This window comes from Mustelus asterias, unplaced genomic scaffold (genome assembly GCF_964213995.1).
Source record: "Mustelus asterias unplaced genomic scaffold, sMusAst1.hap1.1 HAP1_SCAFFOLD_583, whole genome shotgun sequence".
NCBI classification, from domain to species: domain Eukaryota; kingdom Metazoa; phylum Chordata; class Chondrichthyes; order Carcharhiniformes; family Triakidae; genus Mustelus; species Mustelus asterias.
In genome coordinates this window covers 2,631-74,719 of record NW_027590533.1, presented here as the reverse complement: position 1 = coordinate 74,719, position 72,089 = coordinate 2,631, and positions in this window count along the sequence as shown.

The following is a 72,089-nucleotide window of genomic DNA, read 5'->3' as shown; positions in this document are numbered from 1 at the left end:
TTCCCCTCGTATCAATAAACATAAAGTCCCAGTCAGCAGATGTGCCATGCGATCAGTGCCGGATTTAGTCATGAGCTAAACAAGCTACAGCTTCGAGCCTCACAATCCGCAGGGGCCGCACCAAATTGCAGAAGGTTTACAATGAAGAGAACATTTAAGAGTGGATACCAGAAAATAAAAAGATAGCACCAGCTTGAAGAGCAACTCAAAAAATTACCACATTACCGAAATCTATGCGAGATATCAAACCAGCCAAATGATAAATACGGAATCAGTAAATGCATTCATTTGAAAATAATTTGTATTTTTCACTTTAAATACCTTGCTATTGAATAATGAATCGGCATAATTATGTTTTCAACTTTTTTGTGGCGAACCACGGTCCTGTTTTGGTACGCACCTTTGTGAGACCTGTTAGCGTAACTTTTTAACAAGGGGCCGCCAAGCTTTATGTAGCTCAGGGCCTCACCATGTCTAAATCCGGCCCTGCATGCGATTAAAGACCCACCGTTATCTCACAACAGGGCATTGGTGACGGATGTGTAGATCGAGGGTGCTCAACGTTGGGAGGTGGGGAAGGGTACACAAGGGTAGTATATGAGTTGGACACTGTAAACACTTAGGACTTGAATGTAAATGGCAGAGTGAGAGAAGGGAGAAAGTGAGGGCGTGGTGAGGGCGTGATGTAGTGCCTGAGGGGCGTATCACATAAGAGGTGCGATGTGGAAAACGAGATCCACAGAGAGGAGATGTTAGAACGGGGATGAGTGTGGCAGGGAAAGGCGATGTTAAAGGTGAAATTATGTAGGGCAAGTAGTAGGGAGATATAGTGACTGAGGGAGAGAGGGATGGAGTGGCTGACGCACATGAATATAGTGACTGTGGAGTAGTATGTAGTGATCGAGGGCAGTGGTATATCGTGACTGAGGGGAGTAGCATGTCGTGACTGAGCGCAGTGGTACATAGTGACTGAGGGGTGTGGGATGCATTGACTCAGGGGATAGGCATGTAGCAAATTAGGGGAGCGGGATGCAGTGATTGAGGGGAGTGGGATGTAGTGACTGAGGAGAGTGGGATTTAGTAACTGAGGGGAGTGGGATGTAGTCAGTGAAGGGAGTGGGACGTAATGAGTGAGGGGAGGGGTATGCAGTGACTGAGGGGATTGGGAAGCAGTGACTGAGGGGAGCGGGGTATTGTGACTGAGGTGAAAGGGATGTAGTGACTGAGGGGAATGGGATGAATTGACTGAGGGGAGTGTGATTAAGTGACTGAGGGAATGGGATGTAGTGACTGAGGGCAGTGATATGTAGTGACTGAGGGGAGTGGGATTTAGTGACTGAGGGGAGTGGTATTTAGTGACCGAGGGGAGTGGGATGTAGAGACTGAGGGGAGTCGGATGTAGTGACTGAGGGGCGTGAGATGTATTGACTGAGGGGAGTGAGATGTAGTGATTGAGTCGAGTGGAATTTAAGAACTTAGATGAGTGGGCTTTAGTGAATGAAGGGAGCGTGATGTATTGACTGACGGCAGTCCGATGTAGTGTCTGAGTGGAGTTGGGAAGTACTGTCCGAGGGGAGCGGGATCAAGTGACTGAGGGGCACGGGTTGTAATGATTCAGGGGAGTGGGATGCAGTGTCTGACTGGAGTGGGATGTAGTGTCTGAGGGGAGTGGGATGTAGTTACTGAGGGGAGTAGGATACAATAACTCTGGTGAGTTGGATGCAGTGTCTGTGCGGAGTGAGATGCAATGACTGAGGGGAGTGGAATTTAGTGACAGAGGTGAGTGGGATGTAGTGTCTCACAGGAGTGGGCTGCAATGATTGACGGGAGTGGAATGCAATGACTGAGGGGAGTGGGATGCAGTGCCTCAGGTGAGTGGGATGTAGTGTCTGAGGGGTGCGGTAAGTACTGACTGAGTGGAGTGGGATGCAGTTACTTGGGGGAATGGATGCAGTGACTGAGTGGAGTGCAATGTAGTGACTGAGGGGAGTGTTGATATACTGACTGAGGGGCGAGGGATGTAGTGAATGAGTGGGGTGGGATTTAGTGACTGAGGGGAGTGGGATGTAGTGACTGAAACTCGGTCAAGTTAGTGACCGCCCCTTCACAAAACCATATTGCCTCTCACTAATAAATCCACTTATTTCCAAATGGGAATAAATCTGTCTCGAAGAATGCTCCCCAATAATTTCCCTACCACTGATGTAAGGCTCAACGTCCTGTAATTACCTGGATTATTCTTACTACCCTTATGAAACAAAGGATCAACATTGACTATTCTCCAATCCTCTGGGACTTCCAATGTAGCCAGGGAGGATACAAATATTTATCTCAATGCCGCAGCAATTTCCTCCCTTGCCTCTCCCTGTTCTGGGGTATATCCATCAGGCCCTGGGGACTTGTCTACCTTAATGTTTCTCAAGAACCGCAATATCTCCTCCTTTTTAACCTCAACATGAGAAAAACTATCGACGCACTTTTTCCCAGACTCATCATCCACCAAGTCCTCTTTGGTGAATATTGACGCAAAGTACTCATTTAATAGCTCTCCCATTTCCTCTGGCTCCACGTATAGATTCCCTCCCTTGTCCTTGAGTGGGCCAACTCTCTCCCTGGCTACCCTCTTGCTCTTTATATATGCATAAAAAAACTTGGAATTTTCCTTAATCCTGCTGGCCAATGCTTTTTTGTGACCACTTCTAGCCCTCCTTACTCCTTGCTTAAGTTTATTTCTACTTCCTTGTATTACACACTTGCTTCGTGTGTTCCCAGCCTCCTAGCTTTGAGAAATGCTTCATTTTTCTCTTTGACTAGGCTCACAATATCTCTCGTTATCCAAGGTACCCAAAATTTACCATACTTATCCTTCATCCTAACAGGAATGTGCCGGTCCTGAATCCCTATCAACTTCCACTTGAAAGCCTCCCACATGCCAGATGTTGATTTGCCGTCAAATATCTGCCTCCAATCTACATTCTTCAATTCCTGCCTAATATTATTATAATTGGCCTTCCCACAATTTAGCACCTTAACTTGAGGAGTACACTTATCTTTGTCCATCAGTACCTTAAAGCTTACTGAATTGTGGTCACTGTTCCCAAACTACTCCCCGATTGAAACATCGATCACCTGGTCGGGCTCAATCCCCAATACCAGGTCCAGTATGGCCCCTTCCCGAGTTGGACTATCTACATACTGTTTCAAGAAACCTTCCTGGATGTTCCTTACAAACACTTCCCCATCCACGCCCCTAGCTCTAAGTGAGTCCCAGTCAATATGGGGGAAGTTAAAATTTCCCACGACAACAACGCTGTTACTTTTACACCTTGCCAAAATCTGCTTACATGTCTGTTCCTCTATCTCCCGCTGGCAGCTGGGGGTCTATAGTAAACCCCCAACATTGTGACTACACCCTTCCTATTCCTGAGCTCTATCCATATTGCCCCACTGTATGAGCCCTCCGAGATGTCCTCCTGCAGTACAGCTGTGATATTCTACTTAACCAGTAGGTGCAATTCCCCACTCCTTTTTGATCCCCCTCTATCCTGCCTGAAACATCTGTATCCTAGAATGTTAAGCTGCCAATCCTGTCCTTCCCTTAACCAAGTCTCTGTGATGGCAACAACAGCATAGTTCCTAATACTAATCCAAGCTCTAAATTCATCTGCCTTACCTGTTCCACTTCTCGCATTGAAACAAATGCACTTCAGTGCACCAGACCCTCTCCGATTATCAACCACACCCTGCCTGCTCTTTAACTGAGTCTTAATGGCCCTACTCTCTGGCTCCTCTTCGGCTAATTCACTTTTGCTTTGGTTCCCACCGCCTGCCAAACTAGTTTAAATCCTCCCGTGTGACACCCGCATAGCTCCCGGCCAGAATAGTTATGCCCTTCCCGTTTAGATGCAACCTGTCCTTCTTGTGCAGGTCGGACCTGCCCTGGAAGAGACCGCAATGGTCCAGATATCTGAAACACTCCCTCCTACACCAGCTGTTTAGCCACGTGTTGAGCTGCACTATCTTCCTCTTCCTAGCCTCACTAGCACGTAGCACAAGGAAAATTCCTGAGATGAAAACCCCAGAGGTCCTGCTTTTTAACTTTCTCCCTAACTCCCTAAACTGCTCCTGCAGGACCTCATCTTTTTTCCTACCTATTTCGTTAGTTCCAATATGTACCATGACTTTTCATTGTTCACCCTCTCTCTTCAGAATGTTTTCTACCCGTTCAGAGACATCCTGGACCCTGGCACCAGGGAGGCAACATACCATCATGGAGTATCTTTCACGTTCACAGAAGCGCCTATCTGCACCCCTAACTATTGAGTCCCCTATTACTTTTGTTCAAGTCCTCTTTTTCCCTCCCTTCATCACAACAGAGCCCGCGTGATGCCACTGCTCCTGCTGTTATCCACTAAGAGGTCATCTCCCCCAACAGTATCCAAAAACGGTATACTTGTTAGAGAGGGGGATAGTCAAAGATGTTCCCAGCACTGACTGCCTGCCCCTTCTAGCGGTCATCCGTCTATCTGCCTGCACCTTGGTTGTGACTGCAGTGACTGAGGAGAGTGGGGTGCAGTGTCTGAGGGGAGTGGGATGTAGTGACTGAGGGGAGTGGGATGTACTGACTGAGGGGAGTGGGATGTAATAACCGAGGGTAGTGGGATGGACGTACTGAGGGGAGTGGGATTTAGTTACTGAGGTGAGTGGGATGCAGTGACTGAGGGGTGTGGGATTTAGTGACTGAGGAGAGTAGGTTGAGATGATTGAGGGGAGTGCGATGTAATGGATGTGGGGAGTGAGATGTAGTGACTGAGGGGAGTAGGATGTAGCTTCTGAGGGGAGTAGGATGTAGTTTCTAAGGAGAGTGGGATGCATTGAACTAACTTAACCAACAGCTTAGCGATTGGCATGGTTTCAACTCCTCCCTTGTCACAGATCCCAGCACAACAACAACTCTGGTACTCAATGAGGCCTCAGTCCCAAAATCCACTGACCCAGGTTCACCAATCCCAACAGAATCTCCAACCGCAGGTATCAATCTGCTGCTAGTTTATTTTTTTCTCGGTTCAATTTCCACAAAATATAATGCTGCAATTCCAGACTCGGCTGAGTGGATGTGGTGGCGAAAGGCTGTGGTTTCCTACTGCCTTCAGTTGCTTCATTCCTCCGCCCTGAGTCACAGAGTAAAGAATGGCCATGATTGGAGTCTGACATTGTCACAAGAGGCGGATATTTAAAGTGTTAACATTGGTGATACGGCAACTGTGTGAGAAAAGTGGAGATGAAAAACGAAGAAAATAGAACGTGAATTGACTGGGAGGAATAGTTTTTGATAGATATTACATCGTACACTGAACTCTTGATGTTTACAGCTTATTGATTTGGTTTGTGTTGGGTTTAGATACTGAGTACCAGATGATAAATGTGGAGGTAACTTCGATGACAGAACTCGACGAAGAAATAGCGAAGAGTGTGACGATGTACAAGGTGAGACTGCATTGCAATGAGGGCCAACACGAGAGAGATCACATCCTTCCTCTCACAGTGTGCATTCCATGATCACTATGTGCATCTCAGAATTATTAAACATTCCCGTAGCCCTCCTCTCGCCATTCCCACTCGCGCCACTTAACAAGCTGAAGGCAGACTGAATGGCCTCCTACTGATGAGCTGAATGCTTTGCCGAAAGACGGACAGAGCTGGAACTGGACAGAAATGATCCCTCTCTGTCTCTCTCTCTCTCTCTCTTACTGTCTCTCTCGCGCTGTCTGTCATTCTCTCTCCCTCTGTCTGTCTACTTTTTTCTCTGTCTCTCTGTGTGTTTCTCGATCTGTATATTTCCTGTCTATCTCTTTCACCATATCGCTTCCCATTTCTCTCTGTTTCTGTTTCTGTTTCCGTTTCTCTCTCTCTCTCCCTCTCTCTCTTTGTCTGCCTCTCTGCCAATTTCTCTCTCCCTTTCTCCCTTCTCTCTATCTGTCTGTCTCACCCTCTCTATATATCTCTCTGTGTCTCTATCAATCTTATTCCCTTGGTATGTCTATCTGTATCTCTCTCTCTCTCACTCTCCCTCTCCGCCTCACTCTTTATCTCTCTGTCCATCTTTCGGTCTTTGTCCATCTCTCTCTTGCTGTCTCTCTGCCTCCATTACACTCTCTCTGTCTCTCTCCCTCTCTCTCCCTCTTTCTCCCTCTCTCTCACTCTTTCTCTCTCTCCCTCCTTTCTCTGCTATCACACTCATGCTTTCTTTTCTCTCCTTTCCATGTGAAGCGGATGTCCAAGGATCAACGTTGCAAAGGAGCCGATCGATTGGAATCGAGTGGATGTTCAGTTCTCGGATTTGGATGTGCCTGATTCCTGAGGGAGATCCACCTTCTGAGTCAGGACCCGCATCCGATGATCTCGGTGCGATTTTAAGACTCGTTTCACAATGATTCAACCTTAACTTCAGCTTGTTTCACACAAGCAGAGGGTTCAACTTCAATTATAAGTGTGTTAACCTTAAACCCATATTGATTCAATTTTTAATACAGGGAACGGGAGCTTTAATATTTGTTTCTTAACTGTTTGAATAGGGAATTAAAATCCAATTTTTAAATAATGCTTTCTGGTCAGTTGAAAGCAAACTGGCACGACATTTCTGTCCAGTTCCAGTGATCGATTGCTTACTGAGGGAAGTTGATGTAAGATCTCCGCTTGTCTGGAGGCCTTTGTGATTCAGAGAGTTGTCTGCCCTCAGAAAAGGGACAAGGACAACAGATAGTCCTTGTGGTAGGATGACTTTTCCTTAAATGTCATCACTTGAATGAAGGTTTCTGCAGAATGGGGACATTATTTGACACAGAAATTTACAGAAGGATCACATTTATTGATGTGTGACGAGATGCCAAAGACTAACAGCATTTTTGTGCAATTAAACCATTGCATTCTGTTGCTGGCAGATCTTGTTTGAAATCGGTGCTCAATAAAGCTATGTACACGGTGGTTGAATGTATCCAACAGTTTCTCAATTTGAGTGGAATGTTTGTAGACCCTGGTCGTGAGAAATGGTGCGAAATGCACAGGATGCTGTCTGGGCTGCAGAGCTTTAGCTATGAAGAGAAAGTGAATAGACTGGGGTTGCTTTCCTCGGAACAGAGGAGACTGAGGGTAGACATGATTGAGATGTGTTCAATTCTCAGGGGCAAAGATCGAGTAGACAGGAAAAAATCTCTTCCCCTTGTTGAAGGGATGAGAGAGAGTGTGGGGGCGGGGTGGGGTGTTGCAGTGTTGGGAGGGGAGAGACTTAGATTGTTGGCATTTGGAAACGGGCAAAGCTGAATGATCAAATAAGCTAATGGAAGGACATCCATGTTTGTTCGATCAACAGATCAGGGGATTTTTAGGCTATTTTAACAATTGAATAAATGAGGAGGAATTGGTGTCCGTCAGAGGATGTTCGTTGAGTGAGAACAATGGGCTGTTCACATCAGAAACACAGAGTAAAAACACATTTTCATTAACACATGCAAACAAGGCAGGAGGAAGAGTAAGGAATAGGACTGTTTCTTTCCTGTTCAAAATTATGATCATTGTGAGATGGCAAGGGCATAAATACAAACTGCAGTTCACCGATTTAGATAGCAAAACAACTACGGACCTCTCTGTGCTTACTGTTAAAGTCAAGCATCACTGGTGAACAGAACTTTGATAAGCACCAGGTGGGGATAGCCTTGCCTGATACTGACACTGCAATGTTATGCGCGTGATATAATCAATTAATACTCTGTCATACTCTGACTTCCCGATTTTTGAAGATTCAATGCGGGGACATTACAGACACAATTGGGACTTGTCACTGAGATGGTGCTTTGCTAATTCGAAATTATATTCCCAGAACATCATTGCAGTGCGGAGGGACGAGTGGGTGCTTTTTTTGTGTATGTGTTTCTTGCTGTGTGTGTGTTTGATTGTGTCTGTATGTATCGTGTATCTCTGTTTCTTTGTGTGTATGAAAATGTGTGTGTTTTGGTGACTGTGTGTTTGTGTGTGTACGTGTGTATCTGTGTGTGTGTGAATGTGTGTATGTGTGTGAGCCAGTGTGTGTGCTTGTGCGTGTGTTTGGGTGTGTATATGTGTATCTCTGTGTGTGTATGGGCGTTTGAATGTGTGTATGTGTGTGTGTTTTTTGTGCTTGTTTCTGTGTGTGTGAGCCTGTGTGATTGAATCTGTGTGTGTAAGTGAGGATAATACGTTTGTGCCAGAGAGACAGTCTGTGTGTGAGTGAATGTGTGAATGAGTGAGTGAGTCAGTGTGTGTCTATGAGTGAGTTTCTGCATGTTTCTGTGACTAAGCGTGTGTGTATGTGTGTGGTTGCAGGGTGGTGCTGGGCATTGTATGGACACTTGATTGTATCAGTGGATGTGGGTTCAATGCAATACAAGGATTGTAATACTGCAGCAAGCATTCTTCTCGCGTGATCTTCTCGAAGGCAGGTCTCACCCACATCACCAGACGCAGGTCGCAATCCACCCCACGCCAAACTGGGATTGGACCCGGTGCTGTTGACAGCAATGGTTTCCACACGGTCCATCCAACCAACTGGCAAACCAGATGCACACGGAGTCTGGTCTTGTTGCGGCATGATCGACATCGACAGGCTTGTTGTTGCCTGGACCTATGGACAGTGGTTAGCACTGCTGCCTCACAGCGCCAGGTACGCGGGTTCAATTGTCTGTGTGGAGTTTGCACATTGTCCCTGTGTTTGCGTGGGTTTCTTCCAGGTGCTGTGGTTTCCACCCAAAGTCCAAAGAGGTGCAGGTTGGGTGGATTGGCCATACTAAATTGCCCCTTATTTTCTGGTGGAGTAGCTAGGGGAAATATATGGTGTTATGGGTATAGGGCCTGGGTTGGATTGTGGTCGATGCAGACTCAATGGGCCGATTGGCCTCCTTCTCCACTGCGGGGTTCTATGATCATATGACTGACCACAAAACATTCCAACTCTTACCTCCTACCACTGGTGGATGTTGGAAAGATTCATAAGTTGTTACTCAGTCAGTTTGTCCGTGCTCTGAAAGCACATTTCTTGGCCATCAGGTTCTGCAGTGAGACTTGTATCTTAGAATCTTAGAAACCCTACAGCACAGAAAGAGGCCATTCGGCCCATCGAGTCTGCACCGACCACAATCCCACCCAGGCCCTACCCCCATATCCCTACATATTTACACACTAATCCCTCTAACCTACGCATCCCAGGACACTAAGGGCAATTTTACTATGGCCAATCAACCTAACCCGTACATCTTTGGACTTGTACTTGTAGATTCTGGCTTAAAGAATGGGACGCTGCGCATTGCATCACAGGTTCCTCATACAGCAAAAAATTGTTCTCCATCAATTAATTCTAAAGCCCTGGGCCTCAATGACAAGGCCACCATCTAATGATCGAAATGGCGGTTTTGTAGGGCTGCTAAGTCAGTGCTAAATGAGGAAGTGAAGTTAACACTGCACTCATTCAGACAAGTGGAGCATATTCCACCCTATTCTTTCCTTGTGACTTGTAGATTGTGAAAATGAAGTGTGAAATGGGGAGGCAATTTACTCACACGCAATATCGGATCTCAGACCTGACCTTGTTGCATGTGGCTATAGACTCCTTCACTGTCAGAAGAATTCCGATTGGAGATTAACACACTCTAATTATGAGCAAATATCTCCACGCCTGTAGAAAAGCAACTTACTGATGATGCAGATATACTTAACTAAAAAAAAACGTAAGGATGGGCGGCACGGTGCCACAGAGGTTAGTAAGCACTGCTGCCTCACAGTGCCAGGAATCCGGATTTCATTCCTGGCCTCGGGTTACTCTCTCTGTGGAGTTTGCGAATTTTCCCTGTGTCTGCGTGGGTTTCCTCTGCTTGTTCTGGTTACCTCCCACAGTAGTCATGATATGGAGACGCCGGCATTCGACAGGGGTAAACACAATAAGAAGTTTACCAACACCAGGTTAAAGTCCAACAGGTTTATTTGGTAGCAAAAGCCACAAGTTTTCGGAGCACTGCTCCTTCATCAGGTGAGCGGAAATTATGTACACGAACAGGGCACATAAAGACACAAACTCAATTTACAGAATAATTTTTGGAATGCGAATACTTACAGCTAATCAAGTCTTAAAGGTACAAACAATATGAGTGGAAAGAGCACCAAGACAGGACAAAGAGATGTGTATTGTCTCCAGACAGGACAGCCAGTGAAATACTGCAAGTCCAGGCAAGTTGTGAGGATTACAGATAGTGTGACATGAACCAATATCCCGGTTGAGGCCGTCCTCATGTATGCGGAACTTGGCTATTGTTTTTTTCTGCTCAGCGACTCTGCGCCATCCTGTGTCGTGGAGGCCGCCTTGGAGAATGTATTGGTGGACAGAGTACCCTTCGTCGTCCAGTACGTCCCCGGAACGGAGAAGCTATGGCATCTCCTCCGGAGCCTTCAACATGTCATTGATGAAGACGAACATCTCGCCAAGGCCATCCCCACACCCCATTGTGCTGTTCTGTATGCAATTAATTACTTGAATTCAAATCGCACTGTGCTCGGTCCTGAACTTCATTCTGTCTGAAATGAAAAACATGGAAATGAGAAGCAGGAGGAGGCCATTCTTCCCTTCGAGCATACTCCTTCATTTATTATGATCGTGGCTGATCATCAAATTCAATATCCTGATTCTCCCCGTTCCCCCATATCCCTTGATACATTTAACACCACCAGCCATATTTTTAATTTCTTCTTGAAATCAAACAACGTTTTGGCCTCAAATACTTTCTGTTGCAGTGAACTTTACAGATGTCCGAGTCTCTGGATGAAGAAATTTCTCTTCACCTCAGTCATAAAAGTTCTAAACCTTATCCTCAAACTATCACCCCTAGTTATTGACTCCCCCACCTCTGGGGCCATTCTTTCTGAATCCACCCTGTCTGAAACTGTTAGATTCTGTAAGTTTCTCTGAGATCCCCTGCCGCACTTCTAAACTCCAATGAATATCATCCGAACCATCTTTTTCTCTCTGCATATTACGTAAATATGCATGATCAGTGCAGAAAAATGACCATTATGTTCGCGTACCCAATGTGGAATTTCAGAGTCAGTATAATGAGGAAGCTTCCCCCTCCAGTCTGGGACTTTATTTTCATGCCAGGGTTCTCACGATGTTACGTGCTGTGGAGACGTCAAGCACCTGCCAACTCTTTTGCGTTACTCATATTTGTTTGCATATGTTGCTCAATATGAACCTTTTTTGATCAACAGCAATGCACTCTGCGTTGAAGAGCCCATTCTCCTCACGATTTACTTAACCCCTGACAAACACATACACATGTTCAGAAAACACACACATACATACACACACTCACATACTCGCACGCACACATTCACCCACACAACCACCCCCCCCCCCACCGCCCCCGCCACACACACACACACACACACACACACACACACACACACACACACACACACACACAGACATAAGTGCACACATATAGTCATATAGACACAAGCATACACATTTTCATGGCCCAGTGGAATTATCGCTGGACTATTTATCCAGAAACTCAGCTGTTGCTCTGGGGACCCCGGTTCAAATCCCGCCACGGCAGGGGATGGAATTCGAATTCATTAAAAAGTTATCTGGGATTAAGTACGTACTGATGACCATGAAACCATTGTCGACCGTCATGCATACCCATCTGGTTCACTAATATCCTTTCGGGGAGGAAATCTGCTGTCCTGGCCTAATCTGGCCTGCATGTGCTTCCAGATCCACAGCACTATGATGGACTCTAAACTGCCCTCCGAAATGACCTCGCAAGCCATTCAGTTTCAAGCGCAAATAGGATTGGACAATTGATGCTGACCAGGCAGCGACGCCCATGTCCCACGAATGAATAAACACAAACACACACACACGTACAGACATATGCACAAATAAAATTAGACACAGGCACACGCATTCACACTCACACATAAACATACAGGTATACACACACACGCATAAAAATACATGCACAAACGCACAGAACAATATTTTCCTGTGTGATAATCAAGTGTGTGCACTGTTGGAACCCGAGTTCTGAAAGAAAATCGAATCAATATTTTCATCATCAATATGCCAGTTTGGGGTGATCAGAATGTTTTAATTTAAAATTAAAGGTTTGGTCATTCTTTTCCCCAAGCCTGAACCAGAGTTTGAATGGATCAAAAGTCATTGCTATCTTCAATCCATTTAGACACATTGCTTACTTAAGCCATAACATCACTATCTGAGCGAGAGAATGAAGATATTTTATTGCCAATCTATCTGAGGCAAAGTGGCATTTTAGGGAGGTAGTTTCTGATTTCGCCTTTATGTGAAGATAGGTTTCCTGACATCACGATCAAAAGGCTTCGCTCTATTTTTCAGTTTACACCCATTTATTTTGGACTCGTCCCATCAGAAGAGAAACGTCCTATCTACCCACAGGGACAAATCTTTCCATTGTTTTAACCAATTCGTTTTGATCATTCCCCCAGTTTCCATAATCAGAGGAATACAGGAAACCTTGTTATACAACGTGTTAGTCTAACAAAGGGAATAGAGATGTCTACCGACATTAGCAGAAACATAGGATACAAGGGCAGGGAGGTCAGACTTGGACTGAATAAAATGCTGGTTAGCCCGCGACTTCAGTACTGTGTGCAGCCCTGTTCACAACATTAGAGGAAGGGGGTATACACTGCAGCGGGCACGGAGCACATTCACCTGGGCTGAAGCGTTTCATTTATGAAGAAAGATGGGATAGCATAGTTATGAGGGACATGGAAAGGAAGGAGAGTGATGCACGAGTGCAATTAGTAAACGGGTCAAGAATCATAGGGCACAGTTAAGAGTTGAAGAATAAATAGGGAACAGAGGAGAGAATCTTTCATCCATAGGTTGGTGGGAGTCTGAAATTTAGTTCCTCAAAGAATCATCGATTGAAGAAACACAGGGTGGCACGTTGGCACCGTGGTTAGCACTGCTGCCTCACAGCGCCAGGAAACGTTTTTTATTCATTTGTGTACATGGGCATCACTGGCTGGCAAGCATTTATTACCCATCCCTAGTTGCCATTGAGAAGGTGGCCTTCCTGAATCACTGCAGTCCACGTGCTGTGGATTGGCCCCCAATGCCGTTAAGGAGGGAATTCAAGGATTTTGACCCAATGACTGCGAAGGAGCGGTCACATATTTCTAACTCAGGACAGTGAGTGTCTTGGAGGGGAACAGACAGTTTCTGGGTTTGGAAGATGGTGTCTAAGGAATTGCTGCAGTGCATCTTGTAGATGGTACACACTGATGCTACTGAGCGTCGCTGGTGGAGGGAGTGGATGTTTGTAGATGTGGTGCCTATCACGAGGTTTGCTTTGTCCTGAATAGTGTCAAGCTTCTTGAGTGTTGTTGGAGCTGCACCCGTCCAGGCAAGTGACGAGCATTCCATCACACTCCTGACTTGTGCCTTGTAGATGCTGGTTAGGCTTTGGGGAGTCAGGAGGTGAGTTACCTAGAACATAGAACAGTACAGCAAAGAACAGGCCCTTCGGCCCACGATGTTGTGCCGAGCTTTATCTGAAACCAAGATCAAGCTATCCCACTCCCTATCATCCTGGTGTGCTCCAGTATTGCCGCAGTATTCCTTTCCTCTGACCTGCTCTTGGAGCCACTGTGTTTATGTCGTGAGTCCAGTTGAGTTTCTAGTCAATGGTAACCCCACGAACGTTGACAGTGGAGGATTCCGTGATGGTAACACCCTTAGATGTCAAGAGGCGGTGTCTGGAGTGTCTTTGACTGGTAGTGGTCATTGCCTTGCAACTGCGTGGCGAAAATGTTAACTGCCACTTGTCAACCCAAGCCTGGATATTGTCCAGATATTGTTGCATTTGAACATGGACTGTTAAGTACTGAGAAATCTCAAATGGTGCTGAACATTGTGCAATCATCGGTGAACATTCCCACTTCTGACCTTATGAGGGTTGGAAGGTCAGTGATCAAGAAGCTGAAGATTGTTGGGCCGAGGACACTACCCTGAGGGACTCCTGCAGAGATGTCCTGGAGCTGAGATGACTGACCCTCCACAACAACAATCATCTTCCTACCTACCAGGTATGACTCCCAAGAGCGGAGGTTTTGCCCCCTGATAGCCATTTATTCCAGTTTTGCTTTGGCTTGTTGACGCCACACTCGGGGGAATGCGGCCTTGATGTCAAGAGCTATCACTCTCACCTCAACTGACCTGGGTTCGATTCTGGCTTGAGTCACTGTCAGTGTGGAGCTTGCACATTCTCCCTGTGTTTGCATGGATTTCCTCCGGGTGCTCCGATTTCCTCCCACCGTCCAAAGATTTGTGGGTTAGGTGAATTGGCCATTCAAAATTGCCCCTCAGTGCCCCGGAATGCATAGTTTAGAGGGATTGGTGGGGTAATATGTGGGGTGACGGGGATAGGGCCTGGGTGGGACTGTTGTCGGTGCAGACTTCCACACTTTAGGGATTCTATGATTCAATGATTCATTTCAGAAGGATTTAGATATTGACTTCTCTGCTATAAATCACAGGGCTATGGAAGAAGTCTTGGAAAATGGGATTAATGCCCTCAGATATTTGTTGAAGGGCACGGGCACGATGGGCTGAATGATCTCCTTCTATGCTGTCAAAGACTATGAATCTATGAATCTAATTATAACATTTTGAGGCTGGTGTAATTCTGATGATAATGTCTTGCATGTTGCCACAGGCTAATGCATCTATTCTGAGTTGCAGATTCCAGAATTGAATGTAAACATCCACGCACAATCTTCTTCATACAAAAAAAGTAGTTGGTCTGTCCTCTCACACACCTCCACCTTTCACCTCACGCCACACCATCCTCCATCCACCAACCCCCCACTCCCGCTCCTCACCCGCACACACCCCTAAATTGAAAAAGAAATGTATTTCTTTTACAAATGTCAAATATTTCTGTTCCGAGAAATCTGAAGTGAAGCAGAAATTGCTGAAACAACTCAGCAGGTCAGCCAGCATCTGTATAGAGAAAAAAACGGAGTTAAGGTTTCAGCTCCTAACCCTTCATCAGATGGAATATTTGCTTCTGTCAGGACAGAAACAAGTACTGGCTGTCCTGCTGAAAACTGCCAGCAATTTCTGTTTTTATCTTATTTTAGTACAGCTACTCGACCTCTATCTGCATGATGGTACTTTTGCACAAGGCAAAATAGTAATGTTTGTTGGAGGGTTTCACTTAAGTTCCAGGAGAGGCACGGGTGAAGGAGATGGGGAGACCGAGAAAGGGGAATGATGGTGAAGGGGAGAAAGGCCTTGATCAAAGAAGGAGAAACAGAACAGGGAGATTTAAGAGAGAAGGAGATATAAAGGAAGTAGCGGAATGATTGAACAGGTGATCATGTTGAGTTGGAGTAAGTATAAGCCGTGAGGCACAATGTGCCTGTTCTGTCAATCAACAAGTTCAAAGCGGATGTAGTGGTGACCTCAAATCTACTCCGTGTCTGCTCCCCAACGCGTCCATATCCCTTCCTCCGAAGTTGATGGAAACTCTATGTTACAGAATGTTGAATAAAAATAATTGGTTCTGGACCCCACTGGATCTGGAGGACTTGGCATTCAAATACTAACGAACCTCTGAGCAGAATGATTGAAGAAACTGGGTTTGGGTACCTGAGCGTGGTGGCGTTGGTTCTTGAGTAGAGTTGGATATGGTGATTGGCCGAAGCTGGAGGTTGTGTCCGGGATGGGCATTCAGTGAGTTGAACCTGTTTGAAACCATGGAGAAGAACAGTGACTGTGGGGATCCGGAGGTGGTGACTAAGGGGAGTGGGATGTAATGAATGAGCGGGCAGGTAACTGAGGGGGTTGGGATGTAGTGACTCAGGGGAGAGGGGTGTAGTCACTCAGGGGAATGGGTTGAAGTGACTGATGGGAGAGGGATGTAGTAACTGAGGGAAGTGGGACGTAGTGACTGAGTGGAGTGGTATGCAGTGACTGAAGGACGCAGGATGCATTGACTGAGGCAATGAGATGTTGTGACTGACGTAAGTGATATGTAGGAACTGAGGGGAGTGGGGAATAGTGACTGAGAGGAGTGGGATGCAGTAACTGATGTGAGTGGATTGCTGTCACTAAGGGGAGCTACATGAGTGACTGAGGGGGATGAGATGCAGTGGCTGACAGGAGTGGGATGCAGTGACTGAGGGCAGTGGGATTCAGTGACTGAGGGGAGCGGGATGCAGTGAATGAGGGGAGTGGGATACAGTGACTGAGGGGAGTGGGATGCAGTGACTGAGGGGAGTGGGATACAGTTACTCACGGTTGTGAGATGCAATGACAGAGGGGAATGGGATGTTTTTATTGAAGTGAATGGGATGTCATGACTGAGGACATTGGGCTGTAATAACTGAGGGTCGTGAGATGGAGTGACAGAGGGTCGTGTGATATTTTTGCTGAGGGGAGTGCGGTGTGGTGACTGATGGGAGTGGGACGTCGTGAATGTGTGGAGTGGGATGCAGTCACTCAGGGGAGTGGGATACAGTGACTGAGGAGAGTGGGATGCAGTGACTGAGGGGAGGGCGATACAGTGACTGATGGGATTGGGATGGAGTGACTGCGTGGGGCGGGATGTAATTGCTGAAGGTGGTGGGATGTTTTGACTGAGGTGATTGGGATGTATTGACTGTTGTATTTAGCTGAGGGAGTGTGTGCTGATATTCATATAATCAGCCTGTTATGGAGTTATTTAAACTGAGTGCAGTGCTGGATATTGGCGGCAGCATGTTGCAATGAAGGGAATTTCGGATTGATGGAGATTAAGGTCAGTGGAATCCTCTCTATAACCGAAAGCATAGCATTACAGAATGTCACGTTTAGTGAGAGGGTTACGAAGCTGGGTCTGAAACCAATGAGTTCAAATGAAGTAAAAACAAGCACAATTTTAATATTGGCGGTTAAAGTTAAAATGGAATAGCAACACGTTTTGACCGGTGAGCTCGTAGAGGTGAAGATGCATGTGGTTGAAGTTATTAAATAATTCAGAAGAACAGGTTCATTTGAGAAAGAAATAAAATGTGAGGATTAATCGCCTGAAAGAATCCTGGGATGACAGTGTTGTCGTTTGAGGAGAGGTTGGTTCGACTGAGGCCTGTATTCACTGGAATGTTCAAAATGACAGTGGGTATGATTGAAACGTGTGAAATTGTGACAGTGCTGGGCAGACTGGATGCAGTTTCCTCTGGCCGGGCTTCTGGAACAAAGGTTTACCGTCTCAGTAGACGGGGGCGGCTGGATAGGGCAGAGACAAAAGAATACTTTCTCAGAGTGTGGTGAACCTGTGGAATTGTCTGCTATAGGAAGTTGTGGGGGCCAAGTCACCGAATATGTTTAAGAATTGGATTAATTAATTCCACAGATATCTAAGAGTACAGAACAACTGTGGGAACGTGGCATTTAGAGACAGTCTCAAACATGATGATATTGAATAGTGGAGTGGGCTCGAAGGACCGAATGGCCGACAAATGCTTAAGTTTTCAATTGTCCTATTCTGAGATCTCACGAAAACAATATTTTGTCTTTAGTTTTCCGAGTTAAGGTGTCACACTGAATAAAGTTAATTCAGGGACAGCCTGACCAAAACTTTGTACAGGTTAGCACTAAGTATAACCAGTTATTTCTTTCTCTACTGCATAAAAAACATATTTTCTGATACTTGATTGGATGCACAACATTGAATTGACTGGAAAAGATATAGTTCGAGTACTTGAGAGGGGTCAGTTTTTGTCCAATGTGTGCAGGAGGGTTTCCTAACACAGTATGTAGATAGGCCAACAAGAGGCGAGGCCACATTGGATATGGTACTGGGTAATGAACCAGACCACGTGTTAGATTTGGAGGTAGGCGAGCACTTTGGTGATAGTGACCACAAATCGGTTACGTTTACTTTAGCGATGGAAATGCATAGGTATATACCGAAGAGCAAGAGTTAAAGCTGGGGGAAAGGAAATTATGATGCGATTAGGCGAGCTTTAGGATGCATAGGTTGGGGAAGGAGACTGCAGGGAATGGGCACAATTGAAATGTGACGCTTGTTCAAGGAACAGCTGCTGCGTGTCCTTGATAAGTATGTACCTATCAGGAAGGGAGGAAGTGTTCGAGCGAGGGAACCGTGATTTACAAAAGACGTTGAATCTCTTGTGAAGAGGAAGAAGGAGATTTATGTAAAGATGAGACATGAAGGCTCAGTTAGGGCGATTGAGAATTACAAGTTAGCCAGGAAGGGCCTAAACAGAGATTGAAGAAGAGCCTGGAGGGGACATGAGAAGTCTTTGGCAGGTAGGATCAAGGAAAACCCTAAAGCTTTCTATAAGTATGTTAGGAGTAAAAGAATGACTCGGGTAAGATTATGGCCAGTCAAGGACAGTAGTGGGAAGTTGTGCGTGGAGCCTGAAGAGATAGGAGAGGCGATAAATGAATATTTTTCGTCAGTATTCACGCAGGAAAAATACAATGTTGTCCAGGAGAATACTGAGGTACAGGCTATTGGACGAGACGGGATTGAGGTTAATAAGAAGGAGCTGTTAACAATTCTGGAAAGTGTGAAAATAGATAGGTCCCCTGGGCCGGATGGGATTTATCCTAGGATTCTCTGGGAGGCGAGGGAGGAGATTGCAGTGCCTTTGGCTTTGACCTTTATGTCGTCATTGTCTACCTGAATAGTGCCAGAAGACTGGAGGATCGCAAATTGTGTCCCCTTGTTCAAGAAGGGGAGTCGAGACAAATCTGGTAATTATAGACCAGTGAGCCTTACTTCTGTTGTGGGCAAAGTTTTAGAAAATATTATAAGACATAGGATTTACAATCATCTAGACAGGAATATTTTGATTAGGGATAGTGAACACGGTTTTGTGAAGGGTAGGTCGAGCCTCACAAACCTCATTGAGTTCTTTGAGAAGGCGACCAAAGAGGTGGATGAGGGTAAAGCATTTGATGTGATGTATATGGATTTCAGTAAAGCGTTTGATAGGTTCCCCACGGTAAGCTATTGCAGAAGATACGGAGGCATGGAATTGAGGGTAATTTAGCGGTTTGGATCAGGAATTGCCTAGCTGTAAGAAGACAGAGGGTGGTGGTTGATGGGAAATGTTCATCCTGGAGTTCAGTTATTCGTGGTGTAGCGCAAGAATCTGTTTTGGGGCCACTACTGTTTGTCATTTTTATAAATGACTTGGATGAGGGCGTAGTAGAATGGGTTAGTAAATTTGCAGATGACACTAAATTCGGTGGAGCTGTCGACAGTGCTGAAGGTTGCTGCAGGTTGCAGAGGGACATAGGTAAGCTGCAGAGCTAGACTGGGAGGTGGCAAATGGAGTTCAGTGCGGAAAAGTCTGAGGTGATTCATATTGGAAGGAGTAGCAGGATTACAGAGTACTGGGCTAATGGTAAGATACTTGGTAGTGTGGATGAACAGAGAGATCTCGGTGTGCATGTGCAGAGATCCCTGTGAAGTTGGCACCCAGGTTGATAGGGTTGTTAAGACGGCGTACAGAGTGTTAGCTTTTATTGGCAGACGGATAGAGTTTCAGAGCCTGGAGGTCATGTTGCAGCTGTACAAAACTCTGGTGCGGCCGCACTTGGAGTATTGCGTACAGTTCTGGTCGCCGCATTATAAGAAGGATGTGGAAGCATTGGAAAGGGTGCAGAGGAGATTTATCAGGATGTTGCTTGGTATGGTGGGAACGTCTTCTGAGGAAAGGCTGAGGGACTTGAGGTTGTTTTCGTTAGAGAGAAGATGGTTAAGAGGTGACTTAATACAGGCATACAAGATTATCAGAGGATTAGACAGGGTGGATAGTGAGAGCCTTTGTCCTCGCATGGTGATAGCTCGCACGAGAGGACATACTTTAAATTGAGGGCTGATAGATATAGGACAGATGTCGGAGGAAGATTCTTCACTCAGAGAGTAGTAAGGGCCTGGAATACCCTGTCTGCAGCAGTAGTGGACTCGCCAACATTAAGGGCATTTAATTGGTCATTGGATAAACATATGGATGATATTGGAATAGTGTAGGGCTTTAGATTGGTTTCACTGGTTGGCGCAACTTTGAGTGCCGAAGGGCGTGTACTGCGCTGTAATGTTCTATGTTCTATGCAGATATATATAATCCCAGCTCCTTCCTCCCAACTCTCTCTCTCTCTCTCGCCCTCATTCTCTCGCTTTCTCTTTGCCTTTCTCTTATTCATATGATTTTGTGAAATAATGATTGTATCTATGGCTTTGATATGAAAGGTCTAGTATTATCACTCTCTCGTCAACAAAAACACCCTCATATTTTGTTTACTATTTCACATTTCCTTCACCAAGAGACAGGAAGCAACATGCAAATATTTCCGCACAGGGAAGTAATTATTTATCAAACCATGGAGTCATGCACGTACACAAGATTTATATTGCTTCCAAAGCCCCACAATCATTTGCGTGGAGCCAATAAATGGGTCCCTTAATCCAACAGGGTTATTGGCTCCAACTATTATTTTACAGACATCTGGTAGAATTTCCCGTTTATTTGCACTTTATTCGACTACTTATAAAGCCCAGCATATTGCTCATTCGAACTTTTCAAATCATTAAACATTTCCAATGTAATTTCTCTCTCTCTTTCTTCTCGTTATACCAGCTGATAAATCAAACGCAATTCAAACGTCACATGAGGTGAAAATAGCCCTGCTCCCCCCGCTCACCTGTACACACTTGTTCACTAATGGCCAACTGTCTGCCAGTTGCACTCTCTCACTGATAATCTACGTTTTTTATCCTACAAGATTATCTTGGGCATTTCTTGACATTAATCTGATTTACGATGTCACCACCTGCCCCAATATTAGCAGGTGAGTAATAGCCAATGTTGGGATAGTAATTTCTGTTCAGTAGCTTCACAATGGCTTGTGTGCTCTAGATTCAAACATTCTCTCAGTTTGAGTTTCATGTTGTTTGCATCTGATTCTCAATATGTGTGTGCACTATTTCGGAATGCTGGCCTATATGTCTGACATTAAGCATCGATTCCAGCTATGTTCCCACCAGCAGCTGAAATGTTCAGTCCCCCTACCATTGCTCATCCTGAGAGAGGCAAGGAGGAGCGATCTGCTACATGAATGCTGGGGAAAGAGATCGACATTTAAATCACTTTTGCGCGGGCTTGGTTTATGAATTTATTTCTTTTTAAACTTTTACAGTATAGACTGGAAGTAGGCCGCGCGCAGGATGTTGTGGGAAGGGTTTTTGAATTTTCTTTTAGCGCGCGGGAGGTTTAAGGGGGAGGCTGCAATATTCAGCGGGCAGCGTTGCAGCGGGCAGCAGAGTGAGCAGGGAGCAGAGTGAGAGCTAAAGGTCTTTGGGTCATCAGCCTTCGGCGGAAACAGGCACAGGCAGCGTAGGTTTAGATAGTTTTTCCTATGTGATTGGAAGAAAGGGGGAATTATGAGTGTGAGGCCAGCTTGTTGTTCTCACTGTCGGATGTGGGATGTCCTGGAGTCAGCTAACCTCCTCGACGTCCATATCTGCGCCAGGTGCGTCGAGCTGCAGCTCCTAAGGGACCACGTTAGGGAACTGGTACTGCAGCTCGATGACCTTCGTCTGGTTCGGGAGAATGAGGAGGCGATAGATAGGAGTTACAGGCAGGTGGTCACACCCGGGCCACGGGAGACAGACAAGTGGGTCACGGTTAGGAATGGGAAGGGGAAGGGTCAAGTACTACAGAGTACCCCAGTGGCTGTGCCCCTTAAAAATATGTACTCCTGTTTGAGTACTGTTGGGGGGAGCAGCCTACAGGGGGGAAGCAACAGGAACCTTGTCTCTGGCGCAGAGTCCGGCCCGGCAGCTCAGAAGGGCAGGGAAAGGGAGGATGAGCAAACTGACCACAGTACCAGGGTACAGGGAGCCGTTCAAGTGGGGGGAGAAACAAGAAATGTAGCAGAAATTGGGGATAGTGCACTTCTGGATGCTGTTGGGGGGACGACGTAGCAGGTGTAAGCCATGGTGTACAGGTCACTGGCTCAGAGTCTCTCCTTGTGGCTCAGAAGCGAAGGGGGGAGAGGAGTAGAGGATTAGCCATTGGGGACTCCATAGTTAAAGGGACGGATAGGAGATTCTGGGGGAACGAGAGAGACTCGCAGTTGGTGTGTTGCCTCCCAGGAGCCAGAGTCCATGATGTTTCGGATCGTGTTTTCGAAATCCTTAAGGGGGAGGGGGACCAGCACCAAGTTGTGATTCACATAGGTACTCAAGACATAGGTAGGAAAAGGGATGGGGATGTAAGACAGAAATTCAGGGAGTTACGGTGGAAGCTTAGGGCTGGAACAAACAAAGTTGTTATCTCTGGTTTATTACACCTGCCACGTGATAGTGAGGTGAGGAGGGGAGAGAGAGCAGTTGAACACGTGGTTACAGGGATGGTGCAGGAGGGAGGGTTTCAGATACCTGGACAATTGGGGCTCTTTCTGGGGTACATGGGACCTCCACACACAGGATGGTCTGTACCTGAACCAGAGGGGTACCAATGTCTTGGGGGGTGCTATTTGTTAATGTTCTTCGGGAGGGTTTAAACTAATTCAGCAGGGGAGTGGGTACCTGAATTGTTGCTCCGGTGTACAGGGGGTTGAGAGTAGTGAGATCATGGATGAGGTTTCAGGGTCGCAGGAGTGTACTGGCAGGCAGGAAGGTGGTTTGAAATATGTATACCTCAACGCCAGGAGCATCCGGAATAAGGTGGGTGAACTTGCAGAAGGGGTTGGTCCCTGGGATTTCGAAGTTGTGGCCATCTCGGATACATGGATAGAGCAGGGACAGGAATGGTTGTTGCAGGTTCCAGGTTTTAGATGTTTCAGTAAGTGCCGGGAAGGTGGTGAAAGAGGGGGAGGTGTGGCATTGTTAGTCAAGGACAGTATTACGGTGGCAGAAAGGACATTTGATGAGGACTCGTCTACTGAGCTAGTTTGGGCTGAGGTTAGAAACAGGAAAGGAGAAGTCACCCTGTTGGGAGTTTTTTTATAGACCCCCGAAAATTTGCAGAGATGTAGAGGAAAAGATTGCAAAGATGATTCTGGAGAGGAGCGAAAGTAACAGGGTCGTTGTTCTGGGGGACTTTGACTTTACAAATATTGACTGGAAAAGCTATATTCCGAGTACTTTAGAGGGGTCACTTTTTGTCTAGGCTTCCTGACACTGTATGTAGATAGACCAACAAGAGGCGAGGCCACATTGGATTTGGTACTGGGTAATGAACCAGGCCAGGTGTTAGATTTGGAGATAGGTGAGCACTTTGGTGACAGTGACCACATTTGATTACGTTTACCTTAGCAATGGAAAGGGATAGGTATATACCAAAAGGCAAGAGTTATAGGTGGGAGAAAGGAAATTATGATGCGAGTAGGTGAGATTTAGGTGGCACAGGTTGGGGAAGGAAACTGCAGTGGATGGGCACAATTGTAATGTGGAACTTGCTCAAGGAAAAGCTACTGCACGTCCTTGATAAATATGTACCTGTCAGGCAGGGAGGAAGCAGTCGTGTGAGGGAACCATGGTTTACTAAGGACGTTGAATCTCTTGTGAAGAGGAAGAAGGAGACTTATGTTAAGATGAGACCTGAAGGCTCAGTTAGGGCACTTGAGAGTTACAAGTTAGCCAGGAAGGACCTAAAGAAAGAGTTAAGAAGAGCCAGGAGGGGGCATGAGAAGCGTTTGACAGGTAGGACCAAGGAAAACCCTGTAGCTTTCAATAGGTATGTCAGGAGTAAAAGAATGACTCGGCTAAGATTAAGGACAGTAGTGGGAAGTTGTGCGTGGAGTCTGAGGAGATAGGAGAGGCACTAAATGAATATTTTCCGTCGGTCTTCACACAGGAGAGGGACAGTGTTGTCGAGAGGAGTACTGAGATGCAGGCTGTTGACCTGGACGGGATTGAGGTTCATCAGGAGGAGGTGTTTGCTATTCTGGAAAGGGTAAAAATAGATAAGTCCCCTGGGCCGGATGGGATTTATCCTAGGATTCTCTGGGAGGCTAGAGAGGAGATTGCAGAGCCTTTGACTTTGATCTTTGTGTCGTCATTGTCTCCAGGAACAGTGCCAGAAGACTGGAGGATAGCAAATGTTGTCCCCTTGTTCAAGAAGGGGAGTAAAGACAACCTGGTAATTATAGACCGGTGAGCCTTACTTCCGTTGTGGGCAAAGTTTTGGAAAGGATTATAGGAGATAGGATTTATAATCACCTAGAAAGGAATAATTTGATTAGGGGGAGTCAGCACGGTTTTGTGAAGGGTAGGTCGTGCCTCACAAACCTCATTGAGTTCTTTGAGAAGGTGACAAAAGAGGTGGACGAGGGTAACGCGGTTGATGTGGTGTATATGGATTTCAGCAAAGCGTTTCATAAGGTAAGCTTGGTAAGCTTTTGCAGAAAATACGGACACATAGGATTGAGGGTGATTTGGTGGTTTGGATCAGGAATTGGCTAGCTGAAAAAAAACAGAGGGTGGTGGTTGATGGGAAATATTCATCCTGGAGTTCAGTTACTAGTGGTGTAACGCAAGGATCTGTTTTGGGGCCATTGCTGTTTGTCATTTTTATTAATGACCTGGATGAGGGCGGAGAATGATGGATTTGTAAATTTACGAATGACACTAAATTCGGTGGAGTTGTAGACCGTGCGGAGGGAAGTGGTAGGTTACAGAGGGACATAGATAAGCTGCAGATCTGGGCTGAGAGGTGGCAAATGGAGTTTAATGCGGAAAAGTGTGAGTTGATTCACTTTGGAAGGACTAACAGGAATAATTAGTACTGGGCTAATGGTCAGATACTTGGTAGTGTGTACGAACAGAGGGATCTGGGTCTCCATGTGCATAGATCCCTGAAATTTGGCACCCAGGTTGATAGGGTTGTTAAGAAGGTGTACGGTGTGTTAGCTTTTATTGGTAGGGGGATTGAGTTTCGGAGCCAGGAAGTCATGCTGCAACTGTGCAAAACTCTGGTGCGGCCGCACTTGGAGTATTGCGTCCAGTTCTGGTCGCCGCATTATAGGAACTATGTGCAAGTGTTGGAAAGGGTGCAGAGGAGATTTACCAGGATGTTGCCTGGTATGGTGGGAAAATCGTATGAGGAAAGGCTGAGGGACTTGAGGTTGTTTTCGTTCGAGAGAAGAAGCTTAAGAGGTGACTTAATAGAGGCATACAAGATGATCAGAGGATTGGATAGGGTAGATAATTAGAGCCTTTTTCCTCGCATGGTGATGGCTAACACGAGGGGACATCGCTTTTAATTGAGGGGTGAGAGATATAGGACAGATGTTTGAGGTAGATTCTTTACTCAGAGAGTAGTAAGGGCGTGGAATGCCCTGCCTGCAGCAGTAGTAGTCAACATTAAGAGCATTCAAATGGTTATTGGATAAACATATGGATGATATTGGAATAGTGTAGTTTAGAGGGGCTTTAAATTAGTTTCACTGTTCGGTGCAACATCGAGGGCCGAAGGGCCTGAACTGCGCCGTAATGTTCTATGTTCTATTGTAGGAGGAAATCTAATCACATGTGTTTGAGCTGAGCAAACAGAGATGGACGTTCTATCATTTTTCTTGCTGGATTATTCTGCTCCAGTCGATTTCTCTATTCAATTAATATCATTCCGTCAGCACCTTTATATTTTTCATTGTATTTGTCCTTTTTTTAATGTCACTCTCTATTCCAGCATTTGTTGCCCATTCCCCATTACCCTCAAGAATGTGGCGGTGACAAGTTGCCTTCTTGAACCCACTGCCGTCTGTGTCTTTGTGGTGTAGGTACACCCACAGTGCTGTGAGAGAGGCAGTTCCAGGATTTGACTCCGAGGTGGTGAGGGATTTGCCAATATTATTCCAAATTAAAATGGTGAATGACTTGGAGGGGAGCCTTGTTGGACATGTTGCTATATGCCTGCTGCCTTTCTCCTACGAAAGGATGGTGGTCATGTGTTTGGGAGGTGCTGAATAAGGAACCTTGTTGATTTCCTTTGTGCATTTTGTAGATGGTACATAGTCCTGCCACTATTCGTCGGTGGTGGAAGGACTGAATGTTGGTGGGAGGGGTAGCACTCAAGCCGGTATTGCTTTGTCCTGAATGGTGTTGAGCTTCTTGAGTGTTTTTGGAGACACACTCATCCAGGCAAGTGGGGAGTATTCAGTCACATTCCTAACTTGTGTCATTTAGATGGTTGATAGTCTTTTGGGGAGATAGGAGATGAGGTTCTTGCCGCAGACTGCATAGAACCTGACCTGCACTGGTAGCCATATTATCCATATGGCAATCCAGTTTAGCGTTTGGTCACTGCTAACCTCCAGGGTGCTGGTGATCGGGGATTCACAGATGGTAATGTAATTCAGTGTCATGGGGCGACGATTCGACTATCTCTTGTTGAAGATGGTCATTGCGTGGGCACCTGTGTGGTGTGAATGTTACTTGCAACATGTCAGACGAAGCCGGTACATTGCCCAGATTTTGTTGCATTTCGGGAGGACCAGAGGACCAATGCTGCCAGTCCCACATGATTAACAGCTAGTGGAGGCGTCGTTCCGGTTTGAGTGACAACGCTCATAGCATGTTGTACCTGTCATTGTGGAGGAAGCACTTGGACTGAACTCACTGTACCTCACACAGCGAGACAGCCTCAGGAGGTCCGGGTAAGCAAGTGGGTATAAAATGAACCTTCATAACAAGCTGACCAGTTTGTTGGTCCTCAGTATTTTCTCAAGCGTGTGTACTGTTGGTCAAGTATCGGTAGCGTTTAGTAAAGGAGATGTGTTGGAACGTGAGAACGGTTTCTCTGAAGCGAGTAATGAGAGGGGTATGGAGTACAGAGAGACGAACTCAGTAAGACCCACTGCTTATCCAGTAGGGGCTTGAAATGAACCGAAAAACAGGGAAGCATTGGGGTCAAGAAATCCCTGTTTGTAAATCAGAAAGAAGATACTGGGAGCAATGTTTTTTGCTGTCACAGTGAAGATGAAATCGTGGATTCACTGCGTCTTGAGGCAGCTGCGAGGGTTCGAGGTCGAGAGAATATCTACCTGAGGTATTTCAGTGAGGGAAAGGTGTCAAGCTGACTTGTTGGAAATGCATTTACTTGTTGCGCCCCTCTCCACGTTTTTATATATTTGATTGGTCTCCCATCCCCTTCACTCTCCAATAGTAATACTGCTTCCTCATTTTTAGAATATCCCCCAGTGAGATGAGGACTCTGCTGCTGCTTCTGAGTCACCTGAGTGAGTCACGTCAATGATGCAAAATGTTCATTTTTCCACTTTAAGAATGCACGTTCTATCTTTATTTTTGATAAGAGAATGCCTCACAAGAACCTATACATAAATCTGTTCAGAATAAATTAATGTATTGACAGGAAACGACAGGGGATGATTTGAGCAGCAAACAGACGTCAGTTGGAGAATTTTAAAATATCACAGAATTATAGAATGTTCGAATCATATAGTGCAGAAGAAGCCATCCAGTCCATCGAGTCTGCACCAATACGCAAGAAACACCTCGACTCCCACTTAATCCCATTGGCCAGCACTTGGCCCACAGACCTGAATATTATGACGTGTCAAGTGCTTATCCAGATACTTATTGAAGGATATGGGGCAACCCGCATCTACCACCCTCCCAGGTAGCGCAATCCAGACCATCACTACCCTCTGAGTAAAAAAACTTCTCCTCACATCCTGCTTAAACTTGCTGCCACTTACCTTGAAACTATGTCCCCTCCTACTGATCATTCAACGAAGGGGAACATCTTCTCCCTATCCACTCCGTCCATGTCCCTCATGACCTTGTGCACCTCAACCACATCGTCCCCCTGTGTTCTGTGACCCAACAAGAATAACCCAAGCCTATCCAACTCTCTTCATTACTTAAATGTTCTATCGAAGGCAGCAGCCTGGCAAATCTCGTCTGCCACCCTCCAGTGCAATCACATCCTTCCTACAGTGTGGCGACCAGAACTGCACGCAGTACTCTAGCTGTGGGCCCTTCAAATTCCAGTACAACTCCACTAGAATGATAGGGAGTGGGATAGCTTGATCTTGGTTTCGGAAAAGGTTCGGCACAACATCGTGGACCGAAGGGCCTGTACTATGCTGTACTGTTCTATGTTCTATGCCTTCCCAGTTTTGAAACCAATGCCTCGATTGATAAAGTCAAGTGTACCACATGCCATTTTCACCACCCTACAACAGGTCCTTTCGTCTTCAGAGATCTGTGGACAAACATGTGAAGTAATTCAGGGAGTCCTGGTTAATAAACGCACTACAGCTAATACTGAGATAAAGGGAGTACAGGCCAAATGTTAAGAATGTGCAAAATGATTTCTCACATATGGGAGAAGTGAGGATTGAAACAAATCTCCCCTGGGATTTGATCATTCTAGCAATGTCATCATTCCTGACACATCGTGACATGCCCTTGTGGAGGTGGCAATGAGTCGAAGTAATTTATACACGATAATGATAATAGGACAGTAAGCCTGTGTAGCCATTGTGAATCAACATCCCTCACTCACCGGGGTGGTGATACCCAGACACAACTGGGTACAAGTAAAAATACAGTCAATATAAAGCTGGTGACTCAGGGTTAAGGAGTGTAATATATAAAGGCTAATCTGGATAACTGTGGTAGATGTAAGGTAACACAGAGGATGCGTTGGATAAAGTGAGAGAAAAGCTGGATTACAGAAGTGGCATCAGACCGTCTTTATGATGCTGAGGATATGGATACTGAGAATCACCTTCGTTTCCGCATGGCAACATGTTGGCGAGAAATATTAAGAATGTAAGATAAATCCTTCACAATCTTCGGCGTCAACAGAGCGACGGTGTATACAGAAGTCTCTGCAGGGGATATCCTGAGTGGGAACAGAAAAGGGTCCTCCACGGAAACTGAACAAGAGTGGAGAGGTGTTGGATCAGGCTAGTGCAGTGAAGCCTGTCAAAGGCTCCAGCCTTTATAAAAGATTCATTCGGAATCTCACAACATACATGCAGGAAATAAGGTAACAATAGTTCAGCATTTATATCGTCTGTAACAAACGGAGAAAAGGGGATTGGAAAGTTTCAAAATGGAATCCATACTTTAATGCTGCAATAACTTCTGTTTATAGCTCACCAATCAACAGGATTTAAAATGCATTTGATAGGTAAATGTTTTTTGTGCCTCATATCATTGAGTGATCACATTCAATATCCTCCCTCTTATACTTTGTTCTCAAAGCAAGAAATTTGGAGAATTGGTCTATCACAGTGGGGCCGATAAATCAATGTTCTTTATTGGAACAAGTGCAATAATATTACTGTCAGTGCCCATTTGCAATTATACATTCCTCATCAATATCTTGCTGTTACATGTGCTGTTTTGGGTTAGTATTGATTTTTTTTATACGTGTGTATTTGCATGTCGTTTTAATTTATTTATATACTTTTGTTTCGCATGAAGATATAATTAAGATCCAATTAACATGGTCTGTCTCCCGGATATTTAAATTCCATATATATTTAATGTATTAGTGTCTATCATATCAGCGACAGAAGGCATTTATTCTTATTATTATCATTACTATTATTATTATTATTATTATTATTCATTCGTGGAGCATGGATGTCGCTAGCTGGGCAAGCATGTATTTTCCAGCCCTAATTGCCCATAAACTGAGTGGCTTGCGAGGCAATTTCAGAGTGTAGTTGCGAGTCAGCACAACTGCCGTGGGTCTGGAATTGTACGTAGGTAAGGCCCGGAAAGGGTGGCATATTTCCTTCCCTAAATTACATTAAAATAAATTAATTGAATGGCTGAATTCAATTAATTGATGACTTAATATTTATTATGATTTAATAGGGTAGCACGGGCCTGATTCCGGCTTGGGTCACTGTTTGCGTGGAGGTTGCACATTCTCCCCGTGTCTGCGTGGCTTTCCTCTGGGGTGCTCCGGTTTCCCCCCACAGTTGAAAGATGTGCGGGTCAGTTGGATTGTACATACTAAATTGTCCCTTAGTGTCAGGGGGACTAACTGGAGCAAATGCATGGGATTATGCGGATAGGGCCTGGGTGGGGATGGTGGTCGATGCAGACTCGACGAGCCGAATGGGCACTGTCGGATTATATTGTTGTGGGAAAAATCCAGTAGTAGTCAGACTTCAGAAAATACGATTTATTAAACGGAGCTCCGTGGAGAAAAGGCACTATGTTCATAGAACACCTTTTCTCAATTGTATACCGGGAGCGGTTCAATTTTATACCCTTTACACAATGGGCACAACGGTGATTCGAAGATTATCACATTGTTTACGTGAGTACAAGTATTTAACATTTCATGAATGGGTACATTTCCCCATGTTTACAAGAATACAAACAGGTATAGACATTTAGCATTTTATGAATGGGTCTATCAATGGCTAGTTTCGTCTTGTGCGGGTGCTAATCGGTTCCCTCGCATTCATATTTCCCGCCTTCCTCTAACATTAATCTAAGCTCTTTGTTTAGGGGTTTGCTTATCTTAAAGATGTTTCGACCCTTGGCTTTGGCTTCCTGAGGTGTTTGTTTGCTATGAGTCACTGTCTGTACTTTGTAAGTGGTTTGTCTGTCAGGATTCTGGCTTGACGTTATTTCTGAACAGCGGGAGCCTGTGGCTGTTTTTCTGGCTTCTTTCCCAGTTAACCCTGTGTGTGTGCCAGGCAGCCATTTCAGAGTGTGCTTTCTTGTGCTGCCATTTTAAAGTGTGCCCCCCTTGTATTTTCCCCTTACAGTCCCTCCTGTTGGTCGGATTATAACTTGGACAATCCTCAGACCACCAATCATACATTCACATATACAGGTTCTCTTTCTTCTCTCCTTCTTTGCTTCTTTTGATGTCTTTATTTCTTCCAGTTTCTTCATTTCTTCTGACGTCTTCGGGGATCTTCATTAGGGGTTCTTCTTCCATGTACACATTGGCTCCTGGCACAATTCTTGTCAACATTATTTTAAAACAGGCTTTAAGGCATCCCACAGTCAGCCAACAGACAAGTATAATGACAATGAGTATAATCAACCCATGTAACAGGTACGATCCCAGGATTCTCCCACCAGCCATGCCAGCCAACTACCTCCTCTTGTGGGTCCCTGTCTAAAGTTATCGAGTTGCGTCCTGATGTCATTGATGACTTGTGTAATATTGTAAGACTCATCTGAGACATGGGTTATGCATTTGTCGCCTATGATGGCACATATTCCCCCTTGTTGTGCTAACTGGTAGTCCACTGCGTATCGTGTCTGCTGCGCATACAATCTTAACTCAGCCATTTCTTGGTTGACAACCTCCAATGCTTTTGAAGTGCTGTTTCCCAGGCTTGTTAGCCCACAAACAATATGGTTTCTATTCTTAGCTCCAATTACCCCGGCTGACCCTCCTAGAGATAAAGTTCCGAGGAACCCATACCCCAGTGAGGATCCCAATGTACTCGGGGTTTCCTAGTTAGCGCAGAATTCCCTGCTAATAGCCCGGGTCACTATTCTCCTCCGAATGTACCCCTTCTGAGGGCATGGAACAGTCAGTGGCCCGATTGTTCCTACCGCAAAACGGTTTGGGAGGTTTGGAGTTTCTGTCATGTAGGTACCATTGAAGAGGAATACATACCCCTTCTTAGCCCGGTAGCATTTAGTGTCCCGATTGTGAGTTTGCTCATACTGCCAATTGTTCAGTTCACTTAGCTTCCCGTTTGATCCCACCACCTGGTAAGTATCAAAGGGGTATGTCCATTTGGCTGAGCTTACGTGAGTCCCATTACCATTGCCCGCAAATAAGCTTTCTTCCCGCGGTTGTATTTAAACATTTTCGTTCGTCACAAATACAAATAATCCGTCCCTTGTTGATCCGACAATGTTGACGGACACACTGTGTCTGTACACAAGAATCATTCTTAGGGACTAAGGCATAGGCACATCCCCACCCCTGCCCCGTGAAACAAAGCGGATAGCTTGCAGTGTCTGGGCAAGCTTTTCCTCCCTCCTGTTGGGACCCCTTGCATGTAGGATTAGTGGGGTTTACAAGTCCCGCACATCTCCCCTGTAAACCTCTTTTATATTTGCCAATTTGTCCCTTACAGGGTGTCTCTGATGTAACTACAGTATTTAAGTCATGAGGGGACCACCCAGGGGTGGCTACAAATAGGGCTTCTACAGATTGTGTTAATGGGTAACATAGAGTTCGATTCCCATGTAAATGTATGTGGGCTTTGTAAAACAAGTTGTCTTCTAGCCCAGTCATATTTACGGTTACCACAACACAAAATAATATAATTACATACGCGATTACATACATTTTCGCAACAGTTGTAACTTAATATTACACTTTTAATCTTTTACAGTTTATTTCGTTTATTAACCCGCGCACGGCGGCACTTGCTTGCAGTCTTTTGCCTGTGTTGAGGAAAGCAGTTCTGTTAGTTCATTGATTTAGCTACTTATCTCCCTTGTATAATTTCAGCTGCGTCCAGTGCTTCCAGACACCTTTCCCTCTTATGTCTATGCAGGCACAGGTATCCCCACCAATTATAATTTCATATGGCCCATTCCACTTTGGTGCAAACCCTGGTTTGTCGGGTAGTGTTTTCACGAGGACGCGACATCCCACTGTTGGGACGTCAGGGAGCGTTTCCAGCTCTCTCTCTGCGTCTTTTATTTCCTGATTGTCTTTTACCAATTTGCGCATCCCTTTTAGCTGGGTGCTCAGGTCCAGAACGTATCTCTTGATTTTATCTTTTAGTGGACCGACATCGGTCCCCCCTGTTATGATGCTTTCTGGTAACTGCATCGCCCGTCCTGTCATTAGTTCATAAGGGGTTAATCCGGTGGTCCGGTTCGTGGTCGCCCTTAATTTCATTAGTATGGTGGGCAATACCTCTGTCCACCTTCTTCCTGATGTCTGCATGGCCTTAGCAAGTGCATTTTTTGTGTTCTGTTCATACGTTCTACCATTCCAGAGCTCTGCGGGTGGGAGGGGATGTGAAATTTTTGTTTTATCCCCATTAATTGGCATACTGTTTTTATTACCTTTCCAGTGAAGTGCGTTCCCTGGTCCGAATCAATTTGTAGGGGTACCCCCCATCTTGGGATTACCTCCTCTGCCAATATTCTGGCCACTGTGGTAGCAGTGCAGTTTGAAGTTGGGAATGCTTCCACCCACCGGGTGAACTGGTCTATGATGACCAGACAGTAAGTTTTGCCATGGGACTGTGGCAGTGGTCCTGTAAAATCCAGTTGTAGATGTTCCCAGGGTCCCTTGGGTCTCGGCTGGTGTCCCATCTTAATTTTTATGGGTCTGCCAGGGTTGTGTTGCGCGCACGTCACGCATCGGTGACAGTGTCGGGCAATATCCTTTCCCATTCCCTTCCACCACCACTCCTTTCCGATATTAGTGATCATGGCCTCTCTACCCACATGTGAGAGTCCATGATGTAATCCCAATAGGGTGTTTTGTATGCATTCTGGTGCTATTACCTTATCTTCTCGTATCCAAATGTTATCTGTCCCCTTGACTGCTCCGTGCGCTTCCCACTTCTCCTTTTCTTCCTTTGGGGTATCCTCATGTAAACCCTGAATGTCTACTTCGGCTTCTGTTGGTTCTATTGTTGCGATGGGTAATTCATCAATCGTTTCCTGCTCTAGGGCTATCTGTGCTGCCCTATCTGCGGTTTGGTTTCCTTTGAAATTTAGCCAGTCTGGGCTATCTCTTCCGGGTTACTTCTGGTGCGCTTTAATTTTTATTACTGCGGCTTCTCTAGTTCTCTCGCTAGCTCTCAATAATGCCTCAATTCTCTGCTGGTGCTTGATAGGGGTTCCCCCTGTCGTTATGAACCCCCTCCTTCCCCAAGCTGTCATATAATCATGTATGACTCCGAAGGCATAGCGGCTGTCTGAATAAATGTTTACCGCTTTACCCTCGGACAACTCAAGTGCCTGGGTGAGTGCCACCAGTTCTGCCACTTGTGCAGACAAGCTTCCGTCAATTCTTCCTGACCTCACTGTTTCTACCTTACTATTTACGACTGCCCATCCTGTTCGGGGTGATCCTTCCACATATTTACGTGACCCATCCACAAAGAGGGTCTCTTCCGCTGTTAGCAGGGGCATGTCCTTTATCCTTCCTTCTCCTTCTCCTGCATCCACAGCCCCACAATTGTGCGGTTCTCCTCCATCTAAGATTCCTTCTGCTGGGTTGTTTCCCGTATCCCTTATTATTGTTACGGACTTACTGGGAGGTAAGAGGAGAGCTTCCCATTTAGCCCTTCTCATATTGGAGACTGACTTTAGTTTTCCTGTGTTTAACATTTCCACCAAGGTGTGTTTGGTGTGGAGGATTATGTTCCCTGTCATGATTACTGGCTCGCTAACCTTTACAGCCCATGCGGCGCAATCCAAGGCGGCTATGCACCTTGGCAGTCCAGTGACTACCGGCCCCTCTGCGGTGGAATAATACCCTATGGGTCTCCTTCTGTCGCCATGGTCCTGTGTCACTATTGCGGAATAGAACCCTTCCTTATTATTACAATAAATGTGGAAGTCTTTGTTAAGATCGGGTAAGCCTAGTCCGGGGGCTGATATTAGTTCTGTTTTTAATTTAGTGTAAGCTTCTTCTTGCTCGGGTCCCCACTCTACGGGGTCTAAAGCTAGCTTCCCCCCTTTAACGAGTCTTTGTATGGGTTCTGCGAGTTTTGTGAACCCTGGGATGAAACTCCGATTGTAGTTGACTAGTCCTAGCACCTTTCTAACCCCTCTTATATTAACCGGCCGCGGCATCTGTTGTATTGCCTCTTTCCTGTCCGCCGGCATTTCTTTAAGTCCTTGGGATATAAGGTGCCCTAGGTACAGGACTTGTGACTTCCCGATCTGCGCCTTTTTGGGGCTGACTTTTAACCCTGCGGCTTTTAATTCGCTCAGTACTAGGTATAGGGCTTCTTGATGTCCTGACTTGGTCACTGAAGCTATTAGGATGTTGTCGACATATTGTAAGGTCGTGTTACCCTCTGGCAGTTCCACCCTCTTTAGGATGTCACTCATCACTCGATGGAATATAGCGGGGCTGTTGTGGAATCCCTGTGGTAAACGGGTCCAGGTATACTGCTTGTCCCCTACTGTAAATGCAAATTTGTCTTGGGATTCAGGATCCAAGGGTAAGGACCAGAATCCATTGGCTATGTCCAGTACTGCAAATATTTTATGCTCCTGTGACAGTCCATTCAGGATTGTCGAAGGGCTTGCTACAATGGGGTGCAGTTTGGACGTGACTTTATTAAGTCCAGTGTAATCTATCGTGAGCCTATAGCTCCCGTCAGGTTTACTCACTGGCCATGTTGGGGAGTTAGTGGTGCTCGTGGCTTCTCTCAGGATCCCCTTTTTCACTAACCCTTTCGCAATCTCCACTACAGCTTTCTCTGCTTCTGGTTTAATTGGGTACTGCCTGTGTGGCTTATGCTCTCGTCCTGGTACCTTTATTGGGTCCGTTTTGGTTAACCCGGTATCTAACTTTGTCTCAGTCCATACTACGGGAACGGAAGCACAAATGGCTCCGAACCCTCCTGTCTCTAACTCCCATTTTCTGGTGGTGACTGTGGTCACCTTAATGGTCTCGAGGTGGCTTGTGAGTTTCCCTATTTTAATTTTTCGACCGTCCTGTCTTGGCCAAATCAATTCTCGCTTCCCACAATCTATCAAGATCTCATATTATTTCATTAAATCATTCCCCATTATGGTTCCCTCGTTATTTCTGCACACATAGAACTTCATTGGGATATATAGATTGTTTATTTCTACTAACGTGGTCTCGCTAAGGTAGGCGGGAGTTTTGTTCCCTCCTATCCCGGTCAGATAAATCATTTTATTCGTATTGGGTAAGGGTAGGTCGGTAACGGATATGGATGCCCCTGTGTCCACTAGCATCTCGCATTGTCTGCCCCCTACCAGTGCTGACACATAAATCCTTCCCTCCTTTTTACCCTTGTGGACGGGGGCTGCAGACCGTCAATCTTGCCGACCCTGGGTGTCCTTTTGTTCCTGGGGTTCAGCTGGGGACGTGGATTGGGCTGGGGGTCTCCCATGCTTATGCCAACATACGGCTTCCGTATGTCCGTGTCTTTTACAGTGGCTGCAATGCTTACCACTGTTCCTAGTTTTGCTCTTTCTCCGTGGAGTCCCGCAATCCCTCGCAAAGTGCCCCTGTCGTCCACAATTGTGGCAAATCAATCTGGGTTTTGTTTCCCTCTCATTACTGTAGGCTGCTACCCTTTCTAACCTTGCTCTTGCCTGTGATTTCTCTTCCGCTGGGACGCCGCCAGCCCACTCCACCAGCTCATCGTAATTTTGGGACATGATCACTCCCATTTTTAGGATGATCTGGTGGGCACTAGAGAGTCCATCCTTAAAAGCTTGGATGAATGCTCGATCTCCTCGCCCTGGGTCCACTTGTCCTGAGCACTCTTGGTATATTCGGAACAATCGTTCCCCGTACTCAGAGGCTCCTTCCCCTTTAAGCTGCTTTGTGGTGGTGATTCTGCTCCTGTTAGTGGGGGCATTCCCTAAGACCCTCTGAATTTCTTCCTTAAACCGTAAGAAGGGTGGTTGTTGGGTATCTATTTCTGCTGTTAGGGGGATTACATGTGTCCACCGTCCCCCACTATAATCCTGCGCTATAGGGGAAGCGAGTCCACCTACTACCTGTCTCCATTTATCCGCTGGACAGGCTGCCCTGACCAGTTGGTGTATGTCTCTTAGTTGTAACTGATGTCCTACCCAGATTGTGTCTAATTCCTCCCAGAATGTGGTGTTCGCGCTTCTGGTTTGTAATTTGCCCAGGGAAGCCATTATCTGCTGTCTTTCCCCTGGGGTAAAGGGTTTATAATTTGCCTTGGGTCGCGCTGCGGTCCCCCCTCTAGTTATGGGCGCTAAGTTATGTTCCAGCTGTTCCCACTCTCCTGAGGGTGCCGTTGGCCCTTGCTGGGTAGACTCATAAGAAGGTAGAGGATCGGTTTCTCCTCCCCCTTGCCTTTCTAAAACCTGATTTCGTTTTTCCAATTCCCTCACTTGGGATTCTACTTCTTTAATTCTTTCTTTGTCCTCTTTCCATTTCCTTGTAGATGCAATTGTTTGCTCAATTAGACCTGCCACCTGATGTGTTAACATTATTCCTATTTTCTTTGTTCTATCTCTTTTCACTTTATCTATCCATTTCCTCTGCTGTTCTAAGGTTTGAGAAGTATCCCAGCCATCCTTTTGCATTCTCTTTATTAACTCCTTCCTGTCTGTCATGTAGATTTCAATCAGGGAACCTGCAGATCCCCTTTTAACTTCACTATCTGCCATTTCGCAGATTTCACGAACCCCGGCCACGATTATTCTTTAGTAAAGTGTGCTAACTACCGTAGGGACTTCACTACCCCCGGCCACTATTACTACTCTTAGCAAAGTGTGTTAACTACCGTAGGGACTTCACTACCCCCGGCCACTATTGCTATTCTCATACCGTGTTTTACTGCCGTTACAGGGTTTTAAGTTATACTCACGGCTTCCACGATTACCACTTCGGCAATGTGCTTCTCCACCGGATTTCGGTTTAGGTCAGAGTTGATCAAACTCCTGTTCCGCCCCGCTTTTCACCACATTGACAGTACAGTTTCCAACTTTTCAATAACTTTCATGCATTCAGCTGGCACCTCTGCGTCTGTTCGCCACTACAGAGGGTGATGTTAAACCGACTTCTGCCCTTTTGTGCTTCACAATCCTTTAGTGCCCTTGGTGTCTCTCACTCACTTCAATTCCTGACCTTCACGTGGCAGATTTCTGCTCTTAATAGCCAGTCTAAGGCAGAGGTTTTGAGACAGGCACTACCTTGTCCTTTTTTTGATCAGCACAAATCACAGTAATTCTTATTCCTATCAGCAGTTAGTTCTTATCCCTAGAACAAATATTATCACAAATAAGCAGTACAAATGTTTCCCCCTTATGAACCGTATTTTCTGATCCAGTCTGACTGTCACAGATTCCGCGATCTCTACCCCGGTTGCGACCGTGGCCAATCGATCTCACCAGTAATAGGATCCTAGCCGACTACGCCAATTGTTGTGGGAAAAATCCACCAGTAGTCAGACTTCGAGATTCAGAAAATACAATTTATTAAACGGAGCTCCGTGGAGAAAAGGCACTATGTTCATAGAGCACCTTTTCTCAATTGTATACCGGGAGCGGTTCAATTTTATACCCTTTACACAATGGGCACAACGGTGATTCGAAGATTATCACATTGTTTAAGTGAGTACAAGTATTTAACATTTCATGAATGGGTACATTTCCCCATGTTTACAAGAATACAAACAGGTATAGACATTTAGCATTTTATGAATGGGTCTATCAATGGCTAGTTTCGTCTTGTGCGGGTGCTAATCGGTTCCCTCGCATTCATATTTCCCGCCTTCCTCTAACATTAATCTAAGCTCTTTGTTTCGGGGTTTCCTTATCTTAAAGATGTTTCGACCCTTGGCTTTGGCTTCCCGAGGTGCTTGTTTGCTATGAGTCACTGTCTGTACTTTGTAAGTGGTTTGTCTGTCAGGATTCTGGCTTGACGTTATTTCTGAACAGCGGGAGCCTGTGGCTGTTTTTTCTGGCTTCTTTCCCAGTTAACCCTGTGTGTGTGCCAGGCAGCCATTTCAGAGTGTGCTTTCTTGTGCTGCCATTTTAAAGTGTGCCCCCCTTGTATTTTCCCCTTACACTATGAATGTTTGGATTCTCAGTCAAAAATATTCCATACTTCTTAATTTATTACTTAACTGGGTATGGGTGCGGCTCGCAAACCCAGCATGAGTTCTTCATCACTTCGTTGTCCATTATTGAGTGGCTTCTTGAGGTATTGCAAAGGCTAATTGTTTTGCAGTTTGGTTGACATGTCTGTTCGAATAGTTACAGATGGCAGTTTCCGACCCTGAGGGGAATCAGGCAACAAGTTTGATTTTGAAGACAAACAGCGACAGCTTCTTGGTCACACTGATTAAAGTAGATTTTAATTCCTGGTTCATTAATTGAAATGACATCTCAGTTACTGTCAGAGTGTGACTTGTACTCATGTTCCAGAGAAGTAGCCTAAGTTTCCATGTTAAAAATCCAAAGAAATTGTCGCTATGCCACTGTGACTCCAAACAAAACGATATTATCAATGAATTACCATTACTATAAATTGTTTATTCATAGAATCCCTACAGTGCAGAAAAAGGCCATCGAGTTTGCACCGACAACAACCCGACCGAGACCCTATTCTCGTAACGCAAATATTTACCCCGCCAATCTACGAACCCAGGACAATTTGGCATGACCAATGCACCTAAACGGCACATCATTGGATTGTGGGAGGAAACCGAAGCACCCGGAGGAAACTCAAGCATACACAGTGAGAATGCACAAACTCCACACAGCCAGTGACCCAAACTTGAAATTGAACTTGGGTTTGAGGTGGAGTGAAGCAAGAGTGCTAACCATTGTGCCACAATGGCACTTAGAACGTAGAACATAGAACATAGAACAGTACAGCACAGAACAGGCCCTTCGGCCCTCCATGTTGTGGCGAGCTTTGTCCGAAACCAAGATCAAGCTATCCCACTCCCTATCATTCTGGTGTGCTCCATGTGCCTATCCAATAATCGCTTGACAGTTCCTAAATTGTCTGACTCCACTATCACAGCGGGCAGCCCATTCCACACCCCAACCACTCTCTGAGTAAAGAACCTAACTCGGACATCCCTCCTATATCTTCCACCATGAATCTTATAGTTATGCCCTCTAGTAACAGCTACATGCACCCGAGTAAATATTCTGAGAACGTTCACTCTATCCGCTCTAAAGAGAAAAGCCCTCGCTCCCTCAACCTTTTCTCATAAGACCTACCCTCCAAACCAGGCAGCATCCTGGTAAATCTCCTCTGCACTCTTTCCAGCGCTTCCACATCCTTCTTATAGTGAGGTGACCAGAACTGCACACAATATTCCAAATGTGGTCTCACCAAGGTCCTGTACAGTTGCAGCATTACCCCACGGCTCTTAAACTCCAACCCCCTGTTAATAAAAGCTAACACACTATAGGCCTTCTTCACAGCTCTATCCAATTGAGTGGCAACCTTCAGAGATCTGTGGATATTGTGAGAAACGAAGCTCACTTTGCAAATAATTTACTCCAAGTCAAATTCTGAAGTAGCAAACACTTTTATTTGAACGTTCTTGCAAGAGCGGGTGACCAGCAAACCCTGGAGTAAATCTCATATACTTTATACAATTTCTTTGTGTCTCTCAATCCCTGCCCTTCCCCACAATTGGTGGTTTTGTTACCGGATACCACCCATCATAAACCCTAGGTTTACTGTGCCTTTGTTTACTGCCCTTGCTACTCAGCCTTGCAGTTCCCGTTCATATTAACTTTGTCCCTTATTTGGCTGTTTCCTCCCATCCTTATCCCCCATTTTCGCGCCACTTTCTGTGTGAACGCCCACAGTGTACGTGACAAGCTGCAGCAGTGACAAGCTCTAGCACTCGGTTCAGGATGTTTAACCCTGTCCATACCTTATCAGTCGTCTTGTGATTCTCCTGTAGAAGCAACATTCTTATCTGTTTTTCACAGTCCCCCCTTTTTCTTTTCTGGTTCACACTTGTTGCCTTCTACATACAAGGGGGAAGTATCACAGGCTGCCTCAAACTTCTCAAGCATTATCCTGGCAGCCTCATTCAATTTTGTAATTTCATCTCTGCCATCTAACAAGTACACACCTTCCCCTTTATCATTCTTTAGGGACATTTGTTTTGTCAGAGCTGTCCCAATTAGTCGCTGAAGCAGCCGTCGTGCCCAGGGTATAATACAGCATCCCACCGTTATCAGCAGTCCAGCCACCACTATAAGGAAGGTGAAAATTGAGGCCACTATGTTTTTCCATTTCTCGAACCACGTGTCCAATCACCCAGTTATTGATGTGTCTACTACTGAATTTTCGGCCATTTCTTCCGCAAGGGTAGTTAATCCCCGCAAAGCCCGAGTGATTGTCCGATCAGGGGCCGTGTTGTTCGGGATAATAGTGCAACAATTTTCTCCCAGCATCACACACACACCTCCTTTCTCAGCCAATATCATATCTAAAGCCATTCTATTCTTCCAAGCCATCCTGCTGGTGGCATCTAGTTGTTCGGCTATGCCTTTTACTGCATCGCTAGTATAATTAATAAACCTCTGCTGGTTATAGTAAATATAGTTTATCCAATCTACATTTTTGTTGATCGTAACCCACCAAAAGAGAGAGGATTTTCACCTTCCTTATAGTGGTGGCTGGACTGCTGATAACGGTGGGATGCTGTATTATACCCTGGGCACGACGGCTGCTTCAGCGACTAATTGGGACAGCTCTGACAAAACAAATCTCCCTAAAGAATGATAAAGGGGAAGGTGTGTACCAGTTGATGGTGAGCACCCCGGTGGATGTGCCCCTTAATAATAAGTACTCCTGTCTGAGTACTACTGGGGTGGACAGCCCACCTGGGGGAAGCAGCGGTGGCAGTGTCTCTGGAGCTGAGCCTGGCCCAGTAGTGCAAAAGGGTAAGGAAAGGAGGGTAGTGCTAATTGGGGACTCTACGGTGAGGGGGTCAGATAGGCGTTTTTGCGGACACAGACGGGACTCTCGGATGGTGGTTTGTCTCCCTGGTGCAGGGGTCCGGGATGTCTCTGGTCGAGTCCCAGAAATCCTGAAGGGGGAGGGAGAGGAGCCGAAGGTCGTGATGCATATAGGTACTGCTGACATAGGTAGGAAGAGGGAAGGGGTCATGAAAAGAGAATATAGGGAGTTAGGTAGACAGCTGAGAAAGAGGAATGCAAAGGTAGTAATCTCGGGATTGCTGCCTGTGCCGCGGGAGAGTGTGAACAGGAATCGGTGGAGAATGAATGCATGGCTGAGGGACTGGAGCAAGGGACAAGGATTTGGGTACTTGGATCATTGGGACCTCTTTAGGGGCAGGCGTGACCTGTTTAAAAAAGACGGGTGGCACTTGAATCCCAGGGGGACCAATATCCTGGCGGGAAGGTTGGCTAAGGCTACTGGAGAGACTTTAAACTAGAAAGGTTGGGGGGAGGGAATCGAAATGAGGGGACTGAGAGCGAGGAGGTTAGCTCGCAAATAGATAAGGAATGTAAACAGGGTAAGAGGGAGGTTAGACGAGTGATGGAGAAGGGAAGTGCTCAGGCTGAAGGTCTGAGATGTGTCTATTTTAATGCCAGGAGTGTAGTGAATAAAGTGGATGAGCTTAGAGCGTGGATTGCTGCTTCGAATTGTGATGTGGTGGCCATTACGGAGACTTGGATGTCTCAGGGACAGGACTGGGTGCTTCAGGTGCCGGGTTTTAGATGTTTCAGGAAGGACAGGGAGGGAGGCAAGAGAGGGGGGGGAGTGGCACTGTTGATCAGGGATAGTGTCACGGCTGTAGAGAAGGTGGACGCCGTGGAGGGATTGACTACGGAGTCTCTGTGGGTGGAGGTTAGGAACAGGAAGGGGTCGGTAACGTTGCTGGGAGTTTTCTATAGGCCGCCCAATAGTAACAGAGATGTTGAGGAGCAGATGGGGAAACAGATCCTGGAGAGATGTAGGAATAACAGAGTTGTCATGATGGGAGATTTTAATTTCCCAAACATAGATTGGAATATCCCTAGGGCTAGGGGTTTGGATGGAGAGGAGTTTGTTAGGTGTGTCCAGGAGAGTTTCCTGACACAGTATGTGGATAAGCCTACTAGAGGAGAGGCTGTACTTGATCTGGTGCTGGCTAATGAACCTGGACAGGCGGAGGATCTCTCGGTGGGTGAGCATCTTGGGGATAGCGATCATAATTCTATCTCCTTCACGATAGCATTGGAAAAAGATAGGATCAGGCAGGCTAGGAAAGTGTTTCTCTGGAGTAAAGGGAAATACAGTGTCATCAGGGAGGAAATTAGACGGGTAAATTGGAAGGAGGCATTCTTGGGGAAAAGTACCGAAGGAAAGTGGAGGATTTTCAAGGAATGTTTGTCTGGAGCTCTGCATGACAACGTTCCGATGAGACAGGGGGGTGTTGGTAGGGTACGGGAACCGTGGTGCACGAAGGTTGTGATGAACCTGGTGAATAAGAAAAGAGAGGCGTACAGAAGGTTCAGAGAGCTAGGAGGTGTTAAGGATTTAGAGGAGTATACGGGATGTAGGAAGGAGCTTAAGAAGGAAATTAGGAGAGCGAGAAGGGGTCATGAGAAGGCCTTGGCGGGTAAGATTAAGGAGAATCCCAAGGCTTTCTACAAATATGTCAAGAGTAAAAGGATGAGATGTGAAGGCATAGGACCCTTAAAAGGTGAAGGGAGAAAAGTTTGTGCGGAACCGTTAGAAATGGTGGAGCTGCTTAATGAATACTTTACCTCGGTATTCACGGTGGAAAGGGATCTGGGTGGTTGTACTGCTGGTTTGCGGTGGACAGAAAGGATCGAGCATGTGGACATAAAGAAAGAGGATGTGTTGGAACTATTGAATGGCATCAAGGTTGGTAAGTCGCCGGGACCGGATGGGATGTACCCCAGGTTACTGTGGGAGGCGAGGGAGGAGATTGCGGAGCCTTTGGCGATGATCTTTGCATCGTCGATGGAGACGGGAGAGGTTCCGGAGGATTGGAGGATTGCAGATGTGGTCCCTATATTCAGAAAGGGAACAGGGACAGCCCGGGTAATTACCGACCGGTGAGTCTAACCTCAGTGGTTGGTAAGTTGATGGAGAGGATCCTGAGAGACAGGATTTATGATCATCTAGAGAAGTTTAGTATGATCAAAAGTAGTCAGCACGGCTTTGTCAAGGGCAGGTCGTGCCTTACGAGCCTGGTTGAGTTCTTTGAAAATGTGACCAAACACATTGACGAAGGAAGAGCGGTGGATGTGGTCTATATGAACTTCAGCAAGGCGTTCGATAAGGTCCCCCATGCAAGACTTCTTGAGAAAGTGAGAGGGCATGGGATCCAAGGGGCTGTTGCCTTGTGGATCCAGAACTGGCTTGCCTGCAGAAGGCAGAGAGTGGCTGTGGAGGGGTCTTTCTCTGCATGGCGGTCAGTGACCAGTGGAGTGCCCCAGGGATCTGTTCTGGGACCCTTGCTGTTTGTCATTTTCATAAATGACCTGGATGAGGAAGTGGAGGGATGGGTTGGTAAGTTTGCTGACGACACCAAGGTAGGTGGTGTTGTGGATAGTTTGGAGGGATGTCAGAAGTTGCAGCGAGACATAGATAGAATGCAAGACTGGGCGGAGAAGTGGCAGATGGACTTCAACCCGGATAAGTGTGTGGTGATCCATTTTGGCAGATCCAATGGGATGAAGCAGCAGTATAATATGAAGGGTACCATTCTTAGCAGTGTAGAGGATCAGAAGGACCTTGGGGTCCGGGTCCATAGGAGGTGGAGGATGCGGTCAAGAAGGCATACGGCGTACTGGCCTTCATTAATCGAGGGATTGAGTTTAGGAGTCGGGAGATAATGCTGCAGCTTTATAGGAGCCTGGTTAGACCCCACTTGGAGTACTGCGCGCAGTTCTGGTCACCTCATTACAGGAAAGATGTTGAAGCCATTGAAAGGGTGCAGAGGAGATTTACAAGGATGTTGCCTGGATTGGGGGGCATGCCTTATGAGGATAGGTTGAGGGAGCTTGGTCTCTTCTCCCTGGAGAGACGAAGGATGAGAGGTGACCTGATAGAGGTTTACAAGATGTTGAGAGGTCTGGATAGGGTAGACTCTCAGAGGCTATTTCCAAGGGCTGAAATGGTTGCTACGAGAGGACACAGGTTTAAGGTGCTGGGGGGTAGGTACAGAGGAGATGTCAGGGGTAAGTTTTTCACTCAGAGGGTGGTGGGTGAGTGGAATCGGCAGACGTCGGTGGTGGTGGAGGCAAACTCGTTGGGGTCTTTTAAGAGACTTCTGGATGAGTACATGGGATTTAATGGGATTGAGGGCTATAGATAGGCCTAGAGGTGGGGATGTGATCGGCGCAACTTGTGGGCCGAAGGGCCTGTTTGTGCTGTGGCTTTCTATGTTCTATGTTCTATGATTCGTAGCCCGCCGCAATCTGGTTGCGAGCCTTAAATTCATCAGGTACTCCCCTTGGTATACCCAAAGAGTCTAGATAAAGACGATCATCAAAAGAGGTCTCTATTATTTCCCTTTTATTCCTCCCTTCCATTACCTTCCCTTTTTCAAACGCCAGGGTAAATGGGATGGCCAATTGTACAATGGCACACGTCCCCCTCCACTTTGGGGGTAAGGAAAGTCTTAATAACTTTCCTCCCCAGTACCACCATAAGTCTGCTCTCGGAACGTTCAACGATGAATAGTTCCCTCCCTTGTCCGTTCCAGTCACGTTCTCGATTTTCGTGCAGGATTTCAGTTCCCCCAAGTCTCGAATTCGACTTGCACCCTGCCGACTCACACATGATGTGTGATTTCCTACTGCATTAGAAAATACAGGAGGATTCTTTAAATCTTTCTCTCTCAAGGGAGGGAACATTAATGACAAGGACGTGCAGCTGCTATTATCCCAGGCAGTCTCGTCCTGATACATCGCCATCATACACTCCATACCCTTCCGGTCACGTTCCCATCCAAGGGGCAAGGGTACAATTTGAGCTACCGGCCTGCCGGAGGCGCAAGCATAGCAATAGCTTTTTTACAGTATACTTTATCCATTCAACCCAGGCGTTTGTATCCCCATATCCGGTTTCTATCTCGATGGTTTGTGCTAGGTCTTTAACCTCCATTACCCTCACTACCTCAGGGTCATTGGGAGGAACGAAGCGTCGTATTAGTGGCATTCGGGTAGCGCTACCGCCTCTTTTATTGGCTGATCCGCCCCTTTCTACCTTTATTCGGAAACAACACCCTTGGAAATCTTGCCTATCCGTTTTTATCCCTATTCCACACCCTGTTGTTCATTGCCCCGTAGTATACCCCTCCAACAGTTATTTTTCTAACCCCCTCTTTGGTTTTCCAGACTTTCCTTTTTTTTTCAAACACCTCTTGCCATTTTGTACATTTGATTGCTGGATATATCGGGTTACATCTCTTATCAGGACAATACGGACCCGGTCGAATGGGGCTTCGGAGAATTGTAATTTTTTTTCGTTTCCGATGAGTCACTCCTCACCCAGGCTCCAACTTCAGTTTTTACCCAGGTGCCTCCTTCCCTCGTGAGGTACTTTTCTGAGGCAATATATTCCCTCTGACTTTCTACATCTCCGCAGTCTACCAGGCTAAAAGCATCTGTCTCTATCACCTACGGGTTGGAGCTTTCAGGGATCTTTACCGTGAATGTCTTAGATTCTTCCCATTCCTGATCAATAGGGGTGTAGTCCCACCCCATTACCAAGGAAATCGACATCGCATACCACAACCCCCACTTCATTCTAACCTGGTCCGAGTTTGTTAAAGAGAAAGAGAGAGAGAGACCCAATATACAAACTTTTACAGACTATTTTTCCCGCGCTTGCGCCGCCACCGTATAAGCAGCAACTCAAAGTCTTTTTAGTTTCAGTTTCAAAGGTTCCTCCGTCAATTCGGCTGTCCAAGTTCCTGCTGCGACCGGCGGGTTTCAAGGGTTCCTTGATTCTTGTGTAGTGAGTCCAACCTCTTTCCACCGTTCTTATGGCCGTCTCAGTGGTCAGGAGAGTCTGGTATGGCCCCTCCCAATCCGGTTGTAGTTTGGTCTCCTTCCACGATTTTACCAGGACCCAGTCTCCTGGCTGGATTCGATGGACAGCAAATTCGAGAGGTGGGGTCTGTGTCAATAGTCCCTGTCTCCTAAGGAAGGACAAAGAGGAGGACAGGCCCAGTATATACTTCTTTAAAAACAGAATCATTAGCCTCGAGGACAGGTAAATCCACTTGCGTTCCCATATACGGCAGTCCGAACAACATTTCATAAGGGGACAGTCCCAGATCATTTCATGGTGCCGTCCGAACTCTTAGCAGGGCTATTGGTAGACACCGAGTCCAGGGCAATTTGGTTTCTAACACTAATTTGGACAGCTGCCTTTTTAGGGTCTGATTCATTCGTTCGACCCTCCCAGAGGAGGGAGGGTGCCAGGGGGTGTGAAACTCCCAAGAGATTTCCAGTCCTTTCATTATTGCTTGTAAGACTTTAGAGGTGAAATGGCTTCCTTGGTCTGAATCTATGCACTCTACCATTCCATATCGGGGAATTATGTGTTCAAGCACTATCTTGGACACCCCGCCTGCTGTTGCTGTATCTGGAGGATATGCCTCCACCCAAACAGTTAAATGGTCTCCTATAACTAACAGGTACTTCAACCTTCCCACCTGAGGCAATTCGGTATAGTCTACCTGTAGACTCTGGAATGGTCTTAAACCAGGTTCCCTTCCTCCCGGCACTTGTCCCCTCAACACCTTTTTGTTAACTTTTCTGCATGTTATACACCCCTCACATATTTGTTTAGCTGCGGTGTATATGCCCTTGCATCCGTACTTTCTCAAAACCAGGTCACACATTGCTTGTCCGCCCCAATGACTCCCCTGATGTAAGATCTCCCTCATCAGCATTTTGTTTAGCATTTCTCGGCCATCAGGTAACATCCATCGCCCTTCGGTCGTCTTTCTTGCCCCCCCCCCCCCACCCCGCCCCACAGGATAGGATCTATTTCTTTCTCTTGTTCTTCCGTTAGCACAGCCACTTGTATCCCTACGTTTTGATCGTGTACTCCAATTCCCAGTCCCAACATTATTATTAAATCTCTCTCCAGTAGGTTACTCACTATGTCTGGAATGTACAAGAATTGTCCCCTGACTTCTCCTCCATCGTATCTAATTGTCATAATCTCAAACAGAGGCACTGCAAACCCTTCTCCCTTTACTCCAGACACTGTTAATTTCCATTGCGTAAATCGTACTCACCGGGGTATAAAATTTAAAGACAATCTAGATGCCCCGTGTCCACAAAGAAAACTGCATCTTCCATATCTGGTCCCACCTCTAAATTTATCAAGGGTTCCCGGTGGGTTCCCGGGGGCAGGAACCCCTGACCCCCCTAGCCTTCTTCAAAACGCATGAACGGCACCGCCCGCTCTTCCCTCCTTAGTTCGGGACACTCCCACTTAAAATGTCCCATTCTCCCACAGTGATAACATCCCGCTTGTTGGGGTCCCCATTCCTGTCCTTGTCCCTGTCTATAGAACCCCTTTCGAGGTCGTCCCCTTCCTCTTCCCCTATTATTTACATGCTGCCACTCTCTGTTCTGGCCCTTGGTGGTCGGTTCCACCCTTTTCTTCACTATTTCGTCGACAGTAGCCACCATCATTTTTGCCTTCTGCTTCTCTTTTTCATCCTCTCTCCTTACAAACACTTTCTGTGCCTCTCTTAATAACTCGTCAAGCGCTTTCTCACTCCACCCCTCTATCCTCTGAATTTTCTTTTGAATATCCGGCCATGCTTTGGTGACAAAGTGTACTTTTAGAAGTCCCTGCGCTACCGGATCGTCAGGATTCATTCCTGAATATTTCCTCATGGTGTCCCGTAACTTTTGTAAAAAGGCTGAGGGAGCCTCATCTTTTTCCTGGTGAACTTCAAAAGCTTTCGCTAGATTCTGTGACTTGGGGACCGCCTCCCGAATGCCCTTCACTATCAGGTCCCTTATGTCTTTCACATGCCTCCGATCGTTCCCGTCGTTATTATAACATCCCAAGAGGGTGGCGGGGCAGAGGACTGCTTCTCGCCCTCTTTTTCCCTCACTGTATTCATGGGGTATAATCTGTATCCATCGGGTCTCCAACAGGAGGCGTACTCAGATTCTTCTTGGTTGTATGGTTGTTTTTGGCTGACATAAATATTTAAAATCTGACAAATCCAACCCTCGTCCGATCCGTATTTTGGCCAGAAAACGGACGGAGCACGGATAGGTTCCTTTGTCCACGTAAAGCAACAATATCTTTGTTTTTAGTATTTGCATTGTTTTCCCAATCACTCAAAATCCGTCCCAAGGACTTTCTGGAGGGATGTTTCCCGGGTCCCCAGTCATAGAACCATAGAAAATTACAGCTCAGAAACAGGCCTTTTGCCCCTTCTTGTCTGTGCCGAAACATTTTATTCCTAGTCCCACTGACCTGCAATTGGACCATATCCCTCCACACCCCTCTCATCCATGAACCCGTCCAAGTTTTTCTGAAATGTTACAACTTTATCCGGCAGCTCATTCCACACTCCCACCACTCTCTGCGTGAAGAAGCCCCCCCTAATATTCCCTTTAAACTTTTCTCCTTTCACCCTTAACCCATGCCCTCTGGTTTTTTTCTCCCCGAGCCTCAGCGGAAAAAGCCTGCTTGTATTCACTCTATCTATACCCATCAAAATCTTATACACCTCTATCAAATCTCCCCTCAATCTTCTACGCTCCAGGGAAGAAAGTCCCAACCTATTCAATCTCTCTCTGTAACTCAGCTTCTCAAGTCCCGGCAACATCCTTGTGAACCTTCTCTGCACTCTTTCAATCTCATTTACATCCTTCCTGTAACGAGGTGACCAAAACTGTACACAATACTCCAAATTCGGCCTCACCAATGCCTTATATAACCTTACCATAACACTCCAACTTTTATACTCGATACTCCGATTTATAAAGGCCAATGTACCAAAGGCACTCTTTACGACACTATCCACCTGTGACGTCACTTTTAGGGAATTCTGTACCTGTATTCCCAGATCCCTCTCTTCAACTGCACTCTTCAGAGTCCTACCATTTACCCTGTACGTTCTTCTTTGGTTTGTCCTTCCAAAGTGCAATATCTCAATTTGGTTTGTCCTTCCAAAGGGCAATATCTCACACTTGTCTGCGTTAAATTCCATTTGCCATTTTTCAGCCCATTTTTCTAGTTGGTCCAAATCCCTCTGCAAGCTTTGAAAACCTTCCTCACTGTCCACTACACCTCCAATCTTTGTATCATCAGCAAACTTGCTGATCCAATTTACCACATTATCATCCATATCATTGATATAGATGACAAACAACAATGGACCCAATACCGATCCCTGCGGCACACCACTAGTCACAGGCCTCCACTCAGAGAAGCAATCCTCCACAACCACTCTCTGGCTTCTCCTTTTTCCCGGGGGACCCCCGGGACCCCCCCCCCCCCCCGCCCCACTATTGTGGCTACTAGGTCAGTCTTGTTTACACAATCCCTACAACGAGTAAACCACCCCAGTCACCAAGGCAGTACTTAAAATTCAATTTTCTTACCTTGGTCCGTGCACGGAGTTACCTGACTGCAGCTGTGCCTGCTGTCCTTCCCTTGCTCGTTCAGAATGACTTCCCTAAGATGTCAGTCAGTCAGCCAGGAGGGGTGTTCATCGACGAGAAACACGAGACCGTTCTAATGGAACGGGACACGTCTTCCCGGTCGTCGACGGTGACCACTCCGCCGGAGATGACTCGATCCCGGACGAGCCCCCAGTTGTGAGAAACGAAGCTCACATTGCAAATAATTTACTCCAACTCAAATTTTGAAGTAGCAAACAATTTATTTGAACGTTCTTGCAAGAGCGGGAGACCAGCAAATACGCAGACCTGGAGTATATCTCATATATTTTATACAATTTCTTTGTGTCTCTCAATCCCTCCCCTTCGCCACAGTTGATGTTTTTGTTATCGGATACCACCGATCATAAGCCCTTGGTTTACTCCGCCTTTGTTTACTGCCCTTGCTACTCAGCCTTGCAGTCCCCGTTCATATTTACTTTGTCCCTTATTTGGTTGTTCCTTCCCATCCTTATCTCCCATTTTCGCGCCACTTTCTGTGTGAACGCCCACAGTGTACGTGACAAGCTGCAGCAGTGAGAAGCTGTAGCACTCGGTTCAGCAAGTTTAACCCTGTCCATACCTTATCAGTCGTCTTGTGATTCTCCTGCAGAAGCAACATTTTTATCTGTTTTTCACAATATGGACCCCAAGATCACTCTGTTCCTCCACAGTCTTCAGAACCCTACCTTTGACCCTCTAATCCACATTTAAATTAGTCCTACCAAAATGATTCACCTCACATTTATCAGTGTTAAACTCCATTTGCCATTTTTCAGCCCAGTTTTGCATCCTATCTATGTCTCTTTGCAGGCTACAACAGCCCTCCACCTCATCCGCTACTCCACTAATCTTGGTGTCATCAGCAAATTTACTGATCCACCCTTCAGCCCCCTCCTCTAAGTCATTAATAAAAATCACAAAGAGCAGAGGACCAAGCACTGATCCCTTTGGCACTCCTCTAGCAACCTGCCTCCAGTCCGAAAATTTTCCATCCACCACCACCATCTGTCTTCCATCAGATAGCCAGTTACCTATTCAATCGGCCAAATTTCCCACTATCCCACACCTCCTTACTTTCATCAAAAGCCGACCCTGGAGGACCTTATCAAACAACTTACTAAAATCCATGTATATGACATCAACTGCCCTACCTTCATCAACACACTTAGTTACCTCCTCAAAAAATTCAATTTAATTAAGCTGCATCTTTCCAAATGGTCATTAATCCTATCCTGCAGGACCTTTTCCATTAACTTACTGACCACCGAAGTAAAACTAACTGGCCTATAATTACCAGGGTCAGTCCTATTTCCTTTCTTGTACAGAGGAACAACATTCGCCACTCTCCAGTCCTCTGGCACTATCCCCGTGGACAGTGAGGACCCAAAGATCAAAGCCATAGGCTCTGCAGTCTCATCCGTTACCTCCCAAAGAATCCTAGGATATATCCCATCTGGCCCAGGGAACATATTGACCCTCAGACTTTTCAAAATTGCTAATGCATCTTCCCTCAGAACATCTACCTCCTCCAGCCTTTCAGTCTGTATCATACTCTCATCCTCAAAAACATGGCCGCTCTCCTTGGTGAACACTGAAGAAAAGTATTCATTCATCGCCTCTCCTGTCTCTTCTGACTCCATGCACAAGTTCCCACTGCTATCCTTGAGAGGCCCTAACCTCACCCTGGTCATTCTTTTAATTCTCACATAAGAGTAAAAAGCCTTGGGGTTTTCCTTGATCCGACCCGTCAAGGACTTCTCATGTCCCCTCCTTGCTCTCCTGAGCCCTTTTCTTTAGCTCATTCCCTGCTACCTTGTGACCCTCAAGCGATCCAACTGAACCGTGTTTTCTCATCCTTCCATACGCTTCCTTTTTCCTCTTGACAAGACATTCAATCTCTTTTGCGAACCATGGTTCCCTCACTCGGCCATTTCCTCCCTGCGTGACAGGGACATATCTACCATGGACACGCAGTATTTTTTCCTTGAACAAGCTCCACTTTTCATTTGCGCCTTCCCCTCACAGTTTCTGTTCCCATCTTATGCTCCCTAATTCTTGCCTTATCGCATCATAATTACCCCTCCCCCAATTATGAGCCTTTCCCTGCCGTATGGCCCCATCCCTCTCCATTGCAATAACGAAAGACACCGAATTGTGGTTAGTATCTCCAAGGTGCTCTCCCACGAACATATCCAACACTTCGCCCAGTTCATTACCCAGTACCAAGTCCAATGTGGCCCCACCTCTTGTCGGCCTATCCACATATTGTGTCAGGAAACCCTCCTGCACACAATGTACGAAAACTGCCCCATCCGAACTATTCGACCTATAAAGGTTCCAATCTATATTTGGAAAGTTAAAGTCACCCATGACAACTTCCCTGTGACCTCCACACCTATCCATAATCTGCTTTGCAGTTTCTTCCTCCACATCTCTATTACTATTTGGGGGCCTATAGAAAACTAACAACGTGACCGCTCCTTTCCTATTTCTAGCTTCAGCCCATATTACCTCAGTAGGCAGATCCCCCTCGAACTGCCTTTCTGCAGCCGTTAAACTATCCCTGATTAACAAAGCGACTCCTCCACCTCTTTTACCACCTTCCCTACTCTTACTGAAACATCTATACCCCGGAACTTCCAGGAACCATTTCTGTCCCTGTTCTAACCATGTCCTCGACATGACAAAAACATCCTAGTCCCAAGTACCAATCCACGCTCCAATTTCACCTACCTTATTCCAGATGTTCCTTGCATTGAAGTAGACACACTTCAACCCACCTTCCTGTCTGCTGGTACACTCCTGCGACCTTGATACACTCCTCAGTACCTCCCTACACTCAACACTCGCTTCTGGACTTTAGCTCGTTTTCCCATTCCCCTGACTTCTTCTGCTTTCATTTGGGACTGAGGCCACAGAAACATGGAATCCTGCAATAAGTCAGGAGTCCATTCGGCCCATCATTAAAGGTCTACGGACAACATAAGTATTCCCAATACAGCACGCTCTTTTTATTTTCATGCATTTATCAAATTGTGCGTTGGATATTCGCTTTATGATGCAGGACATACTGTTCCGTTTTCCCTAATATTAACACTTTTTGCTCTGCTTGACAAGTCCATGGATAAACAGCCGTATTTTCAAGGATAGATTTGAGAGGTTGAGTCTGTTTTCCTTGGAGAAGGGTACACTGAGATGAGACTGAAGAGCAACATTCAGGACTGTGAATGGTATGGACGGAGTGAATAGTGAGAAACCGTTTCTGCTGAACAGTACATCCGGATCTGGAAACTGCAGATTCAAAGTACTGGCTGTATGGAAAAAAATTGAAGGGTTTATTTTCACCCATATGGTAACTGAGTGTCTATTACAATCTTCCTGAATGAATGGTGTAAATAAGTTATAACGGGGTATTCAGAAGGGGTTACAATCTGAAAAGAAAGAGTGCGCAAGATTACCGTGACAAGTAAGTGGACTGGAACTGTCAAATACATGTGTTCAAACAACACAAGGCAATATAGTCGACTTGGGTACACAAGACTAGGCACTAAGAGTACTCTGACTTCCAAGCTTTAATTATTTGGGGACAAATTGGGTCCATTGTTATTTGTCATTTATATTAATGATTTGGATGAAAATATAGGAGGCATGGTAAATAAGTTTGCAGATGACACCAAGATTGGTGGCACATTGGACAGTGAAAAACGTTATTGTCGATTGCAACGGGATCTTGATCAATTGGGCCAGTGGGCTGACGAATGGCAGATGGAGTTTAATTTAGACAAATGCGAGGTGATGCCTTTTGGTAGATTCAACCAGGGTAGGACTTACACAGTTAATGGTCGGGCGTTGGTTCGAGTTACAGAGCAAAGAGATCGAGGGGTACATGTTCATAGCTCCTTGAAAGTGGAGTCACAGGTAGACAGAATGGTGAAGAATGCATTCGTCTTGCTTCGTTTTATCGGTCAGAACATTGAATACAGGAATTGGGACGTTTGTTGAAGTTGTACAAGACATTGATAAGGCCACACTTGGAATTCTGTGCGCAGTTCTGGTCACCCATTATAGAAAGGATATTATTAAACAAGAAAGAGTGCAGAAAAGATTTACTAGGATACTACCGGGACTTGATTGTTTTGGTTATAACGAGAGGCTGCATATTCTGGGACTTTTTTTCTCTGGAGAGTTGAAGGCCGAGGGTTGATCTTATAGAGATTTATAAAATAATGTGGGGCACATTCAGCTAGATAGTCAATATCTTTTCCCAAAAGTAGGGGAGTCTAAATCTCGAGGGCTTAGATTTAAGGTGAGAGGGGAGAGATAAAAAAGTGTCCAGAGGGACAATTTTTTCGCACAGAGTGTGGTGAGTGCCTGGTACAGGCGGGTACAGTGTTGTCTTTTTAAAAAGCATTTAGATAGTTACATGGGTAAGATGGGTATCGAGGGATATGGGCCAAATGCAGGCAATTGGGATTAGCTTAGAGGGGTTAAAAAAGGGGGCATGAACAAGTTGGGCCGAAAGGCCTGTTTCCATGCTGTAAACCTCTATGACTCTCTGACTAAATGAGAACACAATACAGCGCAAAGTAGTGCAGGGTGTTCTGTTGATTCATACAGAAAATGTAACAGTTATAGTTCACCATATTGGAATTTTGTGATTGAAAACGGCCTTATTTCCATCCTGAGGACAAAGCTAGATGCAGTGTTTATGGAACCAACACAAGGTTTAGATGCATTCGCGTATCCTGAGGACGTCAGCCCTGGCCTTACTGAAGGCCTCACTGAAGGACTTTTTTGGCTAATAATCATTTTCCATTACTTAACAGAGCTGTTTGCCATGATTAAATTTCCACAATTTTTGTAACTTAAATTTTCCATGCCAGCATCTGCTTTTTAACTGCTTTTGATAACCTTTTCACTATATATATATATATATATATATATATATATTGCATGAGTTAAAATGAGCATCCTTGTTCTTGTACATCATAGTGAAGTAAATATTTGACCCTCGCTGGAATTACAACTTAATTTCTGCAGAACCACGTAGAGTGCCCTTACAGAGAGACAGCGAGGACTCGAGAGGCCAAAAAGCTACATTCTGCACTGTCAATATTTGTGATTCTTTAATTCTGCTGTGGAAACGATTTATCCTTCAAAGGCTCTGTCGAAAGCTCTCATGAATTCGGCAAAATTACCATATTTAACAAGCAATTCCAACTTCCATGTTCCAAACCAGCCTCTGAAACTCTCCAGCTAGCTAAAAAAAAATCCTTGGACCACTGACCATCATTCTGAATCAATATATGGATGCCTTTATTACACGAAGCTCATCGGATCTGGTCTGAAGATTTCGGTTGAGGCCTTCGCAGTCACTGACAGTTTGAAAACATCTTTCTGCAATGATGATTACACCATGATCCTTTACTTCTCTCGGCGCTATCAGTTGACCCATCTTCTAAAAATGCTGTAAACTGCTGGTGGAATTTAGATTCCATTCATTAATCTGGAATTAAAATTTAGACACATAAATAGTAATAAGAAATGATCTGACTCACCCATGACGTTTAGGATTGGAATTCGCCATGCTTGCCTGCTCTTGCCTACATGTGAGTCCAGATCGACACAAGGTACTTTAGAACATAGAACATAGAACAGTACAGCACAGAACAGGCCCTTCGGCCCACGATGTTGTGCCGAGCTTTATCTGAAACCAAACTTTAATTTAAGGCCTGCTTTGTAACATCTGGGGAATGGTGCCCAAAGCGTAAGATTTGTCCCACAGACTAGACAGGCAACGGCCTGACATAATCACACTGTCAGCATTATGACACACAAACAATGTCGCAGGAACCACCAGTACCATTCCTGGGTATGTCCTGCCCCATTGACCTGGCCAGCATCTATCAAGCGCAAGTTAGGACAGTGATGAAATCCTCTCCACTTCTCTCATTAATGACGCTCCGAAAACTCTCAACAATCTGGCCACAATTCAGGCTTCTTTAAGATCTGATCACATGATTGGGCCATTATGTCATTCGCGTGCGTGCTGCATCGGCTGCATTCCCTTTAGTTTTGCATTCTGCAGCACAGAGAAAACTCTTCATTAAACCGGCTGCATGTTATTTTAAATCTACGTGTGGAAACATAGTTTTTTCTTTCTGTTTGAACACCAAACCGCAAACATTGTTACAATGTGACACACTGAACAACTAATCATCAGGTCAAGAAGTTGAAATGGAGAAAGGAAAGTTAATGAAGCACTGCTGAGGGTACTTTATAAGCCGGCTGATCTGAGCTACATAGCAGGGACAAATTATGTTACCTGCCAAAGCAGAATGCATTTGATTGGTACCACAGTGCAATCCTTGTACCAAGGATGCACTGATGCAGTAGAGTGCACTCTCTACAGCCACTGGCCAAATCTCCTTCGATAATGTATTCGAGACCCGCGACTTATTCATCCTGTAAGGACAAGGGCAGAAGAGACATAAGACCAGAAAATCTATCAGAAGTTGCTTAAGACACAGACGGTCCTGTATTCGAATAATAACGCAGTTCCCTCGCTGTTACTTGGTCAAGCCAATTGCTTAAACTTCAACAACCACAAGCATCTTCCTCTTTTCCGAACATGAGTCTAAACATATGGCCTACTCCTGAACCTCTTCCTGCTTTAAAGTTATATGATGCTATTTCTGATTTGCTCAGCAGGTGCAAGGTCTGAAAAAGATTGCTGCTGGCAAAAGATTGCTGATGAGGATGCGGGAGGAATTTGTGGGTGGACGATGTGGGGAAGAGTAGCGAAGAGAAAGAGGAGAACTCATTCAGAATAATACAGCTACTGAAATGTTAAGACCCAGGCCAGAAACTACACGCAGTTAGCCGAAACCCTACGTTTTACATTTGATTTTGGCATGGGTGAGCATAATGTGCTTCAGTCCAGGTAGGATTCAAATGACCAAATGGCCAAGTTTGCCGATGATACAAAGATAGGTGGAGGGGCAGGTAGTATTGAGGATTTGGGGAGGCTGCAGAAAGATTTAGACAGTTTAGGAGAGTGGTCCAAGAAGTGGCTGATGAAATTCAACGTGGGCAAGTGCGAGGTCGTACACTTTGGAAAAAAGAATAGAGGCATGGACTATTTTCTAAACGGTGACAAAATTCATAATGCTAAAGTGCAAAGGGACTTGGGAGTCCTAGTCCAGGATTCTCTAAAGGTAAACTTGCAGGTTGAGTCCGTAATTAAGATAGCAAATGTAATGTTGTCATTTATCTCAAGAGGCTTGGAATACAAAAGCAGGGATGTACTTCTGAGGCTTAATAAAGCACTGGTTAGGCCCCATTTGGAGTACTGTGAGCAATTTTGGGCCCCACACCTCAGGAAGGACATACTGGCACTGGAGCGGGTCCAGTGGAGATTCACACGGATGATCCCAGGAATGGTAGGCCTGACATACGATGAGCGTCTGAGGATCGTGGGATTATATTCATCGGAGTTTAGGAGGTTGAGGGGAGATCTGATAGAAACTTACAAGATAATGAACGGCTTAGATAGGATGGACGTAGGGAAGTTGTTTCCATTAACAGGGGAGACGAGGACGCGGGGGCACAGCCTTAGAATAAAAGGGAGTCACTTTAGAACAGAGATGAGGAGAAATTTCTTCAGCCAGAGAGTGGTGGGTCTGTGGAATTCATTGCCACAGAGGGCTGTGGAGGCCGAGACGTTGAGCGTCTTCAAGACAGAAATTGATAAATCCTTGATTTCTCGAGGAAATAAGGGCTATGGGGAGAGAGCGGGTAAATGGAGTTGAAATCAACCATGATTGAATGGTGGAGTGGACTCGATGGGCCGAATGGCCTTACTTCCGCTCCTATGTCTTATGGTCTTATGGTCTTATGGACCCATGGGATGCTTTATATCAACACATTTTATTTAAGAACACAGTTAAAATACGACAAAAAGAAATTCGCATGACTTTTACCAATTACAACATTTTATAATAACACAGTATATGCGTAACAACGAGAACCGCTGGAACAGTTGTTCCAAATTAAACATCATCTTTTACACACACCCATCTTTGGAATTGGGACAGAAACAAGTAGGCCCACGTGATGCTGGATTTTCAGCTTTTAACATGTGTTGTGAATTGGTTCATTGAATGTTGGTCGAAATCGCTGAGGCTTCCCAGTTCTAGAACTATCAGCAAACCTTTTGAGAGAGATAGACAGAGACGAAAAGAGCGAGGCATTGCCTTCTTCCACTAGCTTTCAGCAGCAACTGAGAAATGAAACTAAAACTGTTTTTTTCTCTGAACAATAGTTGCCCCTAACCACATTATATAAACTACCAATCAACTGCAAAGCAAGCTTCACTCAGCAATCCCCGCAGGTCCAGTAAATCGCAGAACATGACTTTAGTCCAGATTAAAATCAGCATGATATAAATCATGCTACCTCAGCAGCAATGAGGGACACGCATTACAGACAACACGGTGCCGACAACATCCTGCAAAGGAACACGGTTAAAATATATTTGTTGAAGGCTCAGTATCGTCACATATTTTGAAAGTGGCACAGCAGTTCGCACTGCTGCCTCGCAGCTCCAGAGATCCCCGTTCAAATCCCAGCTTGGGTCATTGTGAGGAGAATCTCCGTGTCTGCGTGGGGTCCTCCAGGTGCTCTGGTTCCCTCCCACAGTCCAAAAGACTTGCTGGTTAGGTGCATTGACCATGATGAATTCTCCCTCAGTATCCCCGAATAGGGTCCGGAATATGGCAAATAGGGGATTTTCACAGTAACTCCATTGCAGTGTTAATTTAAATCCAGTTGGGATGCTAATAAATAAACTTTAAAAAACTAAAACTTAACTTGCATGGATTTCTCTGGGCGCTGTGTAGTATGAACTGGGCATGCAATAATTCTCTCTGTCACCTCCGTCTCAGGCTCAGCCTTCACTGACCCTTGTGCAAATCACACCGTCCTGGAACAGCCCTGGAGAAGCATTGATTGTTACTGGACAGCATGCGCTGGCCAATGGAAATGTGACGACCATCTGGAAAAGAGGTGGTACAGATTTTACAGGTAATATGAGTGAAAACACAATAAGGAATAATACTTAAGAATTCGAGAAAACCAGAAGTGTGCCAGCGTCTGCAATTATCAGAATGTCGATCAGTTGGTAAAATTCCAGGGATTCAGGCGATAATTTATGATTTTTGTTTCAGTTCTGTGGGATCGAGAATTCCAGAGACGGTAGTCCCAGATCATCACTGCACGGCAAACTATCCAGGCTGGTTGGATGGTAAGGTTGAAAATTTATATTGATATTGTGACACCCCTTATCCTCAAATACTCATAACAGTTTAAGACTTCATTTTTCATTAATCTGATTTCAGGTGTTCACCCAACGGTGGGCCAGGGCGAAGTGCCGAGAACAGTCTGTTTTAACTCGTATACTAATCGCTGCCAATGGAACCGGGAGATAAAGATCAAAAATTGTTCCAGTTACTTCGTTTATGAGCTGACTCCCACGCCCAATTGTGACACTGTTTATTGCACAGGTACAATGGTTGGATGAGCTGACATCTTAGGCTGAATCATTAATGTGCGGTATCACTGATAGTAATCAGAGTGCTGCACATGTATATCATTCCTGTTCGGGCCACACTGAACATAAAATTCACAATTCAGTCACTGAGAGAAATGTTTTGTGAGTCTGCAGAGAGGAGTGCAGTGAATGGGAGGAGTGGGATGCATTGACTGATGTCATTGTGATGAAGATTATGAGGAGAGCATCATGCTGTGACTGAAGGGATCGGAGTGCAGTAAGTGATGGAGAAGATGCAATTACTGAGGCGAGTGGGATTTAGTGAGATAGGCGGAGTGGAATGCAGTCAATAAGGGGTGTGGTATGTATTTACTGAGGGAAGTGGTATTCCATAACAATGGGAGTGCAAAGTTGTGACGGAGGGAGGTGGGATGTAGTGACTGAGGGACGTGGGGCATAGTGACATAGAGGAGTGGGATGTAGTGACTGATGGGGGGCCAGATGTTGTGACTGTGGGGAGTAGAATGTAGTCACTGAGTGAAGTTGGATGTAGTGACTGAGCAAATGGGGATGTAGTGACGAGGGGGTTGGGTTGTACAGAGTGAGGCGAGTCGGGTGTAGTCAGTAGGGGTAGTGAGGCACATTGAGGGGAATTGGAAGTGGTGATTGAGGGGAGTGGGCTTCACAGACTGAGGGGATTATGGTGTCGTGAATAAAGGAGTGGAATATAGTGACTGAATGGAGTTGTTTTTGTCACTGAGGGGACTGGGGCGTAGTGAGTGATAGGAGTGTGTCGGGGTGACTATGGAAATTGGGATATAGTGACTAAGGGGAGTGTAATGTAGTGACTGAGGAGAGTGGGATACAGTGACTGAGGGGATTTGAATGCAGTGGTTGAGGAGATTTGGATTTAGCGACTGAAGGGAGTGCGTTGGAGTGACTGAGGAAGTCGGACATGGTGACTGAATGTGAGTGGGATCTAGTGACTGAGGGGAATCGTAGGTAGTGACTGACGTGAGTGATATGCAGTGACTGAGGGGAGTGGGATGAAGTGACGAGGGGAGTGGGATGTAGTGGCTGAGGGGAGTGGGATATAGTGACTGAGGGGAGTGGGATTTAGTGGCTGAGGGGGGTGGGATGTAGTGGTTGAGGGGAGTGGGATGTAGTGGCTGAGGGGAGTGGGATGTAGTGGCTGAGGGGAGTGGGATGTACTGGCTGAAGGTAGGGGATATAGTGGCTGAGGGGAGTGGGCTGTGGTGGCTGAAGGGAGCGGGATGTAGTGGCTGAGGGGAGTGTGATATAGTGACTGAGGGGAGTGGGATTTAGTGACTGAGGGGAGGGGATATAGTGGCTGAGGGGAGTGGGATGTGGTGGCTGAAGGGAGCGGGATGTAGTGGCTAAGGGGGGTGCGATGTTGCATCTTGGTAGATTAGGATTTTGTACTGGTGGTAATGTGATATTTTGCATTGAAGAGGAATTGGAAGTAACCACTGCGAGTCTTTTATTACCAATACTGAGTTGAGTGCTTTGCTGTGATATGCATTAACTGTGCAGGCGACGCTGTTTCTCGTCCTGTGGAATTCTTTACCCCCCTGGACTGAATATAATGATAATGACTGGGCGTTGATCAGACTCAATGAATATCTGCAGACCAATAATTTTGCGGCATTTGTTGTATCCAGTTAATTCAATGTTCGTCAGTTACTCAGGAAGGATTCAAAGACGCCCCACTCTCTGCCATTACCAGCCGTCTTGAGCAGATATGCAGACACCTGACTTCATGATGCACGGAATGTCATTGAAGAGGCAGTTGAAGGGGTATTTGTCCAGTAGACTATATTCAAAAGAACTTCTGCTGTGATCGACCAGGACTTAGAATATTTGCTCAAAATTCGATTGAACTCATTCCAAGAAGTCAAAAGAGCCATTGAATAGCTCTCCATTACTTCCCTGAACCCATCACATCTCCCCCACATCCCTCACCCCACAATTAATAAACGCATTTCCATTATGGGCAGCACAGATGGTATTGTGGTTAGCACTCCTGATTCACAATGCCAGGGTCGTAGGTCCAATTCCGGCCTTGGACTACTGTGTGTGTTTGCACATTCCAAACGTGTCTGCCTAGGTTTCCACTGGGTGCTGCTGTTTCCTCCCACACTCCAAATGTATGCATGGCAGTAGATTCCCATGTTAATTTATCCCTTAGTGTCCAAACATGTGCTGTTCAGCTGTATTATCAATGTAACATTTTCGCTTTGTCTCCAGGATGTACAGATTAGACAGATAAACCATCAGCTATCTGCGCCATTAGGACGTGGGATTAGGCTCTTTTGGACGGTCGGTGCAGACTCAACAGTGATAAGCACTGCTGCCTCACAGCGCCAGGGATCCTGGTTCAATTCCGGCATCGGGTCACTGCCTGTGTGGAATGTGCACCTTCTCCCTGAGTGCATGGGTTTCCTCCGTGTGCTCCAGTTTCCTTCCATACTCGAAGGATGTGTGAGTTAGGTTGATTGGCCATGCTAAATTAACCTGAGTGTCAGGGGTATTAGCAGGGTAAATGTGTGGGTTTACGGGAATTGGGCCTGGATGGGAGTATGGTCGGTGCAGATTGGATGGGCCGAATGGCCCCCTTCTGCAATGTAGGCATTCTATGAACTGTATTGGGACAGAGTGACAAGCATTGTTTCTTGGGCACTGCACAGACAATACTTCGAACACATAGAGGAGAGGGAAATGAGACCATGCTACATTCATAGCTAAGGTGAAGAGAAAGATCAGCTTGATAGAGGTAGTCGATTCAAATGTCTGATGGCAGGAGGGAAAACGCTGTTCTTCAATTGGTGGGGACGTGCTCTCAGCTGTATAGAACGGTGGGGACGTGCTCTCAGCTGTATAGAACGCTGGTTAGGCCACATTTGGAGTACTGTGTCCAGTTCTGGTCGCCGCACTACCAGAATGACGTGGAGGCATTGGAGAGAGTGCAGAGAAGGTTTACCAGGATGTTGCCTGGTATGGAGGGTCTTAGCCATGAGGAGAGATTGGGTAGACTGGGGTTGTTCTCCTTGGAAAGACGGAGAATGAGGGGAGATCTAATAGAGGTATACAAGATTGTGAAGGGTATAGATAGGGTGAACAGTGGGAAGCTTTTTCCCAGGTCGGAGGTGACGATCACGAGGGGTCACGGGCTCAAGCTGAGAGGGGCGAAGTATAACTCAGACATCAGAGGGACGTTTTTTACACAGAGGGTGGTGGGGGCCTGGAATGCGCTGCCAAGTAGGGTGGTGGAGGCAGGCACGCTGACATCGTTTAAGACTTACCTGGATAGTCACATGAGCAGCCCGGGAATGGAGGGATACAAACGATTGGTCTAGTTGGACCAAGGAGCGGCACAGGCTTGGAGGGCCGAAGGGCCTGTTTCCTGTGCTGTACTGTTCTTTGTTCTTTGTTCTTTTGTATTTTTTTCTCGACAGTACAAGGTAGAAGAATGTATGCCTGGGATGTGGGGTCCTTGGTTATGCAGGCTGCTTTTCCCAAGGCATCAGCAACTGTAAACGGAGTCAATGGATGGGAGGGTGGCTTGCGTGATGGACTGGGTTACTTTTGCATTCCTTTGTTGTTTTGTGCGCTCTTGGTCAGAGCAGGAGTCATATCAAGCTGTGATTCATCTGGAAAGAGTGCTTTCGCTGGTGTATCTGTAAAATCTCGGTGAGAGTTCTCGCAGACATGTCGAATTTCCTTGATCTCCAAAGAAAGTAGAAGCGTTGTTCAGCTTTCGTAACTGCGTGGAGCAACCAGGAGAGGTCATTTTTGACCTGGACAACTAGAAATTTTAAGCTGCCGTGGTCCCCGTTGATATCGACAGAAGCATATCCTCCGTAAATTCCTGAAGCCAATGACTATCTCCTTCATTACACTGACATTGAGGCAGAGTTTATTGTCGTCTCACAAGTTAAGCAAACTCTCTGTATCTTCCCTATACTCTGCCTCGTCATTGTTTGAGATCTGACCCACTATAGAGGTGTCATCAGCAAACCTGAAAATGGACATGGAGAAAATGGAACTGGAGGTTCTGTAGCACTGTGTGACACAGGGCGGCACGGTGGCACAGTGGTTAGCACGACTGCTTCATAGCAGCAGGGACCTGGGTTCAACTCCCGGCTTGGGTCACTGTTGGTGTGTCGTTTGCACGTTCTCTCTGTGTCTGCATGGGTTTCCTCTGGATGCTCCGATTTCCTCCCACGGTCCAAACATGTGCAGGTGAGGTGCATTGGCCATGCTAAATTACCCCTCAGTGTAGCCGAACAGGCGCCGGGGTGTGGCGACTTGGGGACTTTCACAGTAACTTCATTACAGTGTGAATGTAAGCCTACTCGTGACTAATAAATAAACTTTAACTTTCAGTTAAGCTCTACTCTAGTTAATATGTTGTCTATCTCTCACTCAGTCCCAGAGTTGTCAATCACTGACCCATGTGAGGACCACACAGTCCTGGAGGAACCCTGGAGGAGTAAAGAATGTCAAGACTCCGAGTGTTCCGATCAGAAGTGTGATCATGACCTTAATCATGGATGGTACCGGTTTAAAAGGTAATACAAAGGAATAATTGCAGAAACTTCATAAAATAAACGAGGATCATGTGACCATAAGACCATAGGATATAGAAGCAGAATTAGGCCATTCGGCAAATCATGTTTGTTTCACCATTCGATCATGGCTGTTGTATTTCTCAGCTCCATTCTCCCGCCGCTTCCCCATATTCTTTGATCCCCTTACTAATCCAGAAACTATCTAACTCTGTCTTAAATGCACTCAACGACCTTGCCTCCACAGCCTTCTGTGGCAATGAGTTCCATAGATTCGCCACCCTCTGGCTGACGAAATTCCACCACATCTCGCTTCCAAAGGGTTGTCCCTTTAGTCTGAGGCTCTGCCCTCGGATCTTAGTCTCTCCGACTAATGAAAACATATTCCCCTCGTCCACTCGATGCAGGCCATTAAATCATTCTGTATGTATAAATGAGATCACCCCTCATCCTTCTAAACTCCATAGAGTAGAGACCCAAAAGGGTTTATTTAATCTTGAAATGATCGATTGATATAGGAACATCGGAGCATGAGTAGCCCATCGATCATGCTCGGCCATTCAGTAGGATTATCGCTGATACAGGGCCCAACCCCGTTTGGAGTCTATACAGTCCACAAGGAGGCAATTCGGCCCATCGTGTCTGCATGATTGTGCAGCAGTGTATCCCACCCAGGCCCTATCCCTATAACCCTATGTATACCCCACTCATCACTCAGACGACACATTTTTGGACACCAAGGGACATGGCCAATCCACGTAACTTGCATATCGTTGGGTTGTGTGAGGAATCCGGAGCACGTGGAGAAAACCCACGCAGACACGGGAGAACGTGCAAACTCCACCCAGACAGTGACGCAAGCCGGGAATCGAAACAGGTTCCTAGTGCTGTGAGGAAGTAGAGCGAGACTGTACCATCCATAACGTGCTCTCGGCCCATAGCTCTTGATTCCCCTGCTCAATATCAGAAAAATGCCTGTCTCAGACTTAAAGCGAAATGCTGTGTGAGAGAGTTCCAAACCCCCAACGCTTTCTGCTTGTAGAAGTGTTTTCTAACATCTCTCCTGAAAGGGGTTTTAAAAAAAAAAATGGCCCCTGTTCCTCGAGCCTTCAGCGAGTGGAAACAGTTTATTCCCATCCACCCGGCCCTTCCATGAAAATATTTTACAGACTTCTTTCTGATCAACCCTCAACCTTTTGAATTTGTGTGAGAAAAGGATTAATTTGTCGAATCTCTATTCGTTATTTAACCCCTGAAGTCCAGATATCATTCTTGCAAACCTGCATTGCAGTACCTCCAGGGCCTAAACATCCTTCCTAAGGTGCGGTGCCCGACCTGCTACAATACTCTAAGTGGGGTCGAACTAGGTCAGTGTAAAACTGCAGCAAAACATCTGTATCGCAATTCTCCAGCTCTTTCAAGAGGTGTAGGCTCCTATGGTAAAGCAGCATTGAATTCCACCTTGAGAATATCGTGGTGAGCTACCTCCTTGATTCGATGCAGTTTTTCTGAAGTAGTCTGATACTGTGTGGCTTACCAGTCCAGTTCATTGGACACACAAGAGATCACCACTTTGGCTGTGGGTCTGGAGACGCGTGTAGGTCACACCTAGTAAGGAAAGGCATTACTGAACCAAAGATGTATTGGTTAGATGGATTGGCCATTGTAAATTGCTCCTTTGTGTCCAAAATGTGCAGGTTAGGCTGACTGGCGATGCTAAATTGCAACTTAGCGCCCAAAGTTGTATGGTTAGGGGAATTGGCGGTGGTAACTTGCCCCTCCAAAGGTGGGTAACTTGGCCCTCCCTCAGTATCCAAAGATGTGCAGGTTAAGTGGCTTGGCGAACCTAAATTGACCTGTCGAGTCCGAAGATGTGTAGGTTTGGCGGATTAGCCATGGTAGATGTGTGGAGTTACAGGTAAGATGGGGAGAGGGCTTGGGTAAGACACTCTGTCAGACGCCGTGCAGACACGATGGGCTGAATTAACTCATCTGCTCTGTGGGGATTCGATGATACTGCTATCATTCAAACCACGTGTGTATTAAACCAATTGGCACGACGACTGTGGCTAAATTCTATTTCCACTCATATTAATTAGCTGCATTTAGATTTCCCCAGCTGGTGTTCTGGTATTGGGAGCCGTGTGGCCTGAGTGTTAACCAGGATCCTGGTGTTGACAGTCCGGTGAAATGGCCGATGCCACCATCTCTCAACACTTTACCTTCCACTGGTCTCACCTGTGTTGTCGGAATACCTGCACTATCCGATCTTGAATAATAAATGTCTGATTGTTGTTTCAGTTCTGGTGGATGGAAGATTGCCGAAACTGGAGTTCCAGATGGCCGCTGCTCGTCGGGTGGACAAACCTGGTTAAATGGTAATCTCAGAGCTGATGAGATCAGCTTTGTACTCACTGTCCAGCGGCGGTTCACATCGACAACATTCTTTATGACTTTTCAATCTGATTTCAGGTACCCATCCCACCGTGGAAGAAGGAGAAGTCAAGAGGACAGCCTGCACCAACTGGAGGATACAGAATTGCCACCGAGCCCATGAGATAAAGATCAGAAACTGCAGCACTTACTTTGTCTATGAGTTGAAGAAATTGTATAACTGCTATGTCTATTGCACAGGTACACTGACCATTTTCAAATGCCCTGAAGATTGACCCTGTGGTGTTAAGAACATAAGAACATAAGAAATAGGAGCAGGAGTAGGCCATCTAGCCCCTCGAGCCTGCCCCTCCATTCAATAAGGTCATGGCTGATCTGAAATGGATCAGTTCCACTTACCCGCCTGAACCCATAACCCCGAATTCCCTTACCGAGCTGGAATCCATCGATCCGTGATTTAAACATATTTAACGAGGAAGCCTCCACCACTTCCGTGAGCAGAGAATTCCAGAGATTCACCACCCTCTGAGAGAAGACGTTCCTCCTCAACTCTGTCCTAAACTGACCCCCCTTTATTTTGAGGCTGTGCCCTCTAGTTCTAGCTTCCTTTCTAAGTGGAAAGAATCTCTCCACCTCTACCCTATTATCTTATAGGTCTCTATAAGATTCCCCCCTCAGCCTTCTAAATTCCAACGAGTACAAACCCAATCTGCTCAGTCTCTCCTCATAATCAACACCCATCATCTCTGGTATCAACCTGGTGAACGTTCTCTGCACTCCCTCCAAGGCCAATATATCCTTGAGCCTGAACAATATGTATAATATTCATTCATTGGTGACTTTAAAAAAAGGGAAAAATAAAGAATATCTTTCTCCGTGAAAACATAGCGGAAAAAAGCAACTGCGCTCCAGAATATACATTTCTTATCGAAAATGTTCACTCAATCTACCTGATGAACTATGGATACAAGAACCAGAAAACTGACTGATCTCGGTTTGAGCTGATGTTGCGCTCTGATCTATCATTCTGTTTGGCAAATCAAATTAACTAAATCAATCACACGGTGGGACATAATAAATGCGGCAACCCCTTACAGGGCGGGATGGGTGGGGGGCGGTGGGGGTTGTTGGAAGGGATGTGGCGACGGAACACAAAGATAAAGCATAAAGGAAACCTAAAACATCAGCTTAAAATGTGATTTAATGTGGTCAATAATACACCCCTGCCCCTGTGGTGTCCAATGGGCATGGAAGTCCTCGCCAGGAACAACTGGCCATGAAGGTAGCCGGGGCAGTGGGGCAGACAGTCAGATGGGACGAGGATCCTGATCTATTTGGGTCGGTTGATCACTTCCTGCTTAGATTGAAGGATCCTCACTGATCTCCCTCTGTCCCCCCGTAGCAATAAACATAAAGTCCCAGTTAGCAGATTTGCCATACAATTAAAGAACCACTGGGTCATACCACAATAGGGCAGTGGTCGTGGATGTGCAGGTAGAGTGTGCTGGGCGCTGGGATGTAGGGAAGGGCGCACAACAGGTGTGTATGGGTTGGAAAATGTGAACACTTAGGACTTAGATGTAAATGACAGAGTGAGGCAATGGAGAAAGACAGGGCGTGGTAAGATCTCATGGCTACGATGCACGAGGTGGGGTGTGGAAAATGAGCTCGACAGAGAGGAGATGTTGGAAAGCGGAGAAAAGCGTTGACAGAGGTGCAATAATGTCGGGCAAGAAGTAGGGAGATAAAGTGACTGAGGAAGAGAGGGATGGAGTGACTGCAGTGAGTGAATGCAATGACTGTGGAGTAGGATGTAGTGACTGAGGGCAGTGGGATGTAGTGACTGAGGGGAATGGGGTGTATTAACTGAGGGGATTGGCCTTTAGCGATTGAGGAGAGTAGGATCAAGTGAATGAGGGGATTGGAATGTAGTGACTGAGGGGAGTGAGATGCAGTCAGTGAAGGGAATGGGATGTAGTGAGTGAGGCGACTGGGAAGCTACTGCTGAGGGGAGTGTGATATAGTGACTAGTTGCAATGGGATGTAGTGACTGAGGGTACTGGGATGAAGGGGTTGATGGGGGTGAGCTGCACCGAGTGATGGGAGTGGAATGTAGTGATTGTGGGATGTTGGATTTAGGGACTGAGGGACGTGGGGTATAGTGAACGATGGGAGTGTGATGTAGTGACTGAGGGGAGTGTGATGTAGTGATTGAGGTGAGTGGGTTGTAGTGACTGAAGGGATTGGGATGCAGTGACTGAGAGAGTGGCGTGTAGTGACTGAGGGGATTGGGATATGGAGACACATGGCTGTCAGTGTCCTGATTGATGGGAAGGATGTCTGCACTCAGTTGTCAAATTGAAACTGCATCTTTCATTACTGGATTTAATTCTTCAACGGCATACCAACATCTCTGATGACGAGTACGCCCTGTATCATCCTCAGTCTGGATTTGCCCATTTGTTCTTGCAGATCCAGGGACAGCACCAACTCTGGAACAAGAGGAACATTTGAATCGTGCATCCACTGAGCCAGCCTCATGTTCCCCAACAGGAGCTGCAACTTCAGGTATCAATCTGGTGCCGCTAACGGCACTTAGAATGTCATCATCCAGGAACTGCGGTGCTTAACTGATGGTTTTGCTAAGCTCTGACTGGCGCGAATGAGAAAATTGTGATTGCTGCCAGGAGGGTCGGTGAGTGAATATTGTTGTAATGACTGAGGGGAGTGAGATGCAGTGACTGAGGGGAGCGGTATGCAGTGAGTGAGGGGAGTTGGATGTAGTGAATGACGGGAGTGGGATGTGGTGACTGAAGGGGGTGGGTTACAGTGTCAGAGGGGAGTGAGCTGCAGGGACTGAGGGCAGTCGGGTGTCGTGAGTGAGGGGCGTTGGATCTAGTGAATGAGGGGAGTGGGAATCAGTGACTGAGCGGAGTGGAATGTAGTGACTGAGGGGAGTGAATGTGCTGAATGAGGGCAGTGGGATGTAGTGACTGAGGCGAGAGGGATCAAAAGACTGAGGTGCGTGGGATACAGAGGCTGAGGGGAGTGGGATGTAGTGACTGAGGCGAGTCGAATGAAGTGACTGAGGGGAGTTGAATCTAGAGAATGGGGGGAGAGGGCTATAGGGACTGAAGGGCGTGGGATGCAGAGGCTAAGGGGAGTGGGATGTTGTGACTGAGGGGGAGTGGGGTGTCGTGACTGAGGTGAGTGGGATATAGCAACTGAGTGCAGTGGGATGTAGTGACAGAGAGGAATGGGATTTAGTGACTGAGGGGTGAGGGATTTCGTGACCGAGGAGAGTGGGATTTAGTGACTGAGAGGAGTGGGTTCTAGTAACTGAGGGGAATGTGATTTAGTGACTGAGTGGACTGGGATGTAGTGAATTTGGGAAGTGGGATGCAGTGACGTAGGCGAGTTGGATGCAATGTCTGAGAGGTAGGATGTATTGACTGGGGAGAGTGGGATGTAGTGACAAAGGGGATTGTGGTGTAGTTACTGAGGTGAGTGTGATGCCGTGAGTGAGCTGTTTGGGATGTAGTGACTGTGAGATGTGGTATGTAGTGACTGAGTGGAGTGAAATTTAATGACTGAGGGGAATGTGGTGTAGTAACCGAGGGAAGTATGATGTAGTGACTGAAGAGAGTGGGATGTAGTGACTGAGGGGAGTTGGTGTAGTGACTGAGCGGAGAGGGTGTAATGGCAGAGATGAGTGGGATGTCGTGACTGGGGGGAGTGGGATGTTGTTACTGAGGGGAATGCGATACAGTGACTGAGGGGAGTGGGATGTTGTGACTGAGGGGAGTGGGATAAAAGTGACTGAGGGGAGTGGGATGTTATGGCAAGTGAAATGGGATGTAGTGACTGAGGGGTGTGGGATGTCGTGACTCACGTGATTGGAATATCGTGACTCAGTAGAGTGGGAAACAGTGACTTTGGAGAGGAGGATGTAGTCACTGAGGGGAGTTGTATCTGGTGACTGAGGGGAGTGGGATATCGTGACTGAGATGAGTGGGATGGAGTGACTGAGGGCAGTGAAATGTAGTGACTGAAGGGTGTGTGATGTAGTGAGTGAGAGGAGTGAAATTTACTGACTGAGGGGAGTGGAATGTAGTGACTGAGTGCAGTGCGGTTTAGTGACTGAGGGGAGCATGATGTTGTGACTGGGGGGAGTGGGTTGTTGGGACTGAGGGGGTGTGATGTAGTGACTGCGGTGAGTGGGATGCAGTGTCTGAGAGGAGTGGGATGTATTGACTGAGGAGAGGGGGATGCAATGATTGAGGGAAGTGGAATGTAGTGACTGATGGGAATGCGGTGCAGTGACTGAAGATAGTGGGATGTAATGACTGAGAGGACTGGGAATCAGTGCCTATGGGGAGAGGGATGCAGTGACTGAGGGGAGTGTGATATAATCACTGAGGCGAGTGGGATATAGTGAGTAAGGGGAATTTGATGTATTTACTGAGTGGATTGAGATGTAGTGAATGAGAGGAGTGGGAGTTTGTGATTGAGGGGAGTGAGATGTAGTGATTGAGGTGAGTGGGATGTATTGAATGAGGGGAGTGGGAGTTGGTGACTCAGGGGAGTGGGATGTAGTGACTGAGGTGAGTGGGATGTATTGAATGAGGAGCCTGGGAGTTTGTGATTAGGGGGAGTGGGTGTTTTCAAAGCAGTGGGATATAACGTCTGGGATGCATAGGCCGTATTAACAGAGTTTTGCGGAACGTTATGAAATGCTATGTTGGAGTGAGGGGAGTGTCTGATTGTGCCTCCGGGGCGTTGGATGTTCTGACTAATTTGGTTTGAAACACACGTTATACTCCGATATGGTTAGAGTATAACGTGTGGTTCAAACTAAATTAGTCAGAACATCCAGCTCCCCAAAGGTACAATCACACACTCACCTCACTCTAACATGCAGGCCTTGTTTCAACTGGAGTTTAGAAGTGTCTGGATGGTTTTGGTTGAAGTATATTTGATTCTGATCAGTATTGCCATTGTTGAAGTTGCAAGGTATTTCCTCCTTTGCGTTAGTGAAAAATAGTGGCAGCGTTTTAAAACTTTGCACATCTACCTCCGATGACAGTGGACAAGTGG